Source organism: Triticum aestivum, chromosome 1D, assembly GCF_018294505.1.
Source record: "Triticum aestivum cultivar Chinese Spring chromosome 1D, IWGSC CS RefSeq v2.1, whole genome shotgun sequence".
NCBI classification, from domain to species: domain Eukaryota; kingdom Viridiplantae; phylum Streptophyta; class Magnoliopsida; order Poales; family Poaceae; genus Triticum; species Triticum aestivum.
The window spans coordinates 32830654-32902742 of NC_057796.1; the positions used below are offsets into that span (position 1 = coordinate 32830654).

The 72089-nt window shown below is 45.3% G+C and overlaps 2 pseudogenes; both read left to right on the plus strand.

Annotated features, from left to right (window-relative positions):
* Window positions 1-14653: 14653 nt before the first annotated feature.
* On the plus strand, window positions 14654-38417 carry LOC123157379 (probable leucine-rich repeat receptor-like protein kinase At1g35710; annotated as a pseudogene).
* LOC123164206 (LRR receptor-like serine/threonine-protein kinase RGI5) lies at window positions 29319-32147 on the plus strand (annotated as a pseudogene).
* Window positions 38418-72089: the final 33672 nt, after the last annotated feature.

Consider the following 72089-nt stretch of genomic DNA (forward strand, 5'->3'; position numbering starts at 1 on the left):
GGACCAAGTTCATCTAAAAAGGGTCAGTGAAAATTACATTACGCCAAGATCATCACAAAAGCCCCAGCACGGGCTATAAATACAAAATGAACCATATAAAATGAACCGGGGCTGAAGCTGCCAAAGAACTGTGTGAAGAAACTATATGATGACAGCTGAATCTCAGCAGCACAATTCACAGATAGATGCTATCATAATACCACAGTGAACAAAGTGGATTTGATATTATGTATCTGAATGCAGGACAGACGGCATTTACAGGCTGACCAGACCCATGGACTGGCTCACTTGCTAAGGATTACAGTGTAACTCCACTAAAAATTAAACTGTAATTCAATAAAGATTACAGTGTAAATCCACTATGATCACTAAGGATTACAGTATAACTCCAATAAGAATTACACTGTAAAAAACAAGAGTTACAGTGCAAAACCAAATAAGAATTACATTGTAAAATGAACTAAAACTACAGTGTAAATAAACCAAGAATTACAGTGTAAAAACCTGCTAAAAATACAGTGTAAATCCACTAAAAATCTACTAAGAACCCACTAAAGAATTACATTACAGATGCACTAAGGATACATTGAAAATCCACTAAGGATGGCAGTGCAAAACCACTAAGCGGACACACTACAAATCCACTAGGAAAATAAGAGTGTAAATAACCTAAAAATACTACGAAAATGCGGTGCAAAATATAGCTTACAAAGACTAAAATTACATGAAGAAGTAACTGGGATGCCCAGTAAAGCAAACAAACAATCAAGGGGTAAAAGGAGATTCTATATATAAGAAACCGCGAGGTTATGATTATTCAGCAGGACAAGTTCTAACTCAGGTCGAAATGCTGGCAAGCAGAGTAAAATAACATTTGAGTCCTTACACGAGCAGCTAATTAACACTAGTAGAAAAATGGTCAAATGTCAAGCACATTAGTGCCGGTTTGATTTTGAGCCGGCACTAATGTGTGCATTAGTGCCGGTTCCAACGGCTAGCCGGCCGCTCTCATTAGTACCGGTTCGTGGCGAACCTTTAGCACCGGTTCGTGCCACGGACCGGTACTAAAGTGAGTGGTTGCAGGATGTTGTCAGTCCGGGGCCCCTCCAGCACCTTTAGTACCGATTCGTGGCACGAACCGGTGCTAAAGATCGTCCTACATAAACCCTTCGTCCACCCGAGCTCGCTCTGTTCTTCCCCTTTCCCCTCTCCTCTCTGTTCTTCCCCTCTTCCTCTCGAGCTCATCACACATTTTGCCCAAAATTTGTCAAGATTTGAAGGCCCCCATCCATTCAAATGATCACAAAAGTTAGCAACTTTGTCTCTTGCAATGCTTTGTATAGTGATTAATTTATGAGTTTAGTAATTTGGGAGGAAATATATGTGCTAGTATTTGATTTATATGCAATTTGAGGTCAAAAATAACACTTAGTTTGCATATGTAGGTGTGGTTTACTTAGTGCCTTGTAAATCTCCGTCGTAACCACCGTCGATCGCCCGCACCGTCCCGTCGCCGACACCACCTTGTGGTGAGCCTCTTGTTCATGAATGTTTTACATTACCAAATTGATGTTTTTGTGATTTGGATATATAGTTACTTGTATAATTATCTTACCTGTACGTTGTTTGTTATACATAGTGCCATGGTTTTGATATCCGTCCCCGTCGGCCCTCATCCTTGTTATGATTCGGATGTGGTATATTCTCTTTTAAAACTAGTTGTTGCATTTCGTGTTTATGACAAATTATGCCCATCAAGTTGACATAGATATTTTTATCTAGGAGGTTTGTGAACCGGAAATTCCAACCGACCCTATTGTCGAGAGGTTAAATTTAGGTGAAAGAGAAAACGAGTATTTGAAAGAAAAATTGAAAAGAATTGAGGGGAGAAGATGGAATTGGAGTTGCATGTTGCCGATGTCATCGATGATCACAAGATCAAGATGGAGAAAATGCGCTTGAAGATTAGAAAGATTAGAAAATATGCCATTGATAGTGAGGCTTGGTATCATTATGCTGTTGGATCAATTGTTACCTTATTTGCGATCTTGATCGCATTTGTTGTTGCATTTAAATGCTTTAGTTAGAGAGTTATTTGTTTGTTGCATTTAAGTGTTGACTTGTATGAACTTGTATTAATTTGGTCTTTTCGGTGTTGTGTAATGAAGATGAGCCGACAATGGATGTACGATGACCGATTCTCTCCCGAGTTCATTAATGGTGTGCAAACTTTTATGCTTGCGGCTCAGGCAAACAAGCGGGCGGATGGTTTTATGCCTTGTCCAGGTGCTGTCTGTAAGAATGATCACAATTACTCTACGTCAAGAACCATTCACGTCCACCTGTTTAAGTCTGGTTTCATGCCCCACTATAATGTTTGGACCAAGCACGGAGAAAGAGGGGTTATGATGGAAGACAATGAAGAAGAAGAGGACGACGACAGCTATCCTGGCCATGGGTTCCCTGAATACGATGATACAACAATGGGGGAAGAAACTGAGCCGGCAATGCGGGAAGAAGCTGAAGAAGAGGCATCAGATGAGCCCGCTGATGATCTAGGTCGGGCCATTGCCGATGCAAAGAGAAACTACGCAAGTGATTTGGAGAAGAAGAAGGTGCGGCGCATGTTAGAGGATCACAAGAAATTGTTGTACCCGAATTGCGAAGCTGACAAGAAAAAATTGGGCACCACACTGGAATTGCTGCAATGGAAGGCAGAGAATGGTGTATCTGATAAGGGATTTGGAAAGTTGTTAGTAATGATAAAGAATATGCTTCCAAAGGACAACGAATTGCCCGAGAGTACGTACGAAGCAAAGAAGGTTGTCTACCCTCTAGGGTTAGAGGTGCAGAAGATACATGCATGCCCTAATGACTGCATCCTCTACCGCGTTGAGTACGAGGATTTGAACGCTTGTCCGGTATGCGGTGCATTGCGCTATAAGATCAGCCACGATGACCCCGGTGATGTCGAGGGCGAGTGCCCCAGGAAGAAGATTCCTGCCAAGGTGATGTGGTATGCTCCTATAATACCACGGTTGAAACGTTTGTTCCAAAACAAAGAGCATGCCAAGGCAATGCGATGGCACAGAGAAGACCGTAAGAAAGACGGAAAGTTGAGAGTACCCGCTGACGGGTCGCAGTGGAGAAAAATCAAGAGAAAGTATGGGAAGGAGTTTGCAGATGACGCAAGGAACGTATGGTTTGGTCTAAGCGCAGATGGCATTAATCCTTTTGGGGAGCAGAGCAGCAACCATAACACCTGGCCTGTGACTCTATGTTTGTATAACCTTCCTCCTTGGTTGTGCATGAAGCGGAAGTTCATTATGATGCCAGTGCTCATCCAAGGCCCTAAGCAACCCGGCAACGACATTGATGTGTACCTAAGGCCATTAGTTGAAGAACTCTTACAGCTGTGTAATGGAACAGGTGTACGTGCGTGGGATGAGCACATGGGGGAAGAATTTGACCTAAAGGCGTTGTTGTTCGTGACCATCAATGATTGGCCTACTCTCAATAACCTTTCAGGACAGACAAACAAGGGATACCGCGCATGCATGCACTGTTTGGATGATACCGACAGTATTTATTTGGACAATTGTAGGAAGAATATGTACCTGGGACATCGTCGATTTCTTCCGAGCAGGCATCCCGTAAGAAAGAAAGGCAAGCATTTCAAAGGTGAGGCGGATCACCGGACGAAGCCTCGCCACCGTACTGGTGCTCATGTACATGATATGGTCAAGGTTGAAGGTAGTCTTTGGAAAGGGTCCTGGCGGACAACCTGTTCCGAATGACGCTGACAGACGTGCACCCATGTGGAAGAAGAAATCTATATTTTGGGACCTGCCCTATTGGAAAGACCTAGAGGTCCGCTCCGCAATCGACGTGATGCACGTGACGAAGAATCTTTGCGTGACCCTGCTTGGCTTCTTGGGCATGTATGGGAAGACAAAAGATACACCTGAGGCACGGGAGGACCAGCAACGTATGCACGGAAAAGACGGCATACATCAGGGTCATGCCAGCTACGCTCTTACCAAAGAAGAGAAGGAAATCTTCTTTGAATGCCTGCTCAGTATTAAGGTACCGTCTGGCTTCTCGTCGAATATAAAGGGAATAATAAACATGGCAGAGAAAAAGTTCCAGAACCTAAAGTCTCATGACTGCCACGTGATTATGACGCAACTGCTTCCGGTTGCATTGAGGGGGCTTCTACCGGATAACGTTCGATTAGCCATTGTGAAGCTATGTGCATTCCTCAATGCAATCTCTGAGAAGGTAATCGATCCAGAAATCATACCAAGGTTAGAGAATGATTTGGTACAATGTCTTGTCAGTTTCGAGTTGGTGTTCCCACCATCCTTCTTCAACATCATGACGCACGTCCTAATTCACCTATGCGAAGAGATTAACGTTTTGGGTCCTGTATTTCTACACAATATGTTCCCCTTTGAGAGGTTCATGGGAGTCTTAAAGAAATATGTTCATAACCGTGCTAGGCCAGAAGGAAGTATCTCCAAGGGCCATTAAAATGAGGAGGTCATTGAGTTTTGTATTGACTTTATTCCTGACCTTAAGCCGATTGGTGTTCCTGAATCGTGGCATAAGGGCAGACTGGATGGAAAAGGCACGCTAGGAGGGAATCAACTAATATGTATGGACGGACATTCTCTCACTGAAGCACACTACACAGTTCTACAGAATTCCGCCTTGGTGGCTCCGTATATGGACGAACACAAGAATTTTCTACGCTCAAAACACCCGGAGTGGTCTGATGACTGGATTACACGTGAACAAACCAGGAGTTTCGCCGGCTGGTTGCAGACACGTACCATGCATGACGCCTCTATTGAAGATGACCTATACTCACTGTCCCAGTTACCATCTTCGAATATAATGACTTTCAAAGGGTACGAGATAAATGGTAATACATTTTACAAGATCGCCCAAGATAAGAAGAGCACCAACCAAAACAGTGGTGTCCGCTTTGATGCAACAACCAAGACGGGAAAGGAAACATATTATAGTTACATAGAGGACATATGGGAACTTGACTATGGACGTGGATTGAAGGTCCCTTTGTTTCGGTGCAAATGGGTCAATATGACACGAGGCGGGGTAACGGAAGACCCGCAATACGGAATGACAATAGTGGATCTCAACAATCTTGCGTATGCAGACGAACCATTCATCCTAGCCAATGATGTGGCACAGGTTTTCTATGTGAAGGACATGTCTACCAAGCCGCGAAAAAGAAAAGATAAGGAAGCGAATGCATCATACGATGAGCCAAAGCGCCACATAGTTCTTTCTGGGAAGAGAAACATCGTGGGAGTGGATGACAAGACAGACATGTCAGAATATTATGAAAAGTTTGATGAAATAGCTCCATTCACAGTGAATATTGACCCGAGCATCCAGTTAAATGATGAAGATTTTCCATGGCTACGGCGCAAAGGGACACACGCGAAGAAAAAATTTCACACCCAAAGATCTGGGATGTGGTCGGCTTCACTATCATCACTTTCTTCTGTGTTTCACACCCAGGAGGGAATCTCTGTAATAGTTAGGGTAGTTATGTGTTTTGGCATTTGAAACGCGAAGAAATATTCACAAAGAAACTCTAAATACAGCAAAAAACAACTCAAGAATAAATAAAGCAAAAAAAAGAAAATAAAAAAGCCCACCTACTGGGCTAGAGCGGCCTGCATACGACTAGAAACCCAACCTGTAGTTGGGCCAGGATGCAGGCCCGCAAGCCCAGTAGGCCCACAGGCAGAGTAGGAGAGGTAGGCCCAGAAGGCCTGCTTTTGAGAGGAGCTCAATGCAGTGCCCGCGCCGGGGCTTATAAACTGGTCTTGGCGCTCCTCAACTAGCGAGGTGGCACTAAACTTCTGGCCCCTCGCCTGGCAGCGCACCCCCTTTAGTACCGGGTCGTGCCTCCAACCGGTACTAAAGGGTGGTCTTTAGTACCGGTTGGTGCCACCACCCTGTACTAAAGGGGGGCGCTTCCCGCCGCTTGGTCTAGCCAAAACAGACCTTTAGTACCGGTTGGTGGCTCCAACCGGTACTAAAGGGGTGTTCTATATAAGAAAGCACTTCAAAAAAATTCAGTTTCTCATCTCTCCCGCTGCTTCTTTCTCCTCTGCCCCGTCGCCGCCGCCCCTCGTCGCCGCCCCTGTCGCCGTCCCCGTCGCCATCCGTCCCCGTCCCCGTCGCCGCCCCGGCCGTCCCCGTCCCCGTCGCCGCGCCCCGCCCCGTCGCCGCGCCGCGCCCCGTCGTCCCCGCCCGGCCCGTCCCCGTCGTCGCCGCCCCGTCCCCATCCCCGTCGTCACTGCCCGTCTCCGTCCCCGTTGCCGCCCCCGTCACCGCGCCTCGCCGGTGAGCTCCTGCCCCGGCCGCCATGTCCAGACACACACACACACATTGTTTTTTAGTTTTTTAGTTATGAATTTTAGTTATAGAAATGTTAGCAATTTTTCTGTTTTTTAGTTATAGAAATATTAGAAATGTTAGTTATAGAGAAACGTTATAAATTTTAGAATTAGTTTCAGCTAGATGAATTAGATTAATGTCAAATTGTTAGACGATGATCGATGTTATAATTTTAGTTATAGAAAAATTTAGAATTTGCATATAGAATTTTAGTTATCACAATCCAATCATTTAAAAAATGTTACTTTTTGCGGGCATATACTATTTGTTCTCGACGATGCCCGGCCCGCATCCTCGCCGTCGACCCGTTCGCGACGACGTCCGGCTGACCCATGTCCGGGACTGGGCTCGGTCGGGCTGACACTGGGCGGTGCTACCTGGAGGGGCGCGCCGCTTGGTGAGGAACCCGGCCTCGGGTCCCGTCGTCGACCCTGATCTCCTTTGGTGGCGTTCGCGTGGGCCACATTCGGTGCAGAGGGAGCCGGCCCCGCCGAAGGTGGTGCGTCGCCGTGTCAGGGAGGAGGACGAGCACGTCCATCGCTACATGGTTGCTATGGACGTTAGGTTCTCCAATACCTGGCAGGTTCTTTGGGCAGATGACCGGAGATATGATCCTGTGATGGTTCCTTCTCTTTGGGTGTCCACCGCCCGCGCCCCAGGAACCGCGAGTGGCCTAGATTCCTCTGTAGTATTCGATCTTTATTAGCTACCTAGCCAGTGATGTATTCGATATGTAATATTCGAGACGATGTATTCGAGATTATATATATTATTAGAGACGATGTACTCGAGATTATATATTATTCGAGACGATGTATTCGAGATTATATATTATTCAAGACGATGTATTCGAGATTATATATTATTTGAGACGATGCATATTATGTACTATATGATTCAGTTTTTCCTTATTGATTGCATCCATGCATTGTAATTTGAATACAAAATTGTTTTATATTTCTTCTGTATTAGTTAAATAAAAGCTATGGCGGACAATACCGGCAGAGAGGGAGAAGAGGCCCTGTTCGAGATCATACGCAGCCCTAACAGGCCAGATGATCTGAATGAAGCAGATGACGGCTCCCAATATCTGAACAATACCGGGGAGGGTGATGATAAGATATTCGATCTCGACGACCGAGCTGATGAAGTCATGAACTATGATTATGATTATGATGACGCGGACAATGATTATGATGACGAATACAATGTTGATCTTGAAATAACAAAGACTACCGACGAGGTATATTTATATAAGCAGGCATCTAGTGATCATCATATGTTTTTTTATTTGAAGATATATTAACGAATCGATCTTTCTTCTTTCAGCCCTCCGGATCGAGCAAATCTGCTTCTACAGACAGCAGGACAAAGCGAGGCCCGGGCAAAAAGTTGAAGGATGGTGTAAAGTACAACATCGATTCCATCAAAGCTAGTGGCGAACCCCTCACGCCTAAGAACATTGCGAACAAGTTCGTTCGTCAGTGCGGAGTTCTTGTGAAGGACCAACTCCCGATCTCCATTCAAGAATGGAAAGAGCCAAAAACTAAACGTCCAGATGTTACTTGGGTCGACGACAGAGCAAAACAAAAGCTTTAGGAATCTCTGATGAAACATTTCACCCTACCAGATTATTTCACTAATGCAGATGTGCAGAAAGTCAAGGACGCTGCTCTTAAGAAGATGGCAATTGCATTCAACACCCACAAGAAAACTGTATGGGCCAACTACCTCGCTGCAGAAAGGAAGACTCCAGAATTCAAGGGAACACTGGAGAAGCAAAGAGAACACTGGCCCGCTTTCGTGAAATTTAAGGAATCAGAATTATCTAAGGCACAGTCGAGAAAAAACAAGGCCAATGCCGCAAAAAAGACGCAGTTCCATAGGCTGGGTCCAGGTGGCTACACGGTGGCAATGCCTAAGTGGGATAAGTCTGAGCAAGAGATGGAGGATGCAGGGGTCACTCCGGTTACTAGGAGCTGGCCCCCAGGTGCAGAACTTGGTTCTATGCGCATGGGGGCGTTGGACCCGAAGACAGGCCTGGTTTCGAAGAAGGCAAGTCTAAAAGGAGCCGAACAAAAGTTACTTGACGCAATAGAAGATGCTCGAAAGGGGGTGTTCACGCCCAACAGAGAGAACGACGAGCTTACGCGCGCCCTGGGAAATCCTGAACACCCAGGAAGAACACGAGGCAAGGGCATTATTCCCTGGTATGAGGGCTTTTCGGAATGGAACGACGACTACAGGACCCGTGCAAGAAAGAAGATGGAGGAGGAGAAGAAGAGGAAGCTGGAGGAGGAGCAAAGGAAGCAGGACGCAGAACGCCTTCAAGGCCTAGAAGCAAGGCACGCGGACTTGGCACTCAAATTCCAGCAGCAGCAGCAGCAGCAGATCGACTCACTTAGCCAGGAAAGGGAGTCTCAGAGTGACAGCAGCAAGCGGATGATCGTCCAGCATTGGATAGCACCGTCCCATCCATGCCGAGAAGCAGCGTTGGTTCCGCCCCGGGCGACGCACTGCTGGATACATACCCTGTGGATGACATCATAGAGAACACTAACTGTGAGCTACACTTCAAAATGAAGAACATATCCATGAAGGTGGCGAACGTCGTTGCTCTTACAATTACCCCCGAAGCAACCTTCCATTGCACCCCGATTCCAACGGGCTATGCTCATGTCTTGGTTGATGAGGTGGTGGACCCATATTCGGGGCTACAGCTTGACATTCCTGGAGGTGACGACGAGCACACACTGGGAGAGGCCATACATCGTATCATCCTATGGAGAAAGGATTGCATCATCTTTCGAAGTCCACCGACACCGCGTCTGCCGACTCCTCCTCGAAGTCCGCCACCGAGTCAGCAGACTCCCGCTCCTCCAAGTCCACGAACGCGTGAGCCGACTCCTCCTCGAAGTCTGCCACCGTGTCAGCAGACTCCCGCTCCTCCAAGTCCACGAACGCGTGAGCAGACTCCTGCTTCAAGTCCGACACAGCGTCAGGCCACTCCTCCTGTTTTAAGTCTGACACCGTGTCAGGCCACACCTCCTGCTTCAAGTCCGGCACAGCGTCAGGCCACTCCTCCTACTCCAACTCAGCCACGTCAGCCATCTCCGCTGCCTCAGCAATCGAAGAAGGGACACACCGCAGCTATGGTGCGTAGCGGTACGAGTCGAGGTAGTACAGGAAGTACAGGCGGAGACAAGTGATATAAATATGGTCCAAGCCTCGCTCCTCTTCCTCAGAGGCCTTACGACATGACCGAGGAGCAAAACGATGCCATAGTGAAGGCCCGAGTGGACGCCCATTTTGGACCGAAACCGGCACCGCCGCCGAGGGAGAAAGTGCCTGAGGAAAAGATTGACCACTTCATTCGTATGGCTAGACCACCAGCTCCCAAGCCTATTGACTCAGACTATGAGCGCCAAATCAGGAAGGCACATCGAGCACGACTACAGAAAGAAGCGAGCTCGAGCTCGAGCCAACAAGCAGCTGTCAAAAAAGCGGGAAAACCGTTCCCCAGCTGGGAGAACAGGCGGCGCAATCGATCCCCCTGCTTGTTGTGCCAACAACACATGAGAGTATGCGCGCCCAATATTATTGTGGGCAAACCGTTTACGTTCCCCAGCTGGGCAATGTGGTAATAACCGAGGATCATATAATGCAGGCTGAAATGCTCAAGATCACTGTTGGACAACTCCTCAATATCAAGCCCATGTCTCCGCTTAGAGAGGAGGAAATAAAACGGAAATATGTCCGGGGCCAACCTTTGGTCAAGCCAGACGAGGTCAAGAACCTCCCAATGAGAATGTATGAATTGCATCAATGGTACATGAACATTACCAAGATTTCCAATCAAGAGTCCCTCATGGTGAAAGTCGAGGAAGATCATTACTTCCATAAGCTAGCTGTGTCCGTTGAGTATTCAGAACTATTTCAGTTATTCAATCAAGATGCACTCGACAAATCTCTCGTCAGTTGCTATTGTCTGTAAGTGATTTCTTTCTGTAATTTAAGTCTCAAGCTAGTTTTAGTGCTCATTGATCGATCATTACCTGTAATTATCCTCACTATATTCTTTTCTGTAGTATTATGCAGGATGAAGATCTATGAAATGAAAAAAACTGGACGTTATGGCATTGGGTTCATTGACCCAAATACCGTTAATGAATACACATGGAAATTGGAATGGTATAGACAAGATGTAGAGAATAAAATGCTAGAGTTCTTGAAGCGCCTCAATACCAATGAAGATATACTACTTCCTTACAACTTCCAGTGAGTCACACTGTCTTGTACTACAAATTCTGTTTTTGCTTACTAGCTAGATGTTAAAAAGTGTATAGGGTTTAGGGTTAGTTGATTGGTGTTATGCACATTCCCGCTTAATTTATACATGCAAACGTATGCGCATGCAGGTACCACTGGATCTTGTTAGACATCAAAGTTGAAGAAGGAAAAGTTGAAGTACTGGACTCACTACTTAAAAAAGAAAGTGACTACAGCATCGTGAAGGGGATAGTCAACAGGTAATTTCAATCATTATTAACTATATCTCGGCATATTTAGTTCGTTATTTCCTGATATGAACTATTCAATAACCCCTTTATTAATTTTCTTTGCCGGCGGGCAGGGCATGGGCAAAGTTCATCAAGGTGACTCCAGGAAAATGGTCAGAAAAAGCTGTTTTGGTATCGACCCAAGGTAAGTAATTAAGTAGTACTAGCTAGCTAGCTACCATCTCTTTAATTCTTGTTTCAATACCATTAATTAATTATCATGTTTGATTAATTATTACCTGATTAAATTCAATTCTCGTAAAGGCCCTGAAGCAGGCGCCGGGGACTGATCTGTGTGCATTCTACGTTTGCAAGAACATTCGCATGATGGCGTCCGAAAGGAGCAGATCTCAAAGACAGGACTGGATACGTTTGTCAGAACACTATTCACAATTTTTACACCATTATCGATATTTAGTCACACAACTAATACACATGCATATTGATCTCCTTCTTAACAGTCCAGAGAGGTGCGGGAGCAACTCCTAACAACGGAGCGCATACTAACACTTCAAGAGGAAATAGCGGGATTTTTGCTCGACCAGGTCATAGATCCCAAAGGAGAATACTATTACCCGCTACCGCCCCATGAACTACTTGTCATCGTGCTCCGAAGGCACCAAGGCAACATGTAGGAGAAATTATTCACACATACACATGTGTGTGTATATATATATATACACATGTGTATGTGTGAATAATTAATGGTGGTTGTGAGACATTCAATTATATATATATGATCGGTTCTACAAGAAAATCTATTTATATATATGCATAACGTGTACAATATGTAGTATCGTAAAATACCAGCAAACAAAAAAGAATTAAATGGAAAACACAAAATTAATGGAAAAATAAAAATTAAAACCAACCCCCCCCCCCAAACATTTAGTACCGGTTAGTGCTACCAACCGGTACTAATGGTCTACCAGCACCCGGGCCTGGCTCGTGCCACGTGGTGGCACTTTAGCACCGGTTCGTGCCGAACCGGTAGTAAAGGGGGGCCTTTAGTCTCCACTCTTTAGTGCCGGTTGTAGAACCGGCACTAAAGGCCCTTACGAACCGACGCTAAAACCCGGTTCTGCACTAGTGTAACTCATGTGCAAAATACCGTTGCTCCCATACCAATCTTCCTGAGCAGCAGAAAACAAACTCAGACATGACCCCTTTTAATCTCCTTGTACACAAAACACAACCTGACTCGATAGATTCATGGCAATTGATTGCAGCGACAACCACAGCGTAGTCAGATGTATCTTTAGTACTACTTTCAGGGGAATTGATACAGAGGAATTCACCCGCAAAAAAAAATTGATACAGAGGAACTAATTTTGTACATGACAACCAGACGAATTTAAGCAACTAACCAAAATAGAGCAATCAATCCTAAACTAGCTCACAAGACAGACGAGATTCTATGCCAGTAACAACGCAACCCCAAATCTACAGCACAACGAGATGCCGGGCAGGGGAACACTAGTGCAGAATCGGGCTACAGTCCCGGTTCGTAAGGCCCTTTAGTGCCGGTTCTGGAACCGACACTAAAGGGTGGGGACTAAAGCCCCCCCAGTCCCGGTTCAACACGAACCGGGACTAAAGGCCCACCACGTGGCACGAGCCCGCGCCGGGAGGCTAGGGGCCTTTAGTCCCGGCTGGTTACATGAACCGAGACTAAAGGGTTTAGGGATTTAGGGGTTTAGGGGTTTTTGTTTTAATTTTCTTTTTAATTTTGTGTTATCCATTTAATTCTTTTTCATTTCAAATATATTTTACACTACTACATACTGTACATGTTATGCATATATATAAAAATAGAATTTCTCGTAGAATCGATCATATATATATATCATCGAATTTCTCACACGACGACCATTCACACACACACACACACACACACACACACACACACATATATATATATATATATATATATATATATATATATATATATATATATATATATATATATAATTTCTCCTACAATTTGCAGATCATTACATGAAGGTATTATAGCGGGTAATGGAATTCTCGTTTGTGATCTATGACCTGGTCGAGCAAAAATCCCGCTATTTCCTCTTGAATTGTTCGGACGCGATTCGTTGGTAGGAGCTTATCCCGCATCTCATCTATCTTCAAAGGATATCAATATGCATGTATTAGTTGTGTGTATATATGTTAGATAATGATGTAAAAATTGTGAATAGTGTTCTGGCAAAGGTACTCATATCTCTCTATCAGTTCTGCTCCTTTCGGATGTCATCATGCGAATGTTCTCGCAAACGTACTATGCACATAAATTCCCCGGGGCCTGCCTCATAGCCTTTACGAGAATAGAATTCAATCAGATAATAATTAATAACGCATGATAATGGTACTAAAACTAGAATTAAAGAGATGGTAGCTAGATAGTACTAGCTACTTAATTAATTACCCTGGGTCGCACCCATTTCAACTTTTGTTTCCATTAGCCTGAAACCTGTTTGATGAACTTTTCCCAAGCCCTCCCCGCGGGCAAAGAAAATGAATAAAGGAGTTATTAATTAGTTGATATCAGGAAATGACGAACTAAAGAGGCCGACATATAGTTCCATAACGATTGAAATTACCTGTCGACCATCCCCTTCACGATTGCGTAGTCATTAGCCTTTTTAAGTAGTGAGTACAGTACTTCAACTTTTCCCTCGTCAACTTGAATGATTAGTAGGATCCAGTGAAAATCGCATGCGCACACGTTTGTATAATTAAGCGAGCATGTGCATAACTCATCAACTACACTTATTAACATCTAGTAAGCAAAAACAGAATTTGTAGTACAAGACAGTGTCGCTCACCCGAAATTATAAGGAAGTAATATGTCTCGTTGGGTGTTTAGTCGCACCAAGAACTCTAGCAAGACTTTCTCTGTGTATATATGGTCGATCATATTCACGTGACCATGTCTCTTCATTAATGGTATTTCGGTCAATGAACCCAATGCCATAGCGTCCAGCTTTTTTCATTTCATAGATCTTCATTCTGCATAATACCATAGAAAAGAATATAGTGAGGATAATTACAGGTAATGATCTACGAGCAGTACAGCTAGCTAAAGACTTAAAATACAGAAAGAAATCACTTACAGACAATAACAACTGACGATAGATTTCTCGAGTGCGTCTTGATTGAATAACTGAAACAGTTCTTGAAACTGAACCCATAGAGCCTTTTCATGGTAGTAATGCTCTCCCGTGACTTTCACATGAGAGACTCTCGATTGGTAGTCTTGACTTCTTTCATGTACCATTCATGCAATTCATACATTCTCGTTGATAGACGGTTGATCTCCTCAGGCTTGACCAGAGGTTCACCGCAGGCATATTTCCGTTTTAGTTCCTCCTCTTTAAACGTTTCCATGGGCTCGATCTCTATGAGTTGATAAACAGTGATACCGGCCTCTTCAGCCATCCTTCTATGTTCGACGGTTATTAGCAGCTGATCGGCGCCGGTACTCACATGTGTTGGTACAATGAGCGGGGGGTCGATTGCACCGCCTGTTCTCCCAGCTGGGGAACATTTTTCCCGCTTTTTTTGGCAGCTGCTTGACTCGAGCTCGAGCTCGACTCCTTTTTTTGTGCTTGATATGACTTCTTGATTTGACGCTCATAGTCTGAGTCAATATGCTTGGGAGCTGGTGGTTCAGCCATACGAATAAAGTAGTCAATGATCTTCTCAGGTACTTTCTCCTTTGGCGGCGGTGGCGGTTTCGGTCCAAAATGGGCCCTCACTTGGGCTTGCACTTCGGCTTCGTTTTCCGCGTCACTCAGGTCATAAGGCAACCTCGGAGGAGTCTTGAGGCTTGGACCATATTTGTATTTCTTGCCTCCTGTTGTACCACTAGACATCGTAGCTGCGGGGCCTCCCTTCCGATGTTGCTTAGGCGGCGAAGCCCGCTGAGGCGGCGGAGACGGCTGACGCAGTGCCTGACTTGGAGGAGGAGGACTGGGCTGACGTGGTGCCGGACTTGGAGGAGGAGTGGGCTGACGCGATGCCGGACATGGAGGAGGAGTGGGCTGACGCATTGGCGGACTTGGAGGAGCAGGAGTCTGCTGAGGCGGTGGCTGACTTAGAGGAGCGGGAGCCTGCTGACGCGGTGGCGGGCTTGGAGGAGGAGCTGGCTGACGTGGTGTCGGTGGCCTTGGAAAGATGATGCAATCCTTTCTCCATAAAATGATATGATGTATGGCCTCTCCCAGTGTGCGCTCGTTGTCACCTCCCGGAATTTCAAGCTCTAGCCCCGAATATTGTGCCACCACTTCATCAACCGTGACACGAGCATAGACAGCTGGAATCGGATTGCAATGGAAGGTTGCTTTAGGGGGATTTGTATAAGCAACGCCGTCCGCCACCTTCATCGATATGTTCTTTATTTTAAAGTGTAGCTCACAATTTGTAATATCCATGATGTCATCCACAGGGTATCTATCCAGCAGTGCATCATCGCCCGGGGCGGAACCCACGCTGCTTCTCGGCATGGATGGGACGGTGCTATCCAATGCTGGATCCGCTAGCTGCTGCCGCTGCTAAGACCCCCTTTCCTGGCTAAGTGTGTCGATTTGCTGCTGCTGACGCTGGAAAGCGAGTGCCAACTCCGCGTGCCTTGATTCTAGGCCTTGAAGGCGGTCTGCTTCCTGCTTCCTCTGCTCCTCCTCCAGCTTCCTCTGCTTCTCCTGCTGCTGCTTCTTTCTCGTACGGCTTCTGTAGTCGGCGTTCCTGTCCGCAAACCCCTCAAACCATGGAACAACGCCTTTGCCTCGTGTTCTTCCCGAGTGTTCAGGATTCTTGAGGGCGCGCGTAAGCTCGTCGTTCTCTCTGTTGGGCGTGAACACCCCTATTCGAGCCTCTTCTATTGCAACAAGTAAACTGAGGTCGGCTCCTTTAAGACTTGCCCGCGCCAAAACCTCACATGTCTTTGGGTCCAACGTCCCCCCATGCGCATAGAACCAAGTCCTAGACCTGGGGGTCAGCTCAATGTAACTGGAGTCACCCCTGCATCCACCATCTGTTGCTCAACGAGATCCCACTTAGGCGGGGCCACCTCATAGCCACATGGCCCCAGCTTATGGTGCCACTCCTTTTTCGCGGCATTCATCTTGTTTTTTCTCGACCGTTCCTGAGATACTTCCAATTCCTTGAAGTTCACAAAAGCATCCCAGTGATCTCTTGCCTTCTCCAATCTTCCCTTGAATTCTGAAGCCTGCTTTCCTGCTTTCACGTACGCGGCCCATATAGTTTTCTTGTGGTTGTTGAATGATATCGCCATCTTCTTAAGAGCACAGTTCTTGACTTTCTCCACATCTGCATCTGTGAAATGATTTGGTCGGGTGAAATGTGACATGAGAGATTCCCAAAGCCAATCTTTTGCTCTTTGGTCGACAAAAGTAACATCTGGATGCTCCTTTGCTGGCTTTTTTCATTCTTGAATGGAGATCGGGACTTGGTCCCTGACAATAACTCCGCATTGACGAATGAACTTGTTCACATTCTTCTTAGGTTCGCGCGGTTCGCCATTAGGTTTGATGGCATCGATGCTGTACTTTACGCCATCCTTCAACTTTTTGGCCGGGCCTCGAGTTGTCCTGCTGCTGGTAGAAGATTTGCTCGATCCGGAGGGCTAAAAGAAGAAAGATCGATTCTTTAATATATATACAAATCAATTAAAACATGTGATGATCACCAGATGCCATCTTATATAAATATACCTCGCCGGTCTTTGTTATTTCAAGAACAACATTTCCTTCGTCATCGAAGTTCTGTACTTCATCGTCTATTCGTTCGTCTTCATCAAATATCATATCACCCTCACCGGTAGGGTTTCGGTATTGCAAGCCGTCACCTTCTTCACTCCCATCTGGCCGGCTCGGGGAGCGTATGATGTCGAATAAGGTCTTTTCTCCTTCTCTCCCGGTGTTGTCCATAGCTTTTATTTAACTAAATCCAGAAGAAAGATAAAAAATTAGTACGCATCTCGAATAATAGTAGATAATTGATATGCATCTCGAATAATAGTAGATAATAGATATGCATCTCGAAAGATAAAATTGAATTATAGTAGATATATAATATGCATCTCGAATAATCCAGATAATTGATATGCATCATCGAATAATCTCGAATACATCGTCTCGATTATTATAGAATAATATAATCTCGAATATTATCGAATAATATAATCTCGAATACATCGTCTCGAATATATCGAATACATCACTAGCTAATACAGATCGAATACTATCGAATAATCTAGTTCACTCGCGGTTCTTGAGGCACGGGCGGTGGACACCCAAAGAGAAGGAACCATCACAGGATCATAGCTCGGGTGAGATCCCCGAAGAACCTGCCAGGTATTGGAGAATCCGACGTCCAACGCAGCCATGTAGCGACCGGCGTGCTCGTCCTCCTCCATGACATGGCGACGTACCACCTCCGGCGGGGCCGGCTGCCTCCGCACCGAAAGTGGCCCACGCGAACGCCACCAAAGGAGCTCCGGGTCGACGACGGGACCCGGGGCCGGGTTCCTCACCAAGCGGCGCCCCCTGAAGGTAGCACCTCCCAGTGCCAGTCCGGCGAAACCCAGTCCCGGACATGGCTCCTCTGAAGCAGGACGTCGTCGCGAACGGGTCGACGGCGAGGATGCGGGCCGGGCATCATTGACGTCGAGAACAAATTATATGCAAATATAACATTTTTGAAATGGTTGGATTGTGATTTCTTATATACGAGGAAAACCTTTAGTCCCTGCTATAGGAATAGGATGCAGAATCATAACGGATTCTCTTAACCTTTAAGAGGGATTTAACAAAATGACGCCATTCTGGGTGTGCAGAAAATGGTCCATATTTTTCCTGATCTCATCTACCCTTCTATATGTCACATTGTCTAGTGTCAAAGGATTCAAGGAAACCATGGCTTCATCATTAGCCGAAAGTAACAGGCGCATGATCGTACGAAGATCCCCAAAGTTGTTTTGGAACGGAGTCCCGTATAGGATAATTCGCTCAGGGTTCATTTGTAGTGTTTTTCAATTTCAGGGTTATTTAGCTCAAAAAATCAGTAAATGCATGAAAAATAGCAATCAGACTGTCACTGGAGTCCAATCAGCTTAATGGCCTACTACCGACAGAATTAGGATCTCTTGCTCTACTCATAGATCTGGACCTAAGTAGCAACCAGTTTCTAGGAAGCATTCCACCTCAGATAGGACATTGCCACCTTTTATCATCCTTACTCATATCAGACAACTTATTGACAGGAGAAATACCACAAGAACTTGGATATCTCACCAACCTATATGAGCTGGATTTGAGTAGAAACAATTTAAGTGGCACCATCCCAGGGACTTTTTCTAATCTTTACCAACTTTGTAGGCTGAATTTATCATATAAAAGTTTGGGTGGCAGAGTTCCGTTACTTCCATATGCATCTGGCCCTGGAGCCTTTATCTCACTTGGCAATAATATGGATTTATGCGGTGAAAACTTTTATGGTGTAAAACCATGTGAAGTACCAAAGCTAGAAACACCAAGTGAAGTACCAAAGCTTGACAGAGAAGGACAAAGCAGTAAATGTCCAAATAAGATCCTAATTGTAATTATTTTTGCTCCCTTTTCATGTGTTAGCCTTGTAATAGCAAGCATTGTGGTTGTTTGTCGGAGAAGAAAACTCGTAAAAATTACTACCAAAAGCAAGTCCAGAGATATACTTTCCATATGGAATTTTGACGGGAATTCAGAGTTGAGCTTGAAGGGGGGACTATTTTTGCTGTCAAGCTCCTCCACTCGATGGAAGAATACAGCAATGAGGGAACATTTCATGCCGAGATTGAAGTACTGACGAAAATTAGACACTGATGCATCGTCAAGCTGTATGGATTCTGTTCCCACTCCCAGTGCAAATTTCTCGTGTATGACCTTATTGAGAGGGGAAGCTTATCGTCTATTCTGCATGAGCAAGAGCTAGCGATGGAACTAAATTGGCCCAGGAGAGTTGTTGTCGTGAGGGATGTAGCTCAAGCTCTCTCCTACTTGCACCATGATTGCGACGATGCAATCGTGCATCGTGACATAAAAAGTAGTAATATTCTTCTGGACCTCGATTATAAAGCTTATGTCTCGGACTTTGGCATGGCCAGGAAGCTGAAGCACGGTTACTCAAGCTGGAGCACTATCTTTGCAGGGACATGTGGGTACATAGCCCCAGGTACGTACATGGGCTTAATATTTTGTTTATCCTTGAATTAATATGAAAATGTGATTCAGAAAGAGACAAAATGTGGTTTTGTTTTCTTTGTTGCAGAATTGTCATCACCATGTTATTGACAGAGAAGTGTGACGTGTACAGCTTTGGCGTGGTTGTGCTGGAAGTTTTGATGGGAAGGCATCCGGGTGATCTACTCCTTCCATTCTTCTGCCGAACAGAGCAGCCGACAAAGCTCAAAGACATCCTGGACCAACGCGTCGCAGCACCGTCAACTACTGACGAGGAGAAGGATGTCATTTTGGTTGCCTTGGTGGCCTTTGCTTGCCTGCAAGTCTCTCCGAAAGCTCGGCCAACCATGCAGCAGGTATATCAGGCACTCACGAACAGAAACCGCCCAGCGCTGATGCTCAGGCCCCTTCATGAAATCAGGCTGCAAGATTTGGACGATTACTGTGGCACCATGAAGAATATATGAAGCTATGTACTAGTCTGCTGTGTTAGCAACTGTATATGTTTGGCACGTGTCTGTTTGAGATAGTGGATCTATACTGTCAGGCTTGAAATTTGAAGTGTCATGTGTCAAGGGATTGATATGAACAAGGGATTTGTGTGGATTCTGTTGATAAATGAAGCGGCATTTTGATATGGCAATTAGCTTCTTAACATTTGCCTAAGTACCGATTTACTCTAGTTTGTTTGACTGACATTTGGTGGGTGTGTTTGGATGATAGTTCTGTGATTAATGGTTCTTGTTGAGAGTATGTAATCAGTTAGTGTGTAGTTTATTTTGCCATTGTGTTTATCTTCCCCCAAAGCCATCTCAGGAAATTTGATCATATGCCCTTGTTTTCTTTGCCTTATTGATCATACATATGCCCTATTAACTTATTTAAGCCATTTCGAATTTCTGAGCAAAATATTGCTAAGTGAAATGAAGATCTTGCCCCTTGGCAAACTTACAATTTCTCCAAACTCGATATAGCTCAACAGAACCAATCAGCTAGGCCTGTTCGTCCTGTTCGATAGCAGGGAGAGCCGCCACGTACAGGAAAGCCACAACGATTCATTACAGAAGAATTCTACTTCACTAGCAACACCAGAATAAGAATGATGAAAAGAAAGTACACAACAAACTGAAGTTTCTCATTTTGGGCAGCCAACTTTTCGATACGTAGAACATGTTACGAGCAGACGCATTGCTTATGATGAGCATATTTATCATCCAAATTTTCTCGACCATGCCATATAACCTGTCCAACCACACGAAGAAACGCCAGTTGTTCACCAAACATACTAAATTCAGCAACTTGATTCTGAGCATTAAAGAACAGAGAAACAACCTTCTTGTCCTTGTCATTCCACTGAATATTTGGCCGGGTTCAGAGATGTCCAAGACTGCTGCAAGATCAACCTTTAGCATCGACATTGTAGACCTTCAGCCAGAGGGAGCCTCATCGTCCCTTGGTGCTAGCCGGGGCAGAGTTGAGCTTCTCTCTGACATGCCCTGTGCTGCCATGGTCGGGAACAGAGACGAAGGGAAAGCTAGGGAGGACTGACGAAATCAACAGGTAGAGTCGGTCACCGGAGATTCCACGCGCGCACGCTGTGCCCGTGGTTGACGAGATAATCAATCCAGTAATTTTGAATAGTAATTATTTTAATGTTATAACTGTCCTGAATCCTAGTAGTATCAATCTAGTACGCTTTCAAATAATATCACTGGTCATAGCTTGAATAGAGGCATCCTAGCTACTAGACTTCGGCTTGTATGGGCAACCCATGCAACGAGGTAGATATGAACTGGGATACGCCGCACCGAAACCTTTTAAAAACTGGTAGTCACAAACTGAAGTACAAATTCTAGTAGGAAAATCAGTACTAGCATGTTAGAAATAATCTTGAGTTTGTGTTGAACCTAGTTTATTTTGTCCGGATTACCAAGATCAAGGTTGCCGGATGATTAGATTAGGAAAAGTAAAAGCGTATGTGCTTGGGAGGCAGATTTTTGGTCTATGGGGCCCTATATGATTCTTTTTTAGTAATTCAACAAGAAGTCAAAAATTGCTGAAAATATTTTTGAAATAAACTTGACCTTTTATTGTACTCGTGAGAAAAATCCACAAAAAGAAAATCCCCCTTTGACTTCTTTTCAAAAAAAGACAAATTTTTGATCAAAATAGTGTGAATAGTGACCTATAATAGCAAATAAATTTTGTCTTTTTTGCTGTGAAGTCAACTTTGATTTTCTTTCATGAAAATTTATATCCTAGTGCAAATTTTTTGAAAATATTAAAAAACAATTCGCATATAGGGTGCATATACAACCAGGAACCAAAGTGTATTTCCCATGTGCTTATGTCTATGTCACGTGCGTAGGTAGAGTCCGGCTAGGACTAGTAGTCAGGCCGTGTCAAAGTACTTGTAGGATTAGTACGTGTCCTAGTGACCTAGTAGGTTTCTTAGGTGTGCGTCCGTATTGTAGTAGGATGTCTTTTGAGTTATTATCTTGGGATCGAGGTAAAATAAAAACCAGAGGGGATCACACTATGCAGGCATACACGAGTAAGGTACACACTGAACTTTTTCATGTGAGCTGCTATATAGCTTAATGCGTGTAATAACACTATTGCCTGCAGTTCCTTCTTATGGGCCGGCCTATTTACATGGGAGATGTTTATCTTGTATTTAAAATGTTAAAAATATGTAAAACTGTTTGTCGTGTATTTAAAAATATTCAATGTGAGATAAAAATGTTAGAATTTATGTTAGCAAATATTTATTGTGTATTGAAATATGTTAAAAGTGTATTAGAAATTCAACATGTTTTAAATATTTTTGAAACTAATTCAACAATTTTCACTGTGCATTATTTGATTAATGTTCGTCGTGCATTAATGTTTCACATTATTTGCAAATAGTCTTCATGTATTTATAAAATGCTCAACATGTATTTATAAAATGTTCAAAGTGTATTTATAAAAATTCAAAACTACTCCCTCCGTTTATAAATATAAGAATTTTTAGATATTTCAATAGGGACTACATATGAATGTATATAGACATATTTTAGAGGGTAGATTCACTCATTTTGCTCCGTATGTAGTCCATATTGAAATATCTAAAAGGGCTTATATTTAGGAACAGGGGGAGTATATTTTAGAAGGTATATATATTAAATGCACAAAAATATTTAGGAAAAAACTTTAAAAGGGAAAACCAAAAACCACAACAAAAAGGGAAAAAACATGAAAAGATAAAATGGAAAAGATAAAAAATGAAAAGGAGAAAGAAATGGAAAAGGAAAAGATATAAAAGCAGGAAAATAAAGAATAAGTAAATAAAAAGAAAACAAAAAGGAGGGAGAAAACCCAAAACATAAAAGGAATAAAAAGTTGATTTAGGTCAATCAATGCAAGCGAACATAGCAGCCTACATTAAAGCAAGGTGATATTCTTGGTTTCGTCCCGCATCTAATCCTACATTAAGTGCATTATACACGAGGTGGTACTAATTTGTACGTCCACACCGTTTTCTGGTACGTCACTTGGGCATCGTAAGGATCGGGGTCATATTGGGCCTCTGGCCCGTTCCGTTCCTCCGTCGTCATTAAGAGAAGAAACAGCCGCACTGCAAAACGAAGAAAAAATAGACAGCGCCCTACCAGGAATCGAACTAGCCTGGCCGAACAAATCAGGCCCATCTATTTGGGCGGTCCGAACAAATCGTCTCAAAAATACTTGCCGTTTAGTGGAATTGAACTCAGAACATCCGGTCCAATAAACAACATCACAACCAACTGGGATAGATAATGGTGTGTGTTTGATGTTAGGTGGACTCATATAATAAATAGTCCCACCTCGCTCCGCCAAATACAATCTACCCAATTTATATAGGTGTTTAAAGTTTTTGGATATCACGAAGCAATCTCGGGATCGTGATATAAAGAAATATATGGAGGGGAAGAGAGGCTAAAGAAGGAAACAGTGGCGCTATATTGGGCAGTTAAGAGGATTTCGAGGAATCAAGGAAATATATAAGGAAAAAAAGAGATGGCTAATTAGCTTTCTATATATGCGACATAAGAGAGCGAGGAAATATAAGGAAGCACTCTCTTAAAGAGGATTTCAAGGAATCGAGGAAATATAAGGCAAAAAGAGAAGGCTAAATTAAAAAGAGGCTAAAAAAAGATGCTGCATGTATAATTTATAAGGAGGAGAGGGACATGCACGTTGAATCATCTTTCATGATCACGAATAAAATAGAAACAGAAAAAATAAAAGGAGGCGAATAATTCGAACTCGACATTTTTAACTGTGAAGTTAACAGCTAAAACTAAAAAAGCGTCACAATGTGCTGCCATCTGGGCATAAACATGCAGGTGATTGATCAAGACGAGACCATGCAGTCCACTTTGTAAGCTACCAACAAAAATTGCAATAAAAAAAGGATCAATCCAGACAGAGATCACCACGGCCCAGTGCCTACTTCCTGTTTACTTAATTTATCAGCCAATGCAAGTAGGGAATCCACTTTGCAGCTAATTAGATCAGTGAGCTAGCTGCTCAATGACTACATATTGATCACGTCACCGGCTACCTCCACCCATAATATATCCATCTCTGGGATATTGTACATGTTTGGTACATCTATATATATCTTCTCGATGTTGTGCAAGCCATACTCGCTGGCGAGAGTTCACTCGGCTCCCAGCTCACCTAATCCACGCAACATGCATCAACAACAGGGCAACCTTTAATTAATCCTTTCTCTTTAGGCTTCTCGATTTTTTAGGTGCTATGTGTACAATATTTGTATTGTCAGTATGATGGTTAATTGTTGATATGATATGCTTTGTAACTAGGCATCGATGATCCAACCTACAACATCATACTGAGACCAGTGCTCTTACTTCAAATAATACTATATGAAAATCCTTTAAATTGTAGTTAACACATTGAAGAATATGTTTCAAAGTCGAGAAATAGGCACCTGACTGAAATTCATCGTGTCCCCATTCCTCTCCAACGGCAACCCTTCCACCATATGTTTATCCGGCTCAAATACTCTTCCATGCACACCACAGCTTTAACCCTAGGGGTGTGGGGAGTTCAAGGAGGTACCGCCGGGAATGAGTACGGCTCTTCACATCTATACCCCATGGGCTGGACAACGACAATAAAAAATGCGCTAACTGAACCAAAATCAATTGGGCTTCGACTAAATTATCCATGGCCAAAGCAATTAAATTAAATTAACCGTAGCAACGCACGGGCATATTTACTAGTAGAAAGAAACAAGAAAAAAGGCAACATAAGTCTTTGGTCCCGTTGGGAGCAACTGAGGTGTACAATAAACCCAAAAAAACATGTAATAGTTCTTCGGTCCACACTAGGAGAGATACTGCCATAATCGAAACAAAAACCAGTATATTGGGCCGGTCAACCTCGTGATGCCTGTATGCAAGCATGACATTGTGATCACATAGTAAGCTAGCGAGATATATATTTTTGTACCAAATTCTAGAAGGTAATGACCACTAATTAGCCTAAAATTATCTTAGAGGCCTCGAAATAGCCTCACTACTATGATCTTTACTTTTATGGTAGAATAATTTATCATATAAAATGACTAGTAATTACAACTTCAAGCTCTATCTTTCATGCTGGCCTTCTCATCCACAGGAATATGGATATGTGAAATGTAAGTCCAACATGAAACAATTGATGGTGTTTTACATATACTTGATTCCTGGGATCCTAAGCATGGAAGGATACACTTAATGTTCACGCTAGTCTAAATAAAAATAGTTATGTGCATCTTAATGATGTAGAACCTCGGGTATTAACATCCATCTCTAAAAGAACTCAAGACCCCGCCCAAAGAGTCATATAGAAGCCGGAACAAGAAAAATAAAAGATCGATCGTGTCCCTTTTCTTAGAGAAATTGAATGCACCGAACAACATGAGAAGCAGTTGGAAGTTCTTGCCTCCAGACGAGAAGTAAAAATAATATATTTTAGATTTGCAAATATTTCTTAGTTCCTAACTTTTCATATATTCAACCCCAAGAATTGACCCATGTATATAAAGATGGAACAATTTATGCTGTTAATAGTTGAGGTTAGCATTGAGAATACTATTTTAAATTTGCGATTTTACAGACTTTCACTATTTCTAAGTATAGCCAAAGTAAACGTGAAAGTGCTCTTTTAATCCAGAGCTCACATGCTCCCTCATGAATAGTAAAATCAAAAAATAGTAAAAAAAACTGGTTAATTTGGTGAGAAACATTGATGAATGTGTTTCACTACATGCAAAAATTTGTAATGAAATAACATTCATGGAAGTGTGGGGAGAAAAAACAAAATTGATGCTCCAAAATGCTTCCAACAATAGTATTTTCAAAGCATCGATTCTGTTTTTTTACCCACATTCAACAAATGTCATTGCGTCACGAATTTTTGCGTTCAACGAAAACACTCGTCCATGTTTATCACAAAGAAAACACAGAATTGTTTTACTTTTTTTACCTTTTTCGATTTTACTGTTCATGAGGGAGCATGTGAGCTCGGGTGCAAAAACTCCACGTCCGTGCGTGCACCTATTAGCACACTAGAAGTAATTATGTTTATGTGTTCAAATGAAAGACGGTGGTGGTGAATGAATACAAATTTGCTAAACATGGGTTTATTATGAGAAACATTCTATTATGTGGCTTGATCTTGCAGTCCAAAGAATTTCAAACACTGCCTTGAACCCAAAACCTCAATTGAACACCAATGCCACAGGACATGTAATTTTATAACCATCGAATATATATGTGCCTAGGAAATCACATCGGAGGCAGAAGTGAACAAAGTTGTCAGGGTTGCAACTGGTTGAATCCGAGAAGGATGCTTCATGCTATACTCATAGTACACAAGTTCAATAGACAAAAGTAACCAAATGTGGCATTGTTAGTCCTAGAATCAAACATTCCGTACATTTGTACAAAGAGACCCAATATTTAGAGCATACATCATATTTATCATAGGATCTCCCAACTCTCACTTGTGGTTCTTTTCACAATTTTTTTGCAACAAAACTTGTTTTATACGATAGCATGCAAATCGTATTTAGTTCTCAACTTTTATCTCCAGAAAACATGTAAATGATTCGGCATATGCGAATTTTGTTGTATACCATAAAAAGTACAGAGAGGGTTCATGACCTTTACACTATAAGGACTAGTGTGTAATACTTCAAATTGAAGGAGTACATGAATTTGAACAAACAAACTACGGTGTTCATTTTTTTTTACTTCCTGCAATGGTTACCGTCAAAATCGAAAAGCTCCCCTCCGACGTGGGTCCCACATGTCATCCTTCTTCATCTCATCTTCCCTCTTCTCCCCCTTCTCCTACGCTGCCGCCCCCGTCGCCCTGGACGCGCCACCGTATCCGCGAGCTCCCCGCCACCGCCGCCGATTATGCAAGCTGAGCAGCCTCAGGTCGACGCCGTTCGACTTGCCCGACCTCACCTCTCTCAATCAGCTCGGGGAAAGGGAGCCAGGGAGGACATCAGATTGGATGGGAGGTGCCACGACCAGGAGCAGGTACGCCCTTTGCAAGTCTCATTCTCTTAATAATCACAAATGATTCCCCATGCCGCTACCCGGCATGATTTCATGTGCCGCCTTGCTGATCTGCAATTCCCGGCGATGAAACCCTAGCAGAGCAATAAATTTCTTGAATATTGCGCGCGTCCCCGAAAAATGCGAGGCCGTGGCACGTGCCATGCGGTTGCCCCCTCTTCGAACACGAGAAGTTTCGAGGCCAACGGAGCAACAGGACCAGCACTTCCTGCACAAACCGGACACGTTCCATCTCGATACCCAAATACTAGCTCGGAGATGCTGCGGTTTACAAGCGACCTCAAGGGAGGCTTACTCGAAACGCGTCCAAAATTTTGCCACACCTTACGGAGGCCCTGTGATGACACTGTGCCAGATCCCGAGCAATCCTACCATCGTACGATTTTCCGAGGATTTCAACGGTTGCATTAGGAATGACACCGAGGTACTTTTGGTAACCCGGTGGCAGGGCATGCCCCCTCCCTCGTCTGTGCAACGCGTAGGCATGCCACAAGGACATCAAAAATGATTCCCCATGCCGCTACCCGACATGATTTCATGTGCCGCCTTGCTGATTTGCAATTCCCGACGATGGAACCCTAGCAGAGCAATAAATTTCTCGAATATTGTGCGTGTCCCCGAAAAATGCGAGGCCGTGGCACGTTCCATGCGGTTGCCCCCTCTTAGAGCACGAGAAGTTTCGAGGCCAACGGAGCAATAGGACCAGCACTTCCTGCACAAACCAGACACGTTCCCTCTCGATACCCAGATACTAGCTTGGAGACGCTGCGGTTTACAAGCGGCCTCAGGGGAGGCTTACTCGAAACGCGTCCAAACTTTTACCACACCCTACAGAGGCCCTGTGATGACACCGTGCCAGATACCGAGCAATCCTACCATCGATATCACAAATAGTCCATCTCCTTAACAAGGGTGTAATGAATACCGAAGCTTACTGCATCTGGACTATCCCACTATTTATATTTAAACAGGTCTTGTTGCTTGTCTGTAGGCGAGGTGGGACTAAACTTTGATGGTGGCCTTTACCGAGAGCCACTCTCGGCAACTGCTCGTTTACCGAGAGCCACTCTCGGGTAGCCGAGTATAGCCAAAAAATACATCAGTCATCCATGCTCTCCACTTGAAGAATATACACGATGAATACAGATGATAAATCATACTTATCCTGCGTATCCTCCAAATATAGTGCAAGGAAGACCCACCCTTGTAACAATCTAATAGATGAAGGTATTTAAGCAGGTGCAGGACTTGCTCGGGGGGCGAGGTGGGACTAAACTTTGATGGTGGCCTTATCTTTACCGAGAGCTACTCTCGGCAACTGCTCGTTTATCGAGAGCCGTCTGGTGCTAACTGACGGAGCCGTCTGGTGTGAACGGACATGCCATGTGGCTCCTCTTTGCCGTGCGTAGCTCTTGGCGTCTGCGCCGTTTGCCGTTCGGTGCTTGTTCGTCGTGAGCCAGTGACGGCAAAGTAAGCAGTTGTCGTGAGGCCAGGTTTGCCGAGTGCTGCTCTCGGCGTCGTTTAGTTTGCCGAGTGCCCGCGTTTTGGCTCTGGCGAAGACGCCCACACCCGGCGTATATAAAAATTGCAGTAGTGTCCAGAAAACATGTAAATGATTCGGCATATGAGAATTTTGTTGTATACCATAAAAAGTACATAGAGGGTTCATGACCTTTACACTATAAGGACTAGTGTGTAATACTTCAAATTGAAGGAGTACATGAATTTGAACGAACAAACTACGGTGTTCATATTTTTTTTACTTCCTGCAATGGTTACCCTCAAAATCGAAAAGCTCCCCTCCGACGTGGGTCCCACATGTCATCCTTCTTCATCTCACCTTCCCTCTTCTCCCCCTTCTCCTACGCCGCCGCCCCCGTCGCCCTGGATGCGCCGCCGCATCCGCGAGCTCCCTGCCACCGCCGCCGAGTATGCAAGTTGAGCAGCCTCAAGTCGACGCCGTTCGCCTTGCCTGACCTCACCTCTCTCAATCAGCTCGGGGAAAGGGAGCCAAGGAGGACATCGGATCGGATGGGAGGTGCCACGATCAGGAGCAGGTACGCCCTTTGCAAGTCGCATTCTCTTAATAATCGGATTCTACTGGTAATTACAGCTTGCGGTCAAATTCAGTCAGCTCAGGAAGACAACGCCCTTTGCAAGCGGGCGGCACCACGCGTTTTGCGAGTCTCGTTCCCGCAGCGCCATGTTCTGTTCATGACTGCATTCAGTTTTATTTAACTGCTCACTGATGCATGCTTGTGTGGAGCAGAATGTGATAAGGTCTTGCACGCGGTCCTTGGGGGAATCAGCTCCACAATCTGTCCTAGCATAGCCTACACGGCAAGCCTCCCAATCACTTTCTTTAGAACAATCAACGGCATCCGCGGACTATATATATCCACGTATGTATAATGTGTGTGTTTTGGAGCTTCACTTATGAACTAGTCCTGCACAACATGAGCCTTCTCCTAGCCTTGGAGCTGCTGCTGCTCCTGCTGGCCACGCCACGCCTTTCTTGTGCCTCAAATTCTACACAGGCGCCATTGGATCAGCAGGCTAAGGCACTTCTCCAATGGAAATCTAGCCTAAGCAGTTCGTCCAATGATCTCCTGGACTCATGGACAAAGGGAAGCAGCCCCTGTAACCAATGAAAAAAATAGCGTGCTACAACAAAATAGCGTCGACCTCAAAATATGTTATTAGCGTGCTATATCGCGCTATAGCGTGCTATTAGCGAGACGTTGTACACTGATATATTTAGCGAAACAATTCTCAATATGCTATAGCGTGCTATTAGCGAGGTTATAGCGTGCTACTTTTTTCAGTGCCTGTAACTGGACCGGCGTTACCTGCAGCACCGCTCTGTCCCCTGGCCGCAAACAGGGTGATGTTGTGCTAGTTGTGTCCAACATTTCGCTTGCGGGGTTTGTCCTTGTTGGCATGTTAGACAGGCTCCACTTTCCAGATTTGCCCCATCTTGCGTATCTCGATCTTAGTGGCAACATTCTCCAGGGCTCAATCCATCAAGCATTGGTGCTCTTGCCCAGCTCACTCACTTGGATCTATGTTGCAACATTCTTCGGGGCTCAATCCCATCAAGCATTAGTGCTCTTTCCCATCTCACTCACTTGGATCTATCCAACAATGAACTGAACGGATCTATCCCAACATCCCTAGGTAATTGTACTAACTACAGTTTGTTTCTACCTTGCCTAGTACGGTTGGAAGACTAGGGAATTTGGTGAGCCTCTCCACTTTGCAGATTTGCCTCATCTTGTCTATTTGAACCTTGGTAACAACCACCTCTTGGGCGGAATCCCTTCAAGCATTGGGGCTCTTGCGGAGCTCACATACTTGGATCTGTCCGTCAACGACCTGAACGGATCTATCCCACCTTCCATAGGAAATTGTACAAAACTATCTTCCCTCGATCTCTCTTACTACAATTTGTTTCTACCATGCCTAGTAAAGTAGGAAGACTAGGGAATTTGATGAGCATCTCCATTTTGCAGATTTGCCTAATCTTGTGTATTTGAACCTTGGTGATAACCACGTCTCGGACAAAATCCCTTCAAGCATTGGGGCTCTTGCGGAGCTCGCATACTTGGATATGTCCGTCAACGACCTGAACGGATCTATCCCACCTTCCATAGGCAATTGTACAAAACTATCTTCCCTCGATCTCTCTTACTACGATTTGTTTCTACCATGCCTAGTAAAGTAGGAAGACTGGGGAATTTGATGAGCATCTCCATTTTGCAGACATGCCCCATCTTGTCCATTTGGACCTCGGTCACAACTCTCTCTCGGGCCTAATCCCATCAAGCATTGGCGCTCTAGCCAAGCTCGAAAACTTGGATCTGTCCGTCAATGACCTGAACGTATCTATCCCAACATCCCTAGGTAATTTTACTAAACTTACCTCCATCGATCTCTTTTACTACAATTTTTTCTCTACCATGCCTAGTACAGTAAGGATGAATTTAATGAGCCTCTCCACTTTCCAGACTTGCCCCATCTTGTCAATTTGGAGCTCGGTTATAACTCTCTCTCGGGCCTAATCCCATCAAGCGTTGGCGCTCTGGCCAAGCTCGAAAACTTGGATCTGTCCGGTAATGACCTGACCGGATCTGTCCCAACATCCCTAGGTAATTGTACTAACTAACCTCCATCGCCTATTTTACTACAATTTGTTTCTACCATGCCTAGTACAATAGGAAGAGTAGGGAATTTGATGACCCTCTTCACTTTGCAGATTTGCCCCATCTTATCTATCTGAACCTTGGTAATAACCTTCTCTCAGTCGGAATACTATCAAGCATTTGTGCTCTCGCCAAGTTGGAATACTTGGATCTATCATTTAGTATTCTTAATGGATCTATCCCGCCATCCATGGGTAATTGTACAAAACTAACCCATCTTGATCTCTCCTATAATTTTTTGTCGCAAGGATCCGTTGGAAGCATAGGAAATCTAACGAGTTTACACTACCTAGATCTTTCCAGAAATCAAATAAATGGTTTCCCTTTGACCATTTTGAAATTAGCCTCTCTAATAACACTGGCACTTGGATCCAATCAGCTTAATGGTCCATTACCACCAGAGTTAGGATCACTTCTTCTTCTCTCACATTTGAATCTTTCCAACAACCGGATCATGGGTTCCATTGGAAGCATAGGAAATCTAACAAGTTTAGAACTCTTGGATCTTTCTAACAATCAAATAAATGGTTCCATCCCTCCAACCTTCTGGAAATTGATCTTAGTTACAACACTGTCACTTGATTCCAATCAGCTTAATGGCCTATTACCACCAGAGTTAGGATCACTTGTTCTGCTCACAGATCTGAACCTAAGTAGCAACCTATTTCTAGGAAACATTCCACCAGAGATAGGACATTGCCACCTTTTATCATCGTTAATCTTATCAGACAACTTATTGGCAGGAGAAATACCACAAGAACTTGGGTATCTCACCAATCTATATGAGTAGAAACAATTAAACTAGTGCCATCCCAATGACTTTTTCTAGTCTTACGCAACAGTATAGACTAAAATTATCATATAACTATTTGGCTGGCAGAGTTCCATCTACCGCTGCAACATTGATCTCACTTGACCATAATATGGATTTGTGCGGCGATTCCTATGACTTAAAACCGTGTGAAACACCGAAACTCAACATGGAACACCTAAACAGAAAACATTCACGTATGATACTTCTTGTTTTTTTTGCATCCTTTTCCTTCTCGCTTGCCTCTTAATAGCAAGCATCACGGTTGTTTGTCGGACAATGCAAGATGCCGTGATTCCACTAAGGGACCCTTGAGGGCAGTCACCGAACCCGTACAAATGGCAACCCTTGGGGGCGGTCACCGAACCCGTACACTTTGGCAACCCTTGGGGGCGGTCACCGGTACCCGTCAAACTGCTCGGGGCGATCTCCACAACCTAATTGGAGACCCCGACGCTTGCTCGGAGCTTTACACCACAATGATTGAGCTCCAAACACCACCAACCGTCTAGGGCGCCCAAGCATCCAAGAGGAACAAGCTCAAGGGCACCAAGCACCCAAGAGTAATAAGCTTCTCAACTTGTAACTTCCACGTATCACCGTGGAGAACTCAAACCGATGCACCAAATGCAATGGCAAGGGCACACGGAGTGCCCAAGTCCTTCTCTCTCAAATCCCACCGAAGCAACTAATGCTAGCGAAGAAAAGGAGAGGAAGAACAAGAAGGAGAACACCAAGAACTCCAAGATCTAGATCCAATGGGTTCCCCTCACATAGAGGAGAAAGTGATTGGTGGAAATGTGGATCTAGATCTCCTCTCTCTTTTCCCTCAAAAACTAGCAAGAATCCATGGAGGGATTGAGAGTTAGCAAGCTCGAAGAAGGTCAACAATGGGGGAAGAACACGAGCTCAAGAGATGAGGTTCATTGGGGAAGAAGACCTCCTTATATAGTGGGGGGAACAATCCAACCGTTACCCCCACTTCAGCCCCGCAGAGAGCGGTACTACCGCTTGGCCAGCGGTAGTACCGCTTGCCCCTATAAGCGGTACTACCGCTCCCCCTCGCGGTACTGCCGCTGGGCCCAGAGTGGTACTACCGCGGTGGCAGGGCGGTACTACTGCAAACGAGCGGTACTACGGCCCCCACTGCCGCGGCTAGTACCGTAGAACCCGACACGAAAAAAGACCCCTCGAATCGAGGCGGTACTAGCACAAGACCGCAGCGGTACTACGGCTGGGGGCTACCAGCGGTACTACCGCTCTGGAGCGGTACTACCGCTCCGGCCCGCGGTACTACCGCTAGGAAACCAAAACTGCCATAACTTCTGCATATGAGCTCCGAATTGAGCAAACTCAAGCTTGTTGGATAGTAAGAAGAGGCAGGGGAGGTATGCCAACAAATAGAGGAGTGAAACCTCCAACCGAGAAGAACCGGCATAACCTCCAACATCGAAAACATCATAGAAGATGCGAGTGAACTCCGTTTTCGATGAACTCGAGCTTGTCATCAAGATGACCATAAGCTCCAAAACTCACAAAGAGAAGAACCAAACAAGAACCAATAAAGATGATGCAATGATGCAATGGTTTGAGCTCTCTATGAACGATACGATCAAGCTACTCATCGAGAGCCCCCCTTGATAGTACGGCAATCGATCCTATAACCCGGTCTCCCACCTACATCATGAGACCGGTAAAATAGAAAACCTATCAAGAGCAAACCTTTGCCTTGCACATGGTCCACTTGAGCTAGATGATGACGATCTTGACTCCCTCAAGTTGGACCACCTTTCTTGGTTGCGTTGGCTCGATGAAGACTAGTTGATTGCTCCCCCATGCTCCACTATGGGTGAGCCACTCTTCCGCACATCTTCACAAGTCCATTGTCACCACAATGGACGGCAAGCTTCAAGCATTTGATCTCTTCATGATGCTTCACTTGAACTTGCACACCGCAACCTAACCCCACAAAGAACTCTCACGAAGATCATGGGTTAGTACACAAAGCGTAATTGACAATGCTTACCACACCATGGGATCGCTTGATCCCTCTCGGTACATCTTCTACGCTTTGTGAGTTGATCAAGTTGATTCACTCTCGACTTAGTCTTGGTCAACCATGAATCTTTTCAACTCTCTTCATTTGGATGATGTCTTGAAGATGTACATGAATGATCACACAATCTTCTTCTCCAGGACATGCTTGCAATAAGCTCAACTCTCACATGACCAATCTTTGGATAATTCCTTAATAACCCCTTGGTCACCACATAAACTCCTTGAAACCAACACATGAACTTCAAGAAATGCCTATGGACAAATCCTTCAAATATAACTCAAGGCAACCATTAGTCCATAGAGATTGTCATCAATTACCAAAACCAAACATGGGGGCACCGCATGTTCTTTCACCCGCGGTACTACCGCCTGCCCAGCAGTAACTGGAACAGCCCAGATGCAAAGAAGCAGAGGGCGGTAGAACCGCTGGCGCGGTACTATCGCTCCCCCTTGAGGTACTACCGCAAGGCAGGGATAGTCCAGATTTTGGGAAGGCACGGACATAAAAAATTACATCCGTAGCAACTTCCGCTGAGTTGGGATCTGTGCAAAATTCCGACATGGTAGTACCGTAAGCCAGGAGCGGTACTACCATACGGGGCGCGGATGTAAAAAATTACATCCGCTCCTACTACCGCGCATGCAGTTGAGCCAGGCCAGAGCGCATGGTACTACCGCGCACTTGGCGCGGTACTACCGCGTAGGGCGCGGATGTAAAAAAATTACATCCGCCCCTACTACCGCAAAGCAACAGCGCCTGGCCTGAGGCCACAGTACTACCGCTCCAAGGAAGCGGTACTACCGTGGGCACTTGCGGTACTACCACGCCAGGGGCCGGTACTACCGCAAGGGCCTGCGGCACTACCGCTCCTAGGAGCAGTACTACCGCATGCCCCAGTTCAGCCAACACGACAATTTGCATAGATAAGAAAAGACGGTGGATGCTCCAAAGGCCAAAGGAAATGCGGTGCAAAAGGAGTAGACGTGTACGTGATGATTCCACCCAAACCTTTCCAAAGCGGACCCCCTCTTAATAGTACGGCTTTCCTACGACTCAAATCCACCGAAAAGAAACGTAGAGAAACGCCGTCTTCAATAGTCTTCGAGGGGCACCAAATCGTCTTGTGCCTAGTGATGAAAAGTCTGAAATACTCAAGGCACACGATTAGTCCGCAAAAGCATTGTCATCAATCACCAAAACAACTAAGGGCTAAATATGCCCTTACAGGAAGGAGGGGGTTGGACGTGGCGAGGCTCGCGGTCGCCGGCGGCCAGGCGCCGTCATGCGAGAGGGAGGAGGAGGCGGCAAGGGCAGGAGGCGCGGCTAGGGTTTAGGTCTCCCGGCTCCCTTCGGGAAGCCGAGCAAATATGATTGCTTCTTGCTTGATTAGATTGATACATCTCCTCTCCTTATATAGAGAGGTTTACTTGACTCCTAAGCAAACGATCCTAATAATGATAAGATAATTGGGCTAAGCCCCTAATAATGATAAGATAACTTGGGCCACAACCCACTGGGCTAAGCCCCTAATGTGTCGGTCATAACACTTCTCCCCGCCTGCACAAACAGCTCGTCCTCGAGCTGTAAGGTGGGGAAGCGCTTGCTGAACTCCTCGAGGTGATCAACCAGCGTCAAACACCTTCGTGACAGCTGGGGCGGCCAGGTCGGCGGCAGCGTTGTCCTCTGGAATGTAGTCTGCAACCTCCAGGTAGAAGAGTCGCGGGCAGGCGTGGCCGGGCGTGTAGAGCTCGTCGCAGTTGAAGCACAACCCTTGGCGGCGACGCTCGAGTAGCTCGGCCGAGGTGAGCCGGCGGAACGGGCGCGCCGCGGTCGCGGCGAGGGGTGCCGCGGAATCCTGAGCAGGCCGACCCTGCGCGGGATCCGGCCAGGGTAGCGACCCAGCGGCCCGGGACGGCGATTCCTGCTGGATGGCCACCAAGCGGCGCTCGAACGCGCGGGCATAGTACATGGCCGTCTGGAGATCCTGGGGTCCACGAAGCTCCACGTCCACGCAGATGTGATCTGGAAGTCCACCGACGAAAAGGTCGGCCCGCTACTGTGCCGTCACGCCCGACGCATGGCACGCCAGGGCCTGTAAACGGTTGGCGAAGTCCTGCACCGTGGAGGTGAAGGCAAGGCGGCCAAGCTTTGCCAGTCGACTCCCGCGCACCGGAGGCCCAAAGCGAAGGAGGCAGAGCTCGCGGAAGGGCTCCCAAGGGGGCATGGCGCCCTCGTCCTGCTCGAGGGCGTAATACCAGGTCTGTGCCGCGCCGCGGAGGTGGTACGAGGGGAACTAGGTACGCTCCGATGCGAGGGTGCGCTGCCCAGGAAAGAACTGGTCGCACTGGTTGAGCTAGTTGAGGGGGTCCTCCGTGCCGTCATAGGTGGCGAAGTCGATCTTGGCGAACCGCGGCGGTGTCTGGGTCGGAGCGCCGTGTCGAGCTGGCTCGGAGGTGCGGAGCAGCGAGGCGGGTGGCGCCTGGTCGGGGTACTCCGGGTAGGGCCCGGCTGAGCCGGATGGCCCGCCGAACTGCGGGAACGGGGTCGGCTGCTCCGGAGCCGTGGTGTAGACCGGCGATGGCGAAGACCCAGCCGCCCAAGCTGGTAGTGGCGACAGGGAGGGCGGGAACCAGACCTGATGTATCGGAAGGCCGGCCGGCGAGCACGCCCCCGAGCTGGGCAGAGGTGGCGCTGGTGGTTTCAGCGTCGGCTGTGGAGGGTGGGCTGGTGCATCGGTTGCCGCGGGGGAACGCGGCTACAGATGCCATAGGGGAGCCGCAGCTGGCGGCGGCGGTAGATGCCAGAGTGGAGCCGCGGCCGGGGTGGTCCCGCCGGGGTGCCCCGCCTGAACGGCAGCAGCGGCAGCCCGGTGCAGGCCGGCGCGCCCTGGGCCGGCCACGGCAGCGCGGGGGCCCCCGCCTGGAACAGCAGCAGCGGCTACCCGCTGTAGGCAGGTGCGCCCTGGGACGGCCACGGCAGCGTGGGGTGGCCTTAGGCGGCGATCGGTGCAGCCGGTGGAGGTGCGTAAGGCCCGGCCATGTACTGGTAGTACTGGTTCAGATGGAGGCCCTGGACTGTCGTCACGAGATCCCGCAAGGTATTGGTGACATGTTCAGGCGTGAAGACGGCGGCCGTCGGCGGCGCGGAAGTGATGGGGGCCGGCGGCGGTGGGGAGCCCGCGGTGGTGACCAGGCCCGACAGCGTGGGGGCCCCGGCTGTGGTCATCGGGGCGGTGGACAGCGGGACGGTGGTCATCGGCGCGGTGGTGACGACGGGCAGCGGCGGCGAGGGCGTTGAAAAAGACATGATCGAACCCGAGTCTCTGTATACCAAATTGATAGGACCTAGGGCCCTACCAGGTCTAGGGCGTAGGTTGTAGGGGAAGGAGGGGGTTGGACGTGGCGAGGCTCGCGGTCGCCGGCGGCCAAGCGCCGTCGTGCGAGAGGGATGAGGAGGCGGCGCAAGGGCAGGAGGGCGGCTAGGGTTTAGGTCTCCCGGCTCTCTTCGGGAAGCCGAGCAAATATGATTGTTTCTTGCTTGATTAGATTGATACATCTCCTCTCCTTATATAGAGAGGTTTACTTGACTCCTAAGCAAACGATCCTGATAACGATAAGATAATTGGGCTAAGCCCCTAATAATGATAAGATAACTTGGGCCACAACCCACTAGGCTAAGCCCCTAATATGCCGGTCATAACAGAAACAAAAACTGATTATGTTTCGATATATTGATTTTTATTACAGAATTGTCATCCACCATGGTGTTGACCGAGAAGTGCGACGTGTACAGCTTCGGTGTGGTTGCGCTGGAAGTTGTGATGGGAAAGCACCCAGGTGATCTACTCCTTCCGTTCTTCTGCCGAACAGAGCAGCTGGGGAAGTTCGACGATATCCTGGATCGACGCATCGCAGCGCCATCAACCATTCATGAGGAGAAGGTAGTCATTTTGGTTGCCTTGGTGGCCTTTGCTTGTCTGCAAGTCAATCCCAAATCACGGCCAACAATGCAGCAGGTGTATCAGGCACTGACAAATAGAAACCGGCCAGCTTTCATGCCCAGGCCCCTTCATGAAATCTGCCTGCAAAATTTGCACGATTACTATGGCACCATAAAGAATATATGAAGCTATATTGCTAATCTCGTGTATATTTGGCATGTGTATTTGTATTTTTGTGTAGACTTCAAGGACAGAAGGACAGATAACATCCTTTGTATGTTGACTTAGTATTGTTACTAGTAATTTCAGTATTGAAAATGTCATCGTTTGGCAAAACTGTTGGCTGAAAATATATGCATTCCCCTTATCCTGCCCTCTTCATTCATCTGAAGTAGGCGGAATCACCTTTTTTTCCATATGGTTATGTTTCTAATTGCCAATTTTTTTAATTGGAATAGACACAGTATGTCTTAGTGGAAACTTATGCAACAGACTGGATGTTTAACAGGCAATACCTGAAATGACCGAAGCCTTTTAGCCTATAAATTATAGCTGTGCCGATCCCACTTACATATGTGCATTCCTTTCTTTTCTTAGGGGACGGGGAGTAGGTCGGCTTTACTTGCAATAATGTTATCAGAATGTTCCATTCACACTAGCTCTCACAGCCCAGAGGGTGCTGAAGCTGTAGACTGAACTCCGAATGTAGTGCGATGAATATGGAAGGAAGAATATCTGCTTTGGACAAACATGCGTGGGTCATAACTGAAGTTAATTTCCATCCTTGTCTGGTTGCAGTTTCTAAAAACATTTTATGCATGGTTGCTGTTTCTGAATACTGGCCGGATCTCCCTCTTTTCTTTTGTAAACATGCAATTTCTTCAAACTCTAGGGAGCACTGCCTCATATGGAAAGGCGACCACGATCCATTGCACATTCTACTTCACTAGTTTCACTAGCAACACTAGAAGAAGAATGACGAAAAGAAAGTACATAAAAACCTGAAGCTTCGTATTTTCGGCGGCCAACTTCTCCATACGTCAATCGGGTGCTGCATTCTCAACCCTAATAATAGCATCAATCTCAGTTCTCATGACACGCTACGAACAGCCACATTGCCCATGATGAGCACATTTATCATCTACATTTTCTCGACCTTGTCCAAGAACCTGACCACATGGAGAAACGCTAGTCTTTGACCTTTCAAAGCATACTGAATTCAGTAACTTGCTTGAACCAAACATCAGGAAAATCATATGACACACTACTTGACTCTGAAAAGAACAGTAGAACAACCTTCTTGTCCTTCACATTCGTTGGGCATTTCCCCCCCAAAAAATAAAATTGGCTGGGTTCAGAAATGTGGAAGACTGAGAGCAACCGTTCTCATCCACATTCTAGGCATTCAGTCGGAGGGAGGCTCATCATTCCTTTGTGCACGCCAGCCCGGGCTTCTCCGTGTCACGCCAGCCCGAGCGAGGGTCATTGCCAGTTTCAACAAGCTATGCCAATAAGCAACATGCCTAATTGCTGAACCAATGGAACTACAAGTATTAAAATTCTTATTTGCAGGCAGCATCCCATTGCAATTGAATGGTCAACTCACACTGAATACATGCAATCTAAATGGAAATAGTATGCCCAAAGAGAAGGGCAACTATCTATATATTCCGTGGTTGCATAGCGAAGATGGAGCTGCATAGGGATGTTGGCCATCACATTGGTATGCATCTATGCCAATTAGGAAGCAATTTTATGACCTATGTTGTTTATTTTGAGAGATTGGAGTCCACCAATTTCAGTCAAGTCTTATTGAGGAAAGTAGTGCTGGGTCGTAGTCGTGAGCACATTCCATGTCTTGTGTCGTCCGTTAACATCTCTAACAGTGTACCACATTATAGGTTTCTGTATCGTGGGATCAAAAGCGCTGGTTGGAAGGTAATGATAGGTGTATTTTTACACACTCATCAGAACTTGATTTGATTTCTAATTCAAACAAGAAATGTAGAAAGAACTACCAGGAACTAAATTCCTCTGTCATCCAGCCTTAACCAATTCAAAATTAGGCTACACTTTTAACTAATCTCTGGCAGTGATAATAAACTTGTCAAACTTCAAAAGGAATGATATTTTCAGTACTTTTCAGCATAAATGGACACTTTTACGCTCAACTCATTTTAACTAATGTGGACAGTAGCAATTTTCAGCATAGATGGTACAGATCAAATAGTTCTGCAAATGAGTTCAGCGTGTGGACAGGACAGCTATGTCGAAAAGCATTAACAGGCATGCAATTCTCATGATTAAAACCTGTGGTTAGGGATTAATATGCATATGCGGGTACATATATCGAGGGCCACGCCTAGCATTAACAATGTACTGCTAACTAATCAGGCATTTCCCGCTGTCTTGCTGATGGTATTTAGATCAACATGCCTCTCAGAAGCCCCCCCCCCCCCCCCCCCCCCCCCCCGCGAATGATTCAGGTTTCATCTTCATCTACCAGCTAGAACTGTTTCCCCTGAATGGAGGAAAATGGGACAGTTGTGGCTAGTCAAGTTGAGTACTCCCTTTAACCAATCCCTTGATCAATTCCTTTGATTGGTAGTAACTAGTAAGGGCCTTGCAGTTTGGCACTCTAAATTATGTCAGTCCTTTTCTGTCTGCCTTCAGGAAAAGAGCCCATGAATTTAGCTCCGTTCTTCTGAAGGAGCAAGGAGTCTTCTATCATCAAGCCGATTAGTTACTCTTTTTTCGCAAATACACAATAGATTTGCATATCTTTTCATTGATAAAGAGTGGGAGAATTACAGGATGGGCAGTTCAAGGCCATGTGCGCAAAATGGCATGACCAGGGGTACGAGAAGCAGATTAATTACTCACTTGAGCAGTTGTTAATGATAGATTATATGAGATTAATTGCCAAGTACAAGCAGATCTAGGCATCCAGGACATGGTGAAGCACTAGGGGTGTGTTTGGTAGCAATTCCCACATGCTAATTCTAGATGAGTACACGCAAATGTTGTTGTTTGGTAGCGGTGTATTTGCTGAGACATGCTGAGCTGAGACTTTGTTTGGCAGCCTGCATGTGTTTAGACATGTTGAACAATTTTGAAGTCTGAATAACTTTTTTGAATAATGAACAACATTCTAAAAAAACATGAACAAAAGTTTAAACAAAATTTGGAATTCCCGTTTTGTTTTGCAAATTAAAACAAAATTTGAAATTCAGAACATTTTCAAAAATTTAAACAAATTTTGAAATTCTAACATATTTTGAAAATTTAAACAAATTTTAAAACTCTATTTTAAAAAAAATAAAACATTATTTAATTCCATTTTCTGATTTTTTTTAAATAATTTTTGATACTCAATACGATGCGGTATCATATCATGATACTCAATCCTCTCTTTCATCATTCTATTATGTGTCACTTCAACAAAATTTTCTAGTTGGCATGAATGATACCTATGATACTTTCATTATGACCAGCCTTGTAATTTGGAGGAAGGAATAGACAAGTGGGAAGATTTAACCGGGGGTGAGAATTTAGAATTTAGAGGAGATATCTCACCCTCCCCACGTTACAATCCGCCGGGGGGGGGGGGGGGGGGGAGGAATTAGAGGAGGGATCTAACGGGCTCAAGTAAAATCAGGGGGGGAGGGGGGAGATACTAAGACAACTTCACGGTTGGAATCGTTTGAGCATTAGGACGGTTGCTCGTGAAAGAATGTTCTCGGGCACTTTCGTATAGTTTGAGTATTACCATTTTTTTATTATTTTTCATTATTTTCCACTTTCTTTATTTTTTCTATTTCTGAATATTTTGAAATGTTCCAAAAATAATTATAGGTGTTCATTTACTAATATATAAAATGCTCATCATATATTTTAAAAATATTATTGTGTATTTAAAATAGTTCATCGGGTATTTCAAAAGATATTCTGTGTGTATTTATAAAACCTTCATGCGTATTAAAATATAGCAATCAAGTATTTAAGAACATTCAAAATATATTCATCATGTATTCAGATGATGTTCATTGTCTATTAAAAAATGTAAATGCACTAAAAATATTATATTTCTAAATAAAAAAAATTGATAAAAAATCAAAAGGAAAGAATCTGATCACATAACTAAAGGATAAAAACTATGGAATAAAACTGGAATTCAAAAGGAAAAGGTTTAAAAAAATAAGAAGAAAAAAGAGAAAACAAAAAATAAGGTGTGGGGATGTGCGAAGTGTATTTGAAAAAGTTTCAATGTTTCTCATGTAGTAAAAAAAGTTCAACAATATTTGAAAAAATGGTCGTGTATTTAAAAATATTCAAACTGTATAAACAATGATCAAAATTATTTGTACAATATTTATATTGAATCAAAAATATTCATCATGTATTGAAAAAATGTTTTACACGTACAAAGAATGTTCAGCATTATATGAACAATGTTTATCTTTTATAATAAAAATGTTCGTCATTTACTTTAAATAATTTCAATGTGTGTTAAAATGTTAAAAATTACTTAAACTTTTTATTATATATTATTTTTTCAGTGTATAGTACAAAAAATTAAACATGTGTTAAAATATGTTCGACATTATTTGATTAACGGTCCTTGTGCATTAATTTTCCATATTATTTGAAAAACTTCGTCATGGATGTAAAATACTTAAAAAAATTATAAATATTTAATCTTTATTTTGGAAATTTAAATGTATATTTTGGAAGTTTACATATATTATAAGTATAAAAATAGTTATGGAAAGAACCAATGAAAATGGAAAAACAGAAAAACTACATCAAAAAAAGAAAAGACAGTGAAAAAAGACATGAGAGAGAAAACATAAAAAGTAAAATAAACATAAAAAGAAACAACATTAAAAAAAGAACGAAGAAGAAAATAAAAATGAAACAAAGAGAAACAAAAAACAAAAAAATGAAGAAAATATGATTTAGTTCAATCCATGAGAAAACAAAATGATTTAGGTTAATTCATGAGATCGGACCGGAAACCCTATTTGGCGCTGCAGGCGCCGGTTACTACTATTTAGGCAAACCGGCGCCTGCAGGCGCGTTAGCTGGGCCTGCCCATCTAGTTTTCTCTCTTCTGTATTTAAAACAGCAAAAACAAACTGCCGCGCAGTTCCTGTTTGGAAACCATTTTTCTTTTTCGTATTCAGTTTTTTATTTTTATTTCATTCTGGTTCGTTGATTTGTTTGAAAATTCGTGAACTTTTCTTTTAATTCGTTGATTCTTTCGAAATTCGATGAACTTATTTTCAAATCGATGAAGTTATTTTTCAAATTTGTGAACTTTTTTCCAAATCAATGAACTTTTTTCACAGTGATATTTTTTGAAAATTGATCAACTTATTTATAACTCCGGTGAACTTTTTTTGAAATCGATGAACTTTTTTCAAATTTGATGAACTTTTTTTTCCTTTTCCATTTTGTTTTATGTTTTTTCCTTCATTCATTGAATTGTCCGCAAATACGTGAATGTTTTCTTCGAATCGATGAACTTTATTTGGAATTTGATAAAAATTCAATTTTTGATGAACTCAAATCTATGAACATTTTTGAATTTTGATGAACTTTTTTCAAATCCGATGAACTTTTTCAACTTGGAAGCATTTTTTTTTCAGTTTTTCTTGAACTATTTTGTGTTTAATGAACTTCAAAAAAATGATGAACTTCTTCGATCCGTTAACTTTTTTCAAACTCATGAACTTTTTAAAATCCCGCTGCTTTTCTGAAATTAGTGAACCTTTTCAAATTCCATGAACTTTTTTCAAATATATGAACTTTTTACTCAAATTAGTGAGCTTTTTCCAATTTTCTTGAGCTTTTTTGAATACGTGAACCTTTTCTTTTCATAAACGAATCCGTAAACTTTTTCTTAATCTGTGAACTTGCAAATTTTGGGACAGGGCGGCGACAATTGTCCTTAAGAATTTGGCGGTTATTTTTACCAGTAGGACGTTGTGTTTCTATTGGTTAGGCAGGCGCGAGCAACAACGCAGCATTCTGGGTTCGATTGCTGCCCACAACAATTTTTTCAGCATTTATTCATTGCCAATGCGTGAATGCGGGCCGGCCCACAAGGGCGCTGCTGTGGGCGCCAGTTTGGTTAGCCGACGCTGAATGCGCGGATATTGTATGATATTGATATTTCTCGTAAAAACTTGATCAAACATACACAAAATTGATTTCTGAAAAAAAATAGTAATATACTTTTATTTTGAAATGGATGAAGTAGTCCTCCGGTCCATGCTAGGAGGGACAACGCCAGAAATGAAAGAAACCTCGCGATGCATGTAGATGAGAGCGCCATAGTGGTCGAAGTAAGCGAAAAGTCTTTGTGCCAAATTCTGGCAGATGGTGACCATTTATTAGGCTAAAATCATCCCAAAGGCCTCGAAATAGCCTCACTATAATGATCTTGCAGTCCAAACACTACCGTGAGCACCAAACCTCAATTCAACACCAATGCCACGAGAAATGTAATTTTATAATCGTCGAATATCTATGTACCCACAAAATCACACCGAAGGCAAAAAGAGAACAAAATTGTTTAGAGCCGCAACGTGTCGAATTTGAGAAGGATGCTTCACGCTACAGTCATCTCTATTACTAATGTCTGAGTTGGTGCATAGTCTTCACAGTTTATTTTCGCTGGGTTTTTTTCGTCCTCCTCCCACCATCTCTCCCACTTTAATTTTTTTCTCCTTCGCAACTAAAACCGGATCGTGTCCGATCCTCTTTCCATTTATTCGTGCTTGCTTTGGCAGGTGTAGATTGAAATCAAGCATGTAAATATTTGATAAGTAAGAATTCAGAAATAATATCATATAAATAAGATCAGCTTCCAAACAGATCACCCCTCTCTCCGATTTATTTTTTCCACCGATCCCCTTCCATACTTAGACTTAGACTTAGGAGTAGAGATCCCTCGTGCCCCCTCGCACGAAAAAAATTGGACGACGACTGCAGCCCCCTCGCACGAAAATAAACTGGACGAATCGGACGAGCGAGGCCCCTTGCACGACCCTGGGAGCGAGCCAACGAGGACCCCTCGCACGAAAAAAAAAATCTGACGCCCTCGATCTATCCGCTACCACGACCGGAACCACGCCTTCGACTGGATCCCTTCGCGTGTTCATGGTCACCACGCTTCGTCTCTCCGTCCGCCGGCGCACTGCCTTCCGTCCATGGTCGCGCTACCTGCCCCGCTTCTTCCTACCGCTTTTCCAGCTCACCGCGACGCCACGCCGGGATGGAGATCGAGGATGAGGTGAGGAGGGCCAAGGGTTCCTTCCGCCTGAGATCGAGGACGAGGTAATGAGGGCCGAGGGTTCCTTGCGCCCGCTCATCTCCCAGATAGCCCTCGCGTGTGCTAGGGTTCCTCGCGCCGCTGCAGCATAGGAGCTCCTCGATCAGCCCCGCCTCCTGCTGTTGCGCCCCTGCTTCCCTCTCGTATTCGCCGCCTTCCTTGGTGGTCACCGCCTTGTGTTTGGTGAACTCAACAGCCCTGGTCTGACGCACATGGCGAAGCCACCCCCTTCACAGGCTACAACCTTGGTCGAATTCGGTTGTCTTCCTCCACTCCGTTCACCTGCCGCCACGCCTTACCTCTCCACTCATGGTGAGCCCCTACAGTAGGAAGATTGGCTTATGAGTTGGTGCATACCTTCAAGATCAAATCAGTTGTTTGTTCACGTGGTGTTAACTGGTGTGGTTTTATTCTATTGTGAATTTTTGATTGTGTGCAAAGGGGACATATGTTCAACTGATTAGATCAGTTTGTTAAATGGAATGTGTTAAAAAGTATACCCGCTCTTTCACATGGTTACTGGTAAGCAATTTTTCTCTGCCACTTCTCGTGATGCAGGATGGAATTGGATCCAGACTTGGTAGTTTGAAATTATTCTCTGTTGTAAGTTGCATATCCTAAACAATAATTTATGACATTTCATTTTCGTTCTTATATGATATAAAGTTCAGTGTTACTTTCATTCTGTTTCATGGTAATGATGCGTTGTATGTGTTTTAGTGAATGGAGGAATCTGAAAAAACATAGTGATTTAACCTTACCCTGTTAAATGCTTATATGCATGTTCGTTCTGTTCAATTAAAGATAACCATGATTATAGGAATATTAACATGATTCTCACCACCCTTCATCCTAATTTGTAATGCAAATAGTTGACTAATGCTGGATCTTGCACAGCCAACTTTCCACTTTTATCACAAAGGTGAGAAGGCTAGCGAACTGGTCGGTGTCGACATGAAGAAGCTTGAAGCTGCCATGCAAGGTCCAGAAGTAAGAACTTATTTTCATCTTTTTCTGTAGTACATAAGTTCTTTTCTATGGTATAGTACACACAAGTATACAAGTTTAGTGTTCATGGTTGATTTCTAAATGCAGATTTATGGATGACTGTTTATTTTACTTGAGAAGAAGTAATTGATGTGTTCAAGAACAACTGTCTGAACTGTCATTTTGCGAGTGCATATATATGATTTACATATAGATCAAGCTTCATTGATTATTGTGACATATGTACTAATCGATGTAGTCTATCTACATCGACATGCCAACCAGCATGAGCCGAGGCAGCGATAGGGTGGTGCAGCTGGACCTGGAGGTTGCCCCATGGGCCCATCGCCATTGGTTGAGGTGAAGTAGGTGAATAAGAAGGGGGTGGCGACGAAGGTGGCGGAGTGGCAGATGGCGGAGGTGGAGGAGATCAACAAGTAATTCAAGAGGGAGGTGGTTCTCGTCAACAGCTCAGAGATGGAGCAGGTGGATAAGGCCTCTTTCTTGCTCAACAAGACACTACTAGGAAAAGGCTTATACATAGAAGTTTACGAGTAGCGTGTGTTCTGGACCCCACGCTACTGATAATTACCAGTAGCGTCTGTTATAAAGCGCGCTACTGGTACAACATAGTAGCAGCGTGGGTTTCTGGAGGCCACGCTACTGGTAAGTTTGCCACAGCACACCACCCAACCAAAAAAATATTAGCAGCGTTTGTAGTCTAACTAGCGCTACTGTTAAGAAAATAGCTGTAGCGCCTGTGCACCTAGACGCGCTACTGCTATTTCTTCTATGGGTAAACTTATACCAGTAGCGTTGTTTTTGTACAAGCGCTATAGCTAATTTTACGTACCAGTAGATATTTTGGCTGGCACTCATAACAGTAGCGTGTTTTGGCTCCCCGCGCTACTGCTATGGTCGTTAGCCACCTCTCACCTTCCCCTCCTTCCTCCCCTTTCTTCTTCCTCTCCCCCTTCCTTTCTTCCACTTTCCTTGCACCTTACTTGTTCCTTTCAGTGCTCCCCCTCCACCACCCCTCCACTAGAGCCCTCCCTCCCCCTCTTCTTTGCCCTCCACCACCCCCTCTTCTTTGCCCTCCACCACCCCCCTCCATTAGAGCCCTCCCTCCCCCTCTTCTTTGCCCTCCACCACCCCCTTTTCTTTGTGCCCTCCACCACCACCCCCTCCATCAATGCCCTCCCTCCCCCTCTTCTTTGCCCTCCACCCCCTTCCATTAATGCCTTCCCTCTTCTCTCCCTCTCCTCTCCCACTATCTCCCTAGCTCTCTCTCTCTCTCCCTAGCTAGCTAGCTAGTTAGAGCTATATATCTAGATCTACTAGGTAATTAAGAAGAAAGGTGCTTGATATCCCTCTCGACACATAGGTGAGCAAAAAAAGGTGTTTGTGTGGATAGGACCGCAACTATATATATATGGGCGATATGAGAATATATATACCGAATTGTGTGTGGCATAATTTGAGTTGCCTACATTGTGTATTTGATGAAATAATGTGGGTGACATGAGTTGCCTATGTTTTGCCGAAATGTCGATTCAATTCCGTTTCGGCGAATTTCGGGGAAACTCAATATGTCCTATGTTTAGGGAAGGTCATGCCGAATTTTTGTATGAATTTGATCCATGCATATATACGTGGTTATAATATTTGCTCCGCGCGCAAGTGATCATGAAGGTCAATGGAAGGATGGTGGAAAGATACTGGCAATCCGCTATGGACGACATGCATGAAAAAAGACTGAAGGATGTTTTATGTCCATGTCGAAAATGCAAAGGAATAGTCAGGCTCGACCCCTTTGAGGGTGGCACATTCAAGGCGCACCTGCTCATGCATCGTTTCATGCATGGCCATACTCGATGGATAAGTGAAGATGATGATGATGAGGATGTCGACGGGGCAGGAAATAATGACATGGGGCCACCAGACGAAGAGATGACCGATTATGTGCCCGAAGAGGAAGACGGCCTCGGAAATGTCGATGGCGAAGAGGCAGTTCAAGGCGGAGAAGATGCGGACACGCCGCCGTCTTCATCGCTACTAAGTTCAGCCATGCGGGACCCGCATGTTCGAGACCTGCTTCGCAAGAAGACGACTAGCGACAGAGCTGCTTCTAGAGAGGAGGCCAAACTGGCGCAACTGGAGGTAGACTCGATGACTCCTTTGTATGATGGTTGCAATCCCGAGGTGACCCGCTTGAGTTTCACACTAGAACTTCTAAAGACGAAGGCAAAAAACAAATGGACAGATACAAGCCTGGATGAGCTTCTGAAGTATCTAAAGAAGGTTCTTCCCGCGGGAAGCCTGTGTCCTACTAGTGTCGAGGAGGCAAAGAAAATCGTGTGCCCTCTTGATCTGCCACACATTAGATATCACACATGCATCAATGATTGCATCATATATCGGAACGAGCACGCGGAAAAAACCATCTGTCCAAAGTGCAATGCTTCACGATATAAAAAGGCCGGAAAGAAAGCTCCACAGAAAGTTGTATGGTACTTTCCGATCACTCCGCGTCTACAGCGGTATTTCGTAGATCCTAAGGAAGCAAAGCTTATGCGCTGGCACGCGGAGAGGGTGAAGCCAGATGACGGAGATGAGCCGAAGCTGAGACACCTCGCAGATGCTAGCCAGTGGAGAGCATTAAATGCTGAATTTGATTTTTTTCGCAAATGATCCAAGGAACATTGTGCTTGGCGCTAGTAGTGATGGCATGAATCCTGGCAACCAGAACACCAATCATAGCACATGGCCCGTGTTTGTATGGATGTACAACCTCCCCCCTGGTTGTGCATGAAGGAAAAATACATACACATGGCTATGCTTATTCAAGGGCCGAGACAACCGGGAAATGATATAAATTTGTATCTCGGGTTACTGAAAGAGGAGCTACATACCTTATGGACAACGCCGGCCAAGACATGGGATGCAAGCAAAGGAGAGTATTTCTACATGAGAGCCGCGCTGATCACGACGGGGCAGGACTATCTCGGTTACGACTCTCTCCGGCCAGGTGTGCCACGGATATTGCGGATGCACGAGGTGCATGGATGATACAACTTCTCTGCAGCTATCGAAAGATGGCGGGTCTTCGAAAATCGTTTACATGGGGCATCGAAGATGGCTCGAGAAGGATGACCCGTGGAGAAAGCGTGGAGATCTATTCAATGGTAAGGCTGAGCATCGAGGTCCTCCACGTAAGCGTAGCGGTGCAGAAATATATAAGTTATTGAAGAATTGGGAAGAGTGCCCCTCGCCGGGAAAGACGAAGAAAAAGGCGCTGGAGCCCCTGCTGAAGGTATGGAAGACGAGATCTGTTTTCTGGGACTTGGAATACTGGCCCATACTCGACACGCCTCATAGCCTTGATCAAATGCATATCACAAAAAATATCCTTGAGAGTTTGCTTGGAACATTGATGAACATGCCGGAGAGGACCAAGGATGGGCCGAAGGCAAGAAAAGACTTGGAATTTTTGAATATCAGGAAAGATCTCCAAATGCCCGGTAAAAGGTCGTCAGAGGAGACCGAGACGGAGACGGAAGATAGGGGCAAAAAAGTAAACAAGAAGGAAGAACAATATTGGCCCCCCCCTCTTGCTTCACCTTAGATCCGAAGGAGGTCGATCAATTGTTCAAGTGCCTTGCCGGAATCAAAGTTAGTTCTGGATACTGTGGGAAGATAAGCAGATATCTAGACACTAAGAAAAAAAGGTTCAGTGGGATGAAGTCTCACGACTGTCATGTGATGATGACGCAGTTACTCCCGGTTGCACTTAGAGGGATTATGGACACACATGTGCGTGAGACGCTTACTGACCTATGCCACTTTTTTGATGCTATCTCTCGAAAGTCGATCAGTGTGAAGCAACTCCATAGGCTACAGGAAGAGATCGTTGTCATACTGAATGAGCTAGAGATGTACTTCCCGCCCGCGTTCTTTGATGTCATGGTGCATCTATGTGTCCACATCGTGGACGACATCATCGACCTAGGGCCGACATTCCTGCACAACATGATGCCGTTCGAGAGGATGAATGGCGTCATCAAAGGATTCGTTCGTAACATGTCCCGTCAAGATGGAAGCATAGCCCAGGGATATCTGACCAAAGAGCGCATCTCTTTCTGTGAGAGTTATCTAGTAGGCACCGGAGACCCTGTTGTTGGTTTGCCCGTCAACAAGCACTGTGGAAGGCTCGAAGGCGAAGGTCACACCAACGGTCATAGGGATGTGAATGTGTTACGCTCGGCCCAACAAAATGATCTTGACAGGGCAAACTTATTAGTGCTACAACACCTAGATGTGCTAGAAGATTTCGTGACACTGCACAAAGCCATCGCAAAGAAGTACCGTGACCGTGGGGTGCACAGGACGGACGCTGAAGTTATTAGAGAGCACAACTCCACTTTCTTGCGTTGGTTCAAAGAGCGAGTTCTGGCTAATCCCCCGGAAGAGGGTTGTCCGAACGGAACGCTCATATACGCCTTAGCACATGGCCCCTCGACCAACCTCGCGACTTATCAAGCATACGATATCAACGGATACACGTTCTACACGGAGGAGAAAGATATAAACAGTGATGACCAAAACTCAGGGGTGACGATGGAAGCCATGACCGGGAATGTAATTGAAAGATATTACGGAAGGGTCGAAGAGATATGGGAGCTTAACTACTCTGGATTGCATAGCGCGACGATGTTCCGTGTCAGATGGGCTAAGAATGTACAGAGAGAAAACCGACATTTCACTACCATGTGTATACCCGACTCCGATAGCGGTACCGTCAACGCCATCGCCAAAAATGAGCCATGGGTACACGCTAAACACGTGACACAATGTTTCTTCATAACTGATCCGATCAATCCCAGCCGTGTTGTCGTGAGGAGAAGCAAAAGGAGCATCGCCGGAATGGATGGAGTCGCCAACGAGGAAGACTACGACCAGTACGGTGATCCGATGAGGGAAGATGATGCTGATGACGATGAAACATACGTCAAAAGAAGAATGAAGACTACATTACCTACGAAAGATCGTAATCCCTGGAGAAGGAAAAGTCACGACCATGGGCTCAATTATTCGACAACGAACAAAAGAGGGAAGAAGATCAGTCTGAAGCGTCGTCGTCGCCCAAGCTGACAAACTAATCCACAAATTTTGTGTGTGTCTAGCTATTTTGTATACCGCCGATAGCGGTCAAATGATGTAATATATATTATACTAATTATTATCCGGAGGATAACAATGGTATTGCTCCAACGACAAACCAATTAAACCCTAGCTAGCTAGAGCTATATATACCCCCGCTATACAAACTTTGTACAAATGCAAATGAAAGATAAGAAAAAGAAACGTGCAAATGAAAGAAAAATAAAAAGAAAAACAAAAAGGAACTAATAAGTTGTGGAAAATGAAATGAAAGAAAAATAAAAATAAATAGGAAGGAAGTTTGTGGAATATGAAAAAGAAAAATAATAATAAAAATAAAATAAAAAGGAAGAAAGTTTGTGGAATATGAAAAAGAACAAGAAAAATAAAAACAAAAAGAAAAAGTAAAATGAAAATGAAAAAGAAAAAGAATAATAAAAGTAAAAAGAGAAATAAAAATAAAATAAAAAGGAAGGAAGTTTGTGGAATATGAAAAAGAAAAAGAAAAAAAAAGAAAAAGAAAAAGTTAGCAGTAGTGCGGTTTTGCTAGGGCAGCGCTATAGCTAAGAAAAATAAAAATAAAAAAATAAAAAGTTAGCAGTAGCGCGTTTTTGCTAGGGCAGCGCTATAGCTAAGAAAAAGAAAAATAAAAAAATAAAAAGAAAAAAGTTAGCAGTAGCGCGTTTTGGCTTGGCAAGCGCTATAGCTAACTTAGCTATAGCGCGTTTTGCCAAGACGCGCTATAGCTAAGTTGTGTATCAGAGCCACTGCACCCATCTCTTTCCTCTGTCTCACTCTCGCTCGATCCGATCGATCCCCTTTCTCTGTGCCGCCCCTCCCCCGCCGTCGACGCCGCGCCCGCCCACTCCGCCGTCGACGCGCGCCGCCCCGACACTCCCTCCCCCCTTGCCGCCCCGTCCCCATAGGTCCACCCCCGGCCTGGCCCCTCCCCCCGTGCCGCCCCTCTTCCCCGAGTTCTCCCCTCCACCGGCCGGCGCCCCTCCCCCGAGCAGTCCCTCCACCGGCCGGCGCCCCTCCCCCAACAGTCTCTCTCTCTCTCTCTCTCTCTCTCTCTCTCTCTCTCTCTCTCTCCCTCTCTCTCTCTTATCGGCTGTACGTGTTCTCTGCAGCAGGTTTGGCTCCTCCGGAAGCAAGGTGCTCGGCAAGGAGGAGAAGGACGCTGGACGCAAGGTGCGTGGCTCCTCTGGCAGCAAGGTGCATCCCTCCCCCGCCCTCCTCTACCTCAAGATCTGGATGCCATCATCATCAATTGCATCTTCTGTACATATTGCATCTTCTACACTTGCTTCATTGCTTCATTACACTTGCTCTGTTCCTCTTAAGAAATGCTACTGTTAAATCCTCTTAAGGAATGCTACTGTTAAATCCTCTTAAGAAATGCTATAGTAGCATCACTAGTTAACTTCTTGCACTGACTGCCTTATGATCACATTTTAACAGACCTATATATGGCAGATAATTAACCTGCCTGGCTAGGCTTCAAATCTTCAGGCTTGCTTGCTGTCGCGCATACTACATGGTTAATTAGTGCTCTGCTCTAGGTGTGGGGCTTAATCACTCACTCATCAGATGGGTCCAAGCTAACTGTAGCTAGCTAGGTCTCTGCTAGCTCTGCTCAGTAAGCCACAAAGGAAGTACATTAGTGCTCTAGTTTTGAGGCTTGATCACTTTGGGATGGGTCCAAACTAACTACGTAAGTACTGGCCGCTGCTAGGCATCAACCCGTCCGTCGCCGCTTATTTCTACACAGTTAAAAAATGCTAGTGAGTCCATTTTGTGGCTCCATTGCATTCTACTAGTGTTAGCACATGGTAGTGAAATGCTACTTCAGCACATAGTGCTTATTGTCATTTGCAGGGAAATTGATTGCGAGTGACCTATGTTTTGCCGGAAATGTTGATTCTTTTCCATTCCGGCAAATTTCAGGCGCTCTATATGTGCACTTTCTAGCAAAGGTCATGCCGAAATTTTCCGTGAATTTCGGCATGACTTGTGCTATAAAGTTGGACATGTCGAGTGCTCGAGATTTGTCGCGACGGGAATGAAACGACATTTCCGGCAAAACAAAGGTCACTTTTTTCATTATTCACTTTATTATATAAAGCTCGATAATTAAACGACTACGACATTGAACCCTAGGAAACATGACCGACACCGATGAGGCCGGAGGTTCTCAGTCCCAATTAGGTTGAGCACACGCCTACCTCGACTTTCTGGCGGATCAGGAGAGACAACAAGCTGGGTGTCAGGACCCCCTTGTCATGACGGATGACGACGGTGGTGGCGCGGGCACCGACACTGATGCCACCAACGACACCGTCACTGAGGCTGGCGCTGATGATGTTGCTAACTACAACACGGAAGGTGGGACCTCCCAAGCCAGTGAGGGAAAGAAGGAAAAGAGGACACGACGCCCAAATGAGCTCGGCACCGGAAGATTGGTGGTCACGGCGGTGCACCCTGGCGAGTTCGAGCCAATAGAGCCGCGGGAAGTGGCAGCCACTAGTAGAAAAAGGGCCTATTGTCCCGGTTGGTAAGGGCCTTTTGTCCCGGTTTTTGAACCGGGACTAAAGGGTCGTTACTAATGCCCTAACCCTTTAGTCCCGGTTCTTACACGAACCGGGACAGATGGGCCTCCACGTGGCCGGTGCGGCGAGCCCAGGCAGGAGGGCCTTTGGTCCCGGTTGGTGGCACTAACCGGGACCAATAGGCATCCACGCGTCAGCATTTCAGGGGCTGGGGTTTTTGTTTTTTTTGAAAGGGGGGGGTTGGGGGTTTTGGGGGGTTAATTTAGGTGTTTCATAAATTGTGTTAGCTAGCTAATTAATAGAGAGAAGTGTCCTCTCTTATCTCCATGCTTGGTCGACGCTACGTACTATATACGTATGGAGAGGAGTAGACACGCTAGCTAGTAATCAAATGAAGGAAACAGAAGATCGTCATGAACATATGCACACAGAGAGAAGTGATATCGACCACCTCTCCTTCTCCGAGTGATTGGTCGAACAACAAGTTCTCGTATATCTATCCGACACTACCGGCTACATATATACAATAATTATCTCTTACAATATAATCTCCTAATTAAATTGTAAGAACACATGGTCCACATAGTATTCTTCGTTTTCAGCGATCACGTGGTCAAGGAAGAATGCCGCCAATTCCTCTTGAATTGCTCGCATACGATCTGGTGCTAGGAGTTCATCCCGCTTCCGAAACATCTAATTTGAAGAAGGGGGTCAATACATATATATATGAATAAATGAAACTCAACACAAATGATGGTAAAAAAATAAAATTGTGAACATTATTGCTTACGCACTTCGTATTGTTCGTCAGAGTAGCCCCGCTTACAGGTCGTGTAGCGGATGGACTCGCAAACGTAGTATCCACAGTAATTATTCCCGGGTTCCTGCCACAACAACTTTACAAGAAATAGAGGTCAATCAAACTGATAAGCAAGCATGCTAAATGGTATTGATGAAACTAGCGCTTGAATCACTAGGAGATGCGCGGAACATGCTACTATAGTACTTACTTTCGGGTGTTTAAATTGTAGCTTCTTCGGCAGTCCCGGAGCTTTTTTGGTGAATTTTCTCCAAACCCTGCCAGACAAAGAAAACAATTACTTGATATCAGGAAATGAACAAAGTTGCTGATATGGTGGATAATGATCGATTTAACTTACTTCTCGAGCATTTGAGTCATGTCCGCATAGTCCTGGGGATCTTTTCGTCTCGAGTCTAAGACGGTTACTACTCACTGCTCAAGCTTAATCTCTAGGAGAATATAGTGGAAGCTGCGCACGCATGCATAAGTCATCAATTACATTACTATAACCTGGACTAATAAGGGAAACCGAATATGCACAAGACAGTAACACTCACTTGAAGTTGGAAGGAAAGAGTATTATATCTTTGTTTTCATTTATTACCAACGATCGTAGCAAGTTGGCCTCGGTATTTTCGGCATGATATTTAACCTCAGTTGCATCTATGGGATTTGTGTTAATGAACCCAATATCACCGATTTGTCTTTTCTTCAATTCGGCGATCTTCAATGAAAGAGCTGACCTATATAGAGAGACTTAATTACAGAAGTAGCACTACTTACAGACAGTAGCAAGTGATCGTTGATTTATCGAGGGCTTTTTGATTGAAAAACTGGAAGAACTCCTCCATTGGAACATTCAACAGTTCAATTCCAACGAGGTCATGCTCCGGTTTAACTCTCAGCGTCAAAGTATTCCTCCCCCAGACTCTCTGCAGGTTTTCATGTACCAATCATGTAATCTTCGCATCATCGTTGTTAGAGATCTTTCATCTTTGACGAGAGGCTTCCCGTAATGGTATTTGTGTTCGTCCACCTCCAAGATATCATAATGTACATCGTCGGGCAGGTAATCTCCAAGATTGCTATAACCGGGCACCATCCTCGGATCATTAGCGACGATGTCGCTAGACACCTTGAGCGGGGGGCACGATTGGTTCGCTTGTTCGCCGAGCTAGGCAATTTTTTTTCCAGCTCATCGTTCTTTTAACCTTTGATCACTGACAGTACTTCCCGACCGCTCCGCTTCGGCAAATGTCTTTGCAATAATGCGCTCATAGTTGCCTTTCGGCGGAGACTTTGGTGGTTTTGTCAGGGCAGCCAGAGTGCGCTTCGCTTTCACCGGATCTACCTTCTCCTCCGGAGGTGGATGTTTATTTGCTTTCACCCCTTCAAAGAAGTTCGTCACTTTGGCTCGCACGATCTTCCTGGTTTCCTCCTCGGTCCTCTCGTATGGTAACTTCTCTGGAGTCTTCAGAGAAGGACCGAATCTGTATTGCCTCCCGCCTCTGGCTGTACTGCTAGACGCCGGCAGAGCAGACGGAGCGGCTACGGCTGTCTTCTTTCCTTGCTTACGAGGCGGAGGAGAAGGACTACGACGCGCCGGAGCAGCCGGAGCGGCGGCGGGTCTCTTCCGCCCTTGCTGACGAGGCGGAGAAGGAGGAGGTTGGCTGCTCTGGCGCGCCGGCGCAGGCGGAGAAGGAGGCGGAGTGCCGCCATGCGCCGGAGAAGGAGGCTGAGTGCCCTGATCACTCGCCGGAGGAGGAGGCGGAGGAGGAGGCGGAGTGCCGCCACGCGCCGGAGAAGGAGGCTGAGTGCCCTAATCACTCGCCGGAGGAGGAGGCGGAGTGCCCTTACTCGCCGGAGGCGTCCAGTTCGGAAGGTTGATGAGCTCCTTCCGCCATAGGCATGGAGTCTTCAGAGCAGAACCCAGCCGAGTCTCCCCTTCACCGGTAGGGTGGTCAAGCCGGAGGTCCTCAAATCCCTCCGTTATTTCATCCACCATCACCCTAGCATATCCTTCTGGAATCGGCCGGCAGTGGTAGGTTGCGCCGGGTTCAGGAGGTAAAACAGAGCCAATAGCCGCCTTGACTTTGAAGTTCTGCCATTGCGTCATAAGGTGGCAATGTTGAGACTCCATGATAGCATCCACGGGGTAGCTAGCAGGAGCCGTCAAGACATGCTCCGGCTGAAGCAGCTTGGTGGAAGCCACGCTGCTTCTCCGCTGAGACGGCGGGGTAGCTTCGGGGGTAGTTTCGGCATGTCGATTGGCGTCTCGTTCCTCTAGCGCTTGAACCCTTTCGTGCAGCTTCTGAATTTGGGTCTGCTTCACTTTTTTCCTCCTCTCCTGGCTTTTGTAACCGCCTGCGTCCGGAAAACCAGCCTTCCACGGAACGGAGCCTGGCGTGCCTCGTGTCCGTCCAGGGTGCTCAGGATTCCCGAGGGCCATTGTGAGCTCGTCGTTCTCTCTGTCTGGAACGAACGTCCCTTGCTGCGCTGCATCGATATAGTGCTGAAGCCTCTTGACTGGTATTCTCAAAAGCTCGTCCGTCCAAATGCACCTCCCTGATACAGGGTCCAATTTTCCGCCAGCCCCGAAGAACCAAGTCCGGCAACGGTCTGGCCAGTTCATTGTCTCTGGTTCGATCCCTTTATCAAGCAGATCATTCTCAGCCTTGGCCCACTAAGGCCGGGCTTTGAGGTAGCCACCTGACCCCATGCGATGGTGAAGCTTCTTCTTCGCTGCATTCTTCTTGGTTGTCGCTGACATCTTCTTACTCTTTTCCGATGTCTTGTGGGCCACAAATGCGGGCCAGTGATCTCTGATCTTCTCATACCGGCCGATGAATTCTGGTGTCTCTTCTTTGTCGACAAACGTTTTCAGCTCATTCTTCCACCTCCTGAATAGGTCTGCCATCTTCTTAAGAGCATGAGACTTGATTAATTGCTCTTTAACTGGCTTCTCCGGATCCTCCTCTGGCGGTAGGGTGAAATTTGCCTTCAGCTCAGTCCAAAGATCATCTTTCTGCATATCATTGACATAAGACACCTCAGGGTCTTCCTTCTTAGGCTTATACCATTGGTGGATGCTGATCGGGATCTTGTCCCTAACAAGAACCCCGCACTGAGCAGCAAATGCTTCCTTTGTCCGGATGGGTTCAATCGGTTGGCCGTCGCGCGCGATTGCTGTGATCTCAAACCTTTCATCCGAACGCAACTTTCTCTTCGGGCCTCATCTCTTTACCGAAGTTGTGCTCGATCCGGAGGGCTAGAAAAAAAAGGAAGACGAGAGTTAATTAATATGTGTACATACCAAAACAATGAATGCATCAATTAGCTAGTCAGCACAGGCTTAACTAATATATTTACCTGGCCGGACTCTGTTCGGTCACCGGAGCCGTCACCACGGGCTCCTTCTTGCACCAGCATTGGGTCACCGGAGCCATCATAATCATGTCTTTCCTCCTCCACTCTTCGATCACCGTAGCCTGCTTCTTCACCCTATTCTTCCAGACCATCATTGTCATTAAGATACGACAAGATATCACCTCCGGCTAAGATTATGTCCCCCAACAGCTCTTCTGCTTCCTCGTCTCGTCCGTGCTCCATTGTTTCTACAAATATTACAACATGGCAATTGTTACACAAACATGACGGCAGGTGGATATATTAGTGCAAACGTAGACCTAGCTTATTCCGGGTTTGGTGTGGCCTCGGCAACGCTTCAAGGGTAGGGGCGCGGTGGGAGGGGGTAGGAGACCGACATCATTTTTTCTAGGGTTTGGGTGTCCTCGAGAGTTTTGGTCGAGCGAGAGGGCCGGGGGGTGCTCCCGTGGTATAAGTTATCACGGTCGAAGTTATCCAGGAGGGGGTTATATCGACAACGACGACATACATACATGGGAAAATAATGTTATCGGGGAGGGGGTAGGTCGAACCCCCCCTCGTGTTGAAGTTATCGGGACACGGGGTATATCGACAACGACATATCCGATAAAAAAATAAGAAGACAAAGAAGAAATAAAAAGAGGAGAAGAAGATATTAATAGAGGAGAAGATTGAAGAAAAAAAGAAGAAATAAAAAGAGGAGAAGAAGAAAGGAATAGAGGAGAAGATCGAAGAAAAAAAGAAGAAAAAAAAGAGGAGAAGAAGAAAGGAATAGAGGAGAAGATATATAAAACTTTTCTAAAAATTTAACTTTTGCATATATAAAACTTTTCCATGGATCATCATTTCTCATATATATCCATCTATAGCCACATACATATATAAATGGAAAAAAATGCTATGAACAAAAATACATATATACTTGGTAAATATTCTATGAACATCGTTTCTCATATATATCAATGCATACATCCATGGATCATCATTGCTCATATATCCATAGTCATATATAAAAACTTTCTGTATATGAACAAAAAACTTTCTATGAACAAAAAAACATTTTTGACATATTTAGCACATTCTAAATTTCCCTAACTCTTTTACAACCACAAAAATTACTCCAACTTCATGACAGTACACACACTCAGAGAACATATATAGATAAAACTTTTCTAAAAATCTAACTTTTGCATATATGTATTTTTAAAACATCATTACAATTGAAAAAATACATACACAAAAAATACATATATCTAAAAAATACATTGGGGCAGAAGCGGCGCGCGGCGATGATGTCAGGCGAGGGCGCGGCGACGGCGAGGGCGCGGGGCAGGGGCGGCGCGCGTCGGGGCAGGGACGGCGCGCGGCGAGGGCGCGGCGACGGCGAGGGCGACGGCAACGACGGACGTGAGCGACGGCGATGGCGGGGGCGGCGGGCGGCGTCGGGGCAGCCTGGCGGCGTCGATGTCGTCGAGGGGTCGTCAGGGGCAACTGCGAGATGAAGATGAAAATTTTCACAAGTGTTGGTTATATACCCAGAGCTTTGGTCCCAGTTCGTGGCACCAACCGGGACCAATGCCCCCCTTTAGTCCCGGTTGGTGCCACCAACCGGGACCAAAGGTCTCTTTTCAGCAGCCCAAAGGGCAGGAAGCGGCGGCCTTTGGTCCCGGTTGGTGGCACCAACCGGGACTAAAGGGGGGCATTGGTTCCGGTTGGTGCCACGAACCGGGACCAAAGGTTTGCATTGGTCCCAGTTAGTGGCACCAACCGGAACCAATGTTCTGCGCCTGGCAAAGCCGCGGTGCGGTGGGATGTTTAGTCCACCTCGCTAGCCGAGGAGCGGCAGGACCTGTTTATAAGCCCTGCCCCGCCATCTCCATTGAACTCCTCTGAACTGCAGGCCTCTGGGCCTAATCTTGCACTGCTATGCCTGTGGGCCTGCTGGGCCTTCTGCGGGCCTGAATCCTGACCCATGGATGGGTTTCTAGTCGTATTCAGGCCGTGGTGGCCAAGTAGGTGGCATTTTTTTATTTTTTTCCCAGTTTTTTTGTTTTCTTTTTTCCTTTATTTATTTTATTTTGTTTCTACTTACAACAAAATACTTATTTATTTTATTTTGTTTTGTTTCTAATTACTTATTTATTTTACTTTATGATAATTCTTTTTGCTATTAAAGTTTCTATCAAAAAAAGTTCTTTATGAAAATTCTTTTTGCTTTTAATGATTTTGAACAGAAAATACTTCGATAATTTTAGTTGCATCAATTTTATATGATTTTAGTTTCAATAATACTAGAGGTTTCTTATAATGTTTTGAACAGAAAATACTTTGTTAATTTTAGTTTCATAAATTTTATTTTATTTTGTTTCTACTTATATTTTAATAAAGTTTATATTATTTTGTTTCCAATTACTTATTTATTTTATTTGTTATTTTTATGCATTTACTAATTATTTTGAGCTATAAGACCCTAAAATTGAAAAGCATTTCAAATGAACTCTGAAAAGGTTGAAAGTTGGCATGGTATCATCATTTCATCCACATAGCATGTGCAAGAAAGTTGAGATGGTTACGGCAAAAACTAGATGCACTTCGTGTACAAAACGGACAATGGTATCATACTCGTCTGTTACAAAGTTGGCATGGTATAATCATAATAGTTGCGGGAGAAAGTCTTCAATTTTTCTTCGCTTGTGTCATTTGCTTATTGCACCGTAACCATGGATAATCTTCATCGTTTATCAGGATGCTTGGGTCAACCTTGACTTTGAAGGGAGGAATTTCATGAAACTTTTCATAATCTTCAGACATGTCTGTCTTGCCCTCCACTCCCACAATGTCCCTTTTTCCTGAAAGAACTATGTGGCGCTTTGGCTCATCGTATGATGTATTCGCTTCCTTATCTTTTCTTTTTCTCGGTCTGGTAGACATGTCCTTCACATAGATAACCTGTGCCACATCATTGGCTAGGACGAACGGTTCGTCAGTGTACCCAAGATTGTTCAGATCCACTGTTGTCATTCCGTACTGTGGGTCTACCTGTACCCCGCCTCCTGACAGATTGACCCATTTGCACTTAAACAAAGGGACCTTAAAATCATGTCCGTAGTCAAGTTCCCATATGTCCATTATGTAACCATAATATGTGTCCTTTCCCCTCTCGGTTGCTGCATCAAAGCGGACACCGCTGTTTTGGTTGGTGCTCTTTTGATCTTGGGCGATCGTGTAAAATGTATTCCCATTTATCTCGTATCCTTTGTAAGTCAATACAGTCGAAGATGGTCCCCTGGACAACGAGTACAACTCATCACAAACAGTGGTGTCACCTCTGAGACGTGTTTCCAACCAACTGCTGAAAGTCCTGATGTGTTCACATGTAATCCAGTCGTCACACTGCTCCGGGTGTTTGGAGCGCAGACTGTTCTTGTGTTCATCGACATACGGGGTCACCAAGGTAGAGTTCTGTAGAACTGTGTAGTGTGCTTGAGACCAAGAATGCCCGTCCCTGCATATTATTGAGTCCGCTCCTAGCGTGCCTTTTCCAGTCAGTCTCCCCTCATACCGCGATTTAGGGAGACCTATCTTCTTAAGGCCAGGAATGAAGTCAACACAAAACCCAATGACATCCTCTGTTTGATGGCCCATGGAGATGCTTCCTTCTGGCCTAGCGCGGTTACGGACATATTTCTTTAGGACTCCCATGAACCTCTCAAAGGGGAACATATTGTGTAGAAATACGGGCCCCAGAATGACAATCTCGTCGACTAGATGAACTAGGACGTGCGTCATGATATTGAAGAAGGATGGTGGGAACACCAGCTCGAAACTGACAAGACATTGCGCCACATCACTCCTTAGCCTTGGTATGATTTCTGGATCGATCACCTTCTGAGAGATTGCATTGAGGAATGCACATAGCTTCACAATGGCTAATCGGACGTTTTCCGGTAGAAGCCCCCTCAATGCAACCGGAAGCAGTTGCGTCATAATCACGTGGCAGTCATGAGACTTTAGGTTCTGGAACTTTTTCTCTGGCATATTTATTATTCCCTTTATATTCGACGAGAAGCCAGTCGGGACCTTCATACTGAGCAGGCATTCAAAGAAGATTTCTTTCTCTTCTTTCGTAAGAGCGTAGCTGGCAGGACCTTCATACTGCTTCGGAGGCATGCCGTCTTTTTCGTGCAAACGTTGCAGGTCCTCCCGTGCCTCAGGTGTATCTTTTGTCTTCCCATACACGCCCAAGAAGCCTAGCAGGTTCACGCAAAGGTTCTTCGTCACGTGCATCACGTCGATTGAAGAGCGGACCTCTAGGTCTTTCCAGTAGGGTAGGTCCCAAAATATAGATTTCTTCTTCCACATGGGTGCGTGTCCCTCAGCGTCATTCGGAACAGCTAGTCCGCCGGGACCCTTTCCAAAGATTACGTGTAAATCATTGACCATAGCAAGTACGTGATCACCGGTACGCATGGCGGGCTTCTTCCGGTGATCTGCCTCGCCTTTGAAATGCTTGCCTTTCTTTCGACATTGATGGTTGGTCGGAAGAAATCGACGATGGCCCAGGTACACATTCTTCCTGCATTTGTCCAGGTATATACTTTCAGTGTCATCTAAACAGTGCGTGCATGCGTGGTATCCCTTGTTTGTCTGTCCTGAAAGGTTACTGAGAGCGGGCCAATCGTTGATGGTTACAAACAGCAACGCGTGCAGGTTAAATTCCTCCTGTTTGTGCTCATCCCACGTACGTACACCGTTTCCATTCCACAGCTGTAAAAGTTCTTCAACTAATGGCCTTAGGTACACATCAATGTCGTTGCCGGGTTGCTTAGGGCCTTGGATGAGAACTGGCATCATAATGAACTTCCGCTTCATGCACATCCAAGGAGGAAGGTTATACATACATAGAGTCACGGGCCAGGTGCTGTGATTGCTGCTCTGCTCCCCGAAAGGATTAATGCCATCCGCGCTTAAACCAAACCATACGTTCCTTGGGTCAGCTGCAAACTCAGCCCAGTACTTTCTCTCGATTTTTCTCCACTGCGACCCGTCAGCGGGTGCTCTCAACTTCCCGTCTTTCTTACGGTCCTCACTGTGCCATCGCATCAACTTGGCATGCTCTTCGTTTCTGAACAGACGTTTCAACCGTGGTATTATAGGAGCATACCACATCACCTTCGCAGGAACCCTCTTCCTGGGGGGCTCGCCGTCAACATCACCAGGGTCATCTCGTCTGATCTTATACCGCAATGCACCGCATACCGGGCATGCGTTCAGATCCTTGTACGCACCGCGGTAGAGGATGCAGTCATTAGGGCATGCATGTATCTTCTGCACCTCCAATCCTAGAGGGCATACGACCTTCTTTGCTGCGTATGTACTGTCGGGCAATTCGTTATCCTTTGGAAGCTTCTTCTTCAATATTTTCAATAGCTTCTCAAATCCTTTGTCAGGCACAGCATTCTCTGCCTTCCACTGCAGCAATTCCAGTACGGTACCGAGCTTTGTGTTGCCATCTTCGCAATTGGGGTACAACCCTTTTTTGTGATCCTCTAACATGCGATCGAACTTCAGCTTCTCCTTTTGACTTTCGCATTGCGTCCTTGCATCGACAATGACCCGGCGGAGATCATCATCATCGGGCACTGGTTCCTCTTGATCTTCAGCAGCTTCCCCCGTTGCAGCATCATTGGGCACATCGTCTGGTTCCTCTTGATCTTCAGCAGCTTCCCCCGTTGCAGCATCACCGTATTCAGGGGGCACATAGTTGTCATCGTCCTCTTCTTCTTCGCCGTCTTCCATCATAACCCCTATTTCTCCGTGCCTCGTCCAAACATTATAGTGTGGCATGAAACCCTTGTAAAGCAGGTGGGTGTGAAGGATTTTCCGGTCAGAGTAAGACTTCGTATTCCCACATGTAGGGCATGGACAACACATAAAACCATTCTGCTTGTTTGCCTCAGCCACTTCGAGAAAATCATGCACGCCCTTAATGTACTCGGAGGTGTGTCTGTCACCGTACATCCATTGCCGGTTCATCTGCGTGCATTATATATAATTAAGTGTGTCAAAAACCATTACAGAACATCATGAATAGATAATTAAGTGACCAAATTAATAGAAGTTCATCATCACATTAAAACCAAAGTACATACATAGTTCTCATCTAACAACATATAGCTCTCCAGAGCATCTAATTAATTAAACCATACATTGAAACTATGTAAAACATTTCAATGCGAAAACAAATGCGATCATAATCGCAACCAAGGTAACAATTGATCCAACGGCATAATGATACCAAGCCTCGGTATGAATGGCATATTTTCTAATCTTTCTAATCTTCAAGCGCATTGCATCCATCTTGATCTTGTGATCATCGACGACATCCGCAACATGCAACTCCAATATCATCTTCTCCTCCTCAATTTTTTTATTTTTTCCTTCAAGTAATTGTTTTCTTCTTCAACTAAATTTAACCTCTCGACAATAGGGTCGGTTGGAATTTCCGGTTCAACCACCTCCTAGATAAATAAAATCTATGTCACGTTGGTCGGCATAATTGTCATAAACAATAAATGAACCAAATAGTTATAAAAAGATAATATATACCACATCCGAATCATAGACAGGACGAGGGCCGACGGGGGCGGATACCAAAACCATCGCACTATATAATAAGAAGGAATAATAAAAGTAACAAAATTAGACAAGTATCTATCTGAAGTAAGAATTTTTTTTCTTTCAGAAAGAAGATAAGAACAAGAGGCTCACCACGGTGGTGCTGGCGACGAGATCGGCGCGGGCGATCGACGGCGGTGAAGACGGGGACGGGACGTGACGGACCGCTAAACCTAGACAAATCTCGGGGAAAATGGAGCTCGGAGGTCGAGTTTCGAGAGGAGAAAGATTAACTAGTGTGGCTCAGACATTTCATCGAACACCTCATGTGCATAGGAGGTGAGCTAGAGCACCCAAATGCCCTCCCCTCGACGGCCAGAAAAAATAGAGCACTGTGGAGTGCTCTGCTGCGGCGATGGGGTATATATAGGCAGCTCATTTGTCCCGGTTCATGGCTAGAACCGATACTAAATCCGGGCCTTCTGTCCCGGTCCATGCCAAGAACCGGGACCAATGGTTGTGGGCCAGGAGCGAGGCCCATTAGTCCCGGTTCGTGCCTCGAACCGGGACAAATGGTTCCATACGAACCGGGACCAATGCCCACGAGGCCCCGGCCGGCCCCCTGGGCTCACGAACCGGGACGAATGCCCCCATGGGTCCCGGTTCGTGACTGAACCGGGACTAATGGGCTTGCCATGCCCGAACGAAAGCCCTGTTTTCTACTAGTGAGCGTGTTACGGCAACCAACTAGAATGCATCCTACGGGATACAACTAACATCAACACCACAAAAATACGGAAGAATGAAAATTTGAAGAAGCTGCTCCTAACTAGGTTGCACGCAAGATTCCTGTTCCCCGGTCGGAATGACAATGTCGACCCATGGGATGATGATGCCATGAAAAAAATCAACAACAAAGCCCTAGGGAAGTTCAGCAACGCATTGAGTGCTTGGAAAACTAGGGTGAAAAAGGCGATTGAAGTAGACCATGAAACATACGCTGAGATTGTTGCAGACAATCCGAAAATTACGATAGAGGACTTTGAAAAGTTCAAGGATACTTGCAATGAAGAAGCTGCCAAGGCCAGGTCGGAGAGAGGCAAACAGCTGCAGGCAAAGAACATGGGGAACCACCGCCTTGGAAGTCGTGGTTACACGGGAAAGAGGTCCGTGTGGGCTAAGGAGGACGCAGAACGTGAACGTCAGGGAATCCCAAACCCACTGGCTGAGTTCACCGACCAACAGGAGCACGACTTCATCAGGGCCCGATTCACTTGGGACCCAAAAAAAAGATTTTCTTCACCGACGGGCCGACTAGGAAATTCAGGAGAATACTGGTAATTATCCTTTTACCACCTTACATATTAGCTTCTAATCAATGAAGTCTACTACATTCTAGTCGCATTCGTAAATGATTCATGGTCCATTTTGCAGAGAGAGCAACACAAGCTTCCGGCCGAACGCGACTCGTCGACTCGGTCGACTCAGTCGTCGACGAAGTACAAGTGGGACACTCCTTTCAACCGGGCCATGAACATAATGATGGGACACCTGCCCGGCCAGCGGCCGTAATATGGACGTGTGCACGGCGCCGGGGATGGCGCCATGTGGAAGTACTATTATAACGAGGACCCCAAGGCCAAAAGGCAGAGAAAGAAGTTCAGTCAAGTGACGATCGACGAGAAGGTGGCACAGGCGATGGAGAAAGCAAAAGCTGAGACCAAAGCTGAGATAATCGCTGCCTGTAGAGATGATATGGTGGCTGCCTTTACAAGCTTGATTCGAACAGTGGTCACATGGGTGCAACAAAATCCAAACGCGCCACCAAGTGATTTTCCCATGCCCAGCTTCACTGGGAGCAACTCAATGAACACCGCACCCATACCCGTACCTAGTATGGCAACCGCATCCGCACCTCTTCCAGCACCTGTTCCTACACCCAGCTCTCACAGCAGCCCTAGCTCCGTCTCTGTCTTGAATGTCGGGCCGTCGACATTGGCTGAGCTTGACGCCCTCACGGTAAATACGCGTCGCACCTTCATCAACTCAACTAATTAATTAATCTTCAGCTGCCGTTCTTTTTGGATCTCTAACGCTGCACGTATATGTCTTTGTAGGCCGACTCCACTCTGTGCACCCTCCTTTACCACATGAAGGGCGGTTGGTGGATGTGGGGAAGGGTACTATAGTCAAGCCTAAGGATCGATTGTTTCACCGCCGGCAGACGCTTGATAACGCCTTAAGGGTCTCCGTGGCGAGTGTGAAAGCGGGCGACGAGGGTTTCCCTCGTCCGATACAAACCGAGGGAGAGGATGACGAGACCCCCACGCAGCTTGGCCAATGCAAAAATTGGCCGATCCTGTGGCCGAAAAATCTTCTTCGTGTTGAGGTGGCCGGGAGCACACCAACGGGACCTCAGGAAGGTATGACCACAACACCACCTACACAAGTACAACCATCGTCTGTGCGGCTTGCTGAGATGGAGAGACATGAGGAAGGAGGGCCAACCGTTCCGGCAGATGATGCCATCTCTCCCATGGAAGAGGATATGGATCATGACATGGAGGAGGCCAATGACCCTAACCAGTATTTCAATACTGCCTTTGACAACGAAGTAACAATGAGTCAACCATATGAATATGAAATGCATGTACCAGAGCCAGAATGTCCTCGGGAGTGCAAGAAGTCTTTGTTCATGCAATCCTCGCAGGACATGCCTCCATATGCCGGCTCCACCCAAGCTCAACTAATTAGCCAGAGTCGTCCAATGCTGAGCCGACAACACTAGGGGTGGTGCTCAGGGAGGGTCTGAAAGACCCACCAGCACCTGAGCCCACCAAGAAGAAGCAGAGGAAGAGACCGGCGGCGAGAAAATCCAATAAAGCTGGCAATGTTGGTTCTAGCAGCCAGCTGCCTTCGACCAAGGTTGACCGTGTACCGATGAAACATGTGCCATTAATCCATGTCGCGGGAGAGCCAATGGTACCGGCGAATGCACTAGCTACCATAGCAGGGGATCTCAGGAGACTCCATGACCATGTGCTTTCGACAGAGAGAAGCCTCCTCGCCTCGGATGATCCAGGATACCCACTTTATACGGTTCATGTGCCGAGCAGCTGCAAGATGTATGTCCACACATGCCACACGGACCTCTTCTTCCTGAGGTTTGATTACATCTTCCAGATGTTTCAAATGAGGACACTCGATTTTACGTTCGTCCACCTGTATGCGTTGCACATGAACTACATCGTCAGGAGAGAGCAAGTCACCGGTCTTGCGGTCGCGGACCCATACTACATGCATGAGGGCTTCTTGTCAATCAACGACGCCAACCGTTAATATGCGAGTCAATACATCAAAGAATTCTTGGTCAGCAATAAGGACAAAGAAACGATTCTCCTACCTTATCATCCCAGGTAAGTCATTTGCGGGTAGCACTATAACACATACGTGCATTTCAATAGTTACTTTGCACGCATGGAGGCTAACTTGATCGTGTATTTTGCGCAGCGGGGGGTGTCGTGCCGTTCTCATCTTTCTTTACCCGCGTTACTCCTGCGCTCTATATTTGGACCAGTCGAAGAACATACAGAAGAAAGATTACACACACATAAAGTATGTTCTGGACAGAGCTACGCTGGGCTTCAGCATGCGGGGTGGCTACATCCAATGCTAAAAAACAAATAAGTCCGGGCTTTGTTTCGGCCACAAGACTGACTTCTGTTGCATCCAGCAACCGGCAAGAAACAATGATGGATTCTACGTCATCCATCTAATGATGGAGTACAGAAGGGATGTGCAATCACTTTGCATGAAATCTTCATCCGATACCCATATCCAGAGACGGGCCGAAGCCTTTGGAGCCGTGCCGGATAATCAACTTTGAAATGATTTCTACCGGATCCAGCAGGAAATTGCGTCCATCATCATGAAAGATGTCCTCGAAGAGAATGGGATGTTCTACGGCGGCCCAATATCGCGAGCTGACGTCCGAACCCGCATTGCCCTACAGCGTCAAGACATGACGCCTTTCACTAAGCTTGGTGACACCCTCCCAGATATGGACAGATGGGGAGAGTGCACTGCTTAAAAATAATGTGTCTGTTTAGTTACTTGTTACTTTCTATACGACGTAACTTCGAATGTCTCAGTGTACGACGAAACTATTAGACGTATGGTGCCGCGCTCTAGTTAATTACTTTCGGTACGATGAAATTTGTTAACTATGTTTACTATATATGTTGCTTCTATTTCATATATATATATATATGTGTGTGTGTGTGTGTGTGTGTGTGTGTGTGTGTGCATCTTTGACAGGTATATAGATCAACGATGGCGAGGAAGTGGAATGATGTGTATGTAGGGCATGTTGCGGGTGTGTATGATGATTGGCCAGAGTGTCAGGCCCAAGTCTCTGGCGGAAGCCAGAAAGGGTTTCATAGCAAAGCGGAAGCCGAAGCTAGTTACTTGAGATTCATAGCACACAACAGGGGATTCAGAACTAGCGCCGCTGGAAAAACTACTACATAATACCGCTTTGGATCATCGTGATCGCTCTTATCTCGTATGTCATAGTTTAGGTAGATGATGAAACATGTGTCTACGGTGACAATGTAAGAGACATGTGATCATTAACTTGTATCGCTATTTCGAGATGATGATGAGATCGACATCATTTGTGTTGAGACTATGTTGATATGATGAGACTATGTTGTACCACTTGGATGATGATGATGAGACATTCTTTTTCAGATAGTTTCAGTGTATGTGTATGTTGTAATTGTATAAAACCTATAAAAATATGAATACAACAACATAAAAAAAATAAAATACTAGCAGTAGCGTGGGGTATTGGAGTAGTAGCAACGCTGCCTTACCAGTAGCGTTGGTTGTAGAGGCACGCTACTAGTATTAGCAGTAGCGACAGACAGAGGCGCGCTACTACTAGATATAGGTAGCAGTAGCGCTGGTTCAAACAAGCGCTACTGCTAAAAAATAGCTGTAGCGCCGTAGCAGTAGCGCGCTTGCCCGCGCTACTAATAGCCAAAAAACCAGCGCTATTGGTAAGGGTTTTCCTAGTAGTGAGATTGCTGAGATGTTTATGACCCGTTCCAATGCACGGGCAGTTAACTAATTCGATACGCCATGATCTCTCGAGGTAGTGATAGCCGTCTCATTTTTTCAATTAGATGTACAGTACACCATCATCTCTCGGATTATGTGGGGAAGTTTAGAAAAGATGCAAGAAATGGTGCGGTGAGATGACATACCTTCTAAGTGACAACAATGCTACACACTGGTAGAAAAAAGTCCTTTAGTCCCGGTTCGCAAAGGCTTTTAGTCCCGGCTGTGCAACCGGGACTAAATATGCGCGACTAAAGACCCCCCCTTTAGTCGCGCCTCTTACGAACCGCGACTAAAGGCTTTAGTCCCGGTTCTCGTGGCTAACCGGGACTAAAGGCCCGTCCACGTGGGCGCTAGGGGTCCGTCGGGGCGGAGGACCTTTAGTCCCGGTTCTCGTGGCTAACCGGGACTAAAGGCCTCCTCCGCAGGTTTAGGGTTTTAGCCCCCCTAAACCTGGTTTCTTTTTAATTTGTAGTGTTTTATTTCTTTTATATTTTATTTTGTGTTTTATTTTAATTTTGATGAAGTTTCAGTACACATATTCTACGCTACTATATACATGCATATGAAATTTCAAACAAGAAGAATTCAAGAGGAATATATAATATATATTCAATCTCGGGTGACCATATACAACTTCGAACAAGTTTCCATACACAATTAGGATGGATGACCATATACAACTTCGAACAAGTTTCAATCTCGGGTATGCATATAAATTTCTTCGTCCTCGGTATAGTGTTCTCCTTTAGGATTGATGACTTCCCTCATGAAAAATCCTGCTAATTCTTCTTGAATTGGTCGGAAGCGAGCTTCTGGACTAAGCCTCCTCCGCAAGTTATCCGTCGCGTTCCGCACGCTATCCGATGCCTTCCGCTCAGAGGTGTGTCTCCGGATGTTCTCACAAACATAGTATCCACATAGATTGGTCCCCGGTTGCTGCTTATCCACATTAACTAACCTTCTAAAATCTAGCTCATGTTTGAATTCACCGACAATTTCTTCTGAGAACCGTCTCCAAACCCTACAGGGCAAAGAAAATTAAATGAACAAGGGAGTTATTAGTTACTTGATATTAGGAAATGAACGAAAGAGACCGATCGATATAGAGCTCAAATGATTGAAAATAATTACTTTTGCAGCATTTTTCTCATGTCGGCCCAACGCTTTGGATCCGAATCCATAGAGTCCATGATTAGAACTCTGGAGGTGTGAAGTTCAATATTTAGCAGAATCCAGTGGAACCTGCGGACACGTTACATGCACAGTCATGCATAACTCATCGATTAGACATACCATGCATGGAGTAAACAAAAGAGAATGGGCACAAGAGAGAAACACTCACCCAAAATAGTAAGGAAATAGAATATGACTTTTGAGTTGATGCTTTCTAAGAAACTTGTACAAGTCTTTCTCCACGTCTTCGGGGTGATTTTGTAACACATGTCCATTAACGATATGTGGGTCAATGAACCCAACATCATGGATGTTTCTTATTTTGCATTCCCAAATCTTCAATCTGCATAATAGCGTACGCAACAATATAGTTAGGACAATATATATATATATATAGTGCAGGCAATGAAGAACGAGATGAGGTAGAAATAAATCACTTACAGAACGTAGCAACTCAGCATAGATTTGTCCAGGTCGCGCAGATTGAACAGCTGGAACAATTCACTCATATGAACTTGTACAGAGTACCGTTTGGTGTGATGCTCTTCTGTAACATCCGCATAAACATATTCTTTGTCGGCCCATGTTATGAATTGCTTGTACCAACGTAGCAGATTTCGCATTTGTGGTGGTAGACTCTTTTCCCGCGCAGGCTCGACGAGAGGCCCATTCCGCACATATTGTAATGCTATCTCACATACTGGCGCATCCTCAAGGCCTAAGAAGGCACGAAGAGTCAAACCCATCTCGGACGCTTGTTTCATGGCACTCGCTATAGTCAATCCAAGTGCTGCCGCAGCTGCTATGATCTCGGGGTCCTCTTCCGGACCGGCTTTCACTATGAGCGGGGGGATCGATTGTTTCTTCTGCATCCTGAGCTGGTCAACTTGTTTCCCGCTTTTTTTACTTTCTTCTTTCTCCTCCTTCAATATTTTTGCTTGCCTACGAAGTTCATGTCCATAGTCGTCAGGCATATTCAGCTCGGCTTGGGACGGTGTCGTCAAAAAATCCTTAGCCCACTTCTTTTGCTTCTCAGTGAATACTTGCTTGGGCTCAGGCTCTTTTATCGC